Source organism: Oncorhynchus keta, chromosome 1 (assembly GCF_023373465.1).
Source record: "Oncorhynchus keta strain PuntledgeMale-10-30-2019 chromosome 1, Oket_V2, whole genome shotgun sequence".
Taxonomy (NCBI): Eukaryota; Metazoa; Chordata; class Actinopteri; order Salmoniformes; family Salmonidae; genus Oncorhynchus; species Oncorhynchus keta.
Window position 1 is genome coordinate 51,944,392 of NC_068421.1, and position 72,089 is coordinate 52,016,480.

Genomic DNA, 72,089 nt, shown 5'->3' on the forward strand with positions numbered 1-72,089 from the left:
TGGTCTTGGCAGCGGCCTCGGTGGTTTGATGCTGCTTCCGCTGGTCTCAGAGCATTTCATATTATTGTGTACGTAAATCTGAGATACTCCATTTAGTATGAAATATTCATTTGAGAATGTCTATCATCCATTTTCGTATGATATGTGCCGAATTTGCTAAATGTACATTATGTTACAAATTTGCAAAGCATATGATATGTTTTTGCCTTAACACTGCAATATATACTGTAACATTTTGGGCGACCCAACCAAATTAAATAGAAAAGTTGAGCTGTAGATGTGTCATTCTCATTGAAAGCAAGTCTAAGAAGCAGTAGATATGTTCTATGTGCACTATTTTTATGTTCCCCTTCCTAAGTTTGGTTTTTGTACACCAGCTGAAAATACAATATTTTTGGTTATGAAAAAACATATTTCACAGCGGTTTAGATGGTACAATGATTCTCCACACAATGACTGCTTGTTTTGCCACATAAACTGAAATTATGCAAACTATAAACATTTTAGCAACCAGGAAATGGCGGCACGATTTCAAGACTAAAGGCTGGTTTAAACTACTTCCATTGACATGTCTATATACTGTTGTTGTCCCAGTGACATGAACATTCTATTGTAGTCCGACATCAAACTTGTCATTGTCGTTATGAAAACGTATAAACACAAAACGACAGCATGCATGACATCAGAAGCCTGGGGGTCCAAAATAGCTTAACCTCTTGGCGCACCGATCCCTTCTCCTTCACTATCATACTCTGCTTCCACCGGGCATTCCACTGATTTCAAAACTCAGTCCTCCAGAAAGTGGAGAGCCTTAGCAACACTTGTGCAGTTCTTTATTGACATATTTTTAAAAAGCCACATTAGAAAGCATACTAAGCAGCTCATGTTATAGACAGAAGCGCGCTACATGGCAGATCGATCTGAACTCATCTTTCAGCATTTCCAGCCCATCCATTATAAGTCAATCATGGCTAGGGAAAGGTTCCTTACTTCTTCCATGACTAAACTAACTGGGGTTCATAATTTAACAATTGTATTCGTATTTACAGATGGCATACACGTTTGTTTTTAAGGCACATTAAAGTTAATATGTTCCAGAAAGCATTTTTTATCAAACTAAAAATGCACATTCAAATGTCTGTCCTGTAAAGTAGTGACGCGTGACATATAAGTGACACCTTTAACTAACCTTATGTCTTATGAAACCATACCAAATGTAACATAGCATACTAATTTGAGTATCCCGGATTTACATTTACTATGTTACGTCTAGTCAATCGGACCAGGCTGCCTACACACACTGCAGCAGTGCGCCCTGTCCATTGTGCTGACACTGCAGCAGAGGTACAGATTTTTTGGGTGCCAACCTGTCATTCAATCTTTTAACTTTTTGGCTATTTTTATATCGGGGCATAAAACTAAAACTCAAACTGATGTGGCTAAGGTTTGAACTGAGGTGGCTATGCCTTCTTTAGCCCCCTCGTGGTAACTGGCTCGCGCCGAATGCAATTGGTTTAGACTTTACTGTGAAATGCTTGCTTATGAGCCCTTCCTAACAATGCAGAGATTAAAAAGAATAATACAAATAAAAAATAGTAACACAAGAGGAATAAAATAAAATACACAAGAATGGAGCTATATACAGGAAGTACCAGTACCAGATCAATGTGCAGAGGTACGAGGTATTTCAGGTAAATACTGTACGTACATGAAGGCAGGGTAAAGTGACTAGGCATCAGGATATATCATAATAAGAGTAAGATAAAGAACAGAGTAGCCGCAGCAAATTAGTGTAAAAGTGTGTGTAATGTGTATGTGTGTGTTTGTGTTGTGTCGGTATGCGTGTGTGTGTGCGTTTGTGGTGTATGTTAATGTGTGTAGGTGTGTCAATGTAGTGAGTTTGTATACAGTGTGTATACTGTATATAGTCTAGTGAGTGTGCATAGGGTCAGTGTAAGATGAGTTAGTGCAGATTGTTCAGTACCAATAATTTACTATTTAGCAGTCTGCCTATGTAGCAGTCTTGTGGCTTGGGAGTAGAAGCTGACTCGGAGCCTGTTGGTCTGAGAGCCGATGCTCCGGTACCGTTTGCCAGACTATAGCAGATTGAACAGTGCATGGCTTGGGTGGCTGGAGTCTTTGGCAATTTTTTGGGCCTTCCTCTGACACCGCCTGATATAGAGGTCCTGGATGGCAGAGAACTCGGCTCCAGTGATGTACTGGGCTGTCCGCACTACCCTCTGTAGTGAGGTCAAAGGCGGTGCATTTGCCATACCAAGCGGTGAGGCAGCCAGTCAAGATGCTCTTGATGGTGCAGCTGTATAACTTTTTGAGGATCCCATGCCAAATCTTGTCAGCCTCCCGAAGGGGACTGTGCAGGTGTGTGTGAACCATGTTAACTCCTTTGTGAGGAGGACGCCAAGAAACTTAAAGCTCTCGACACACTCCACAACAGCCCCGTTGATGTGGATGGGGGCGTTTTCTCCCCTCTTTCTCCTATAGTTTCAAGATCAGCTCCTCGTCTCACTGACGTTGAGATAAAGGTTGTTGTCTTGGCACCAGATTACAGATACTTTTCAAAAACTAGATGAATACTTTTGGATGACTTTAAATCCCCCCTAAGGTTGATATCCGCGTCCCTGTGTAAATCTAGTTAGCATATTAAAACAATCCCCATAACAAACAGTTTAAGCTAGAGCTATTTTTTTGCGTTGGCGGTAGCTTCCGAGCAGTTTGGCCTACAAACTATTATGACCCCTCTATGGAAAGATGAGACTCTCACGAACACGATGGTGTTCGATCTCTATGACCCTCACAAGCATCTTGGGACTTGTCTGAAGTCGGTACAGACAATCTGCCAACTTCTGTCAGTAGCATCCGGACAGTTTGGGCTACACACTAATGTGTGAGGTGAGACTCCCACAAATACGTACATGTCGATTGTTTTGCTCTAGGATGCCCACAGACCTCACAAGACTCGTATGAAGGTCCCCTGTTACCAGTTGAAAAAATGAATTTAAGTATACTTTATGTATGTAGAGACTGTTCAGTTCCAAAAATAACAGGTTAAATACATGCAAACAAACTGTTTCATGATCTTTCTTATATATCTCAGATATAGGACAGATACTTCAGAACAAACTTCCTTTAGATTTTTTTTTTTGGGGGGGGATATCTGTTGTTTGTATGGGCTAATAGCAGTAAGGCCAAAAATATTGTAATATTTTTGTTGATACTACAAAGGGTCTTAATATTCTAAATCAAATAGAAAAGGAGCATTGTATGACATTCTTAAAACAATTCCATATAGATTAGTATAACCCCCCCCCCCCCATTCCCTTTTTAGACAAGGCTTAGACTCTTTGCGGAAAAATTCATTATGACACCCTTCTGTTTTCTCAATGACATTAAATTCAGATTAGAAAAAACTTGCAAGTTTAAGTTTGTTCCACCTTGAGCGAGTCTGACCAGAATGTCGCATACCACTATTATAAAACAACAAATGCACATTTCTGTTTTCTCAACGACATTAAATTCAGATTGGAAAAAACTTGCAAGTTTAAGTTCCACCTGAGCGAGTCAGAGACCACTATTATGACACACCAAATGCATTCAATGGATTCTTTTTTATCTTCTTCTAACGCCTGTTAAGGGGAAAGTAATCCAAAAGAAAAGGAAAGTAATCAGATTAAGTTACTGAGTTTAGGCAATCCAAAAGTTATATTACTGATTAACATTTCGGACAGGGAACTAGCAACTGTAACGGATGACATATAGAAAGTAATCTACCAAACCCTGTGTACAGTGCACTTGTCACCAGCTCCAAGTCAAACTCATACATATTGTGTTTGACCTAACCCAACCCTGAACCAGGCCCCCTCCCCCACACGGAGAAAGCTGTGGGCTGGGTGCTGACACTGAGCGGTCGGCAAGGCGCTCTGCTCCCCGGGTCTTCCGATGCATCTCATCAAACAAAGCAGAATGGGCCTCTTGTTTACATCCTACATGCTTGACGTAGTTTAGATGGCTGAGATAACACTACAAGGCAGGCATGCTACTGGAAATGCATTCATACCCATTGGAAACAAAACACTGTTTCTATTCACTTTGAGCCTAGGCACAAAGGAATTCAGCTAACCGTTTAGACAATAAGCGTTATGTGAAACCATGTGTGCCTACAGGACCAGAACATTAGCTAGTTTCATGAGAAAGTATGTCAAGGTTCAATCTCATAAGTATGGGACTATAATGCAAAGAGCGTCCAATTAGCGTTTCGTCCAATTAGCGTTTCTCAAATAGTTAACTTATGAATTGAATCACTTAGCAGCCTCCAGCAACCAAGTAAGTAACAGGACACCTTTAAAAGACCTGCCACTGTACAGGTGAAATTATGTGTGAAATGCTTGATAATGTATGTGAAATCCCCGAGCTGACAAGGTACAAATCTGTCGTTCTGCCCCTGAACTGTTCCTAGGCCGTCATTGAAAATAAGAAGTTGTTCTTAACTGACTTGCCTAGTTAAATAAAGGTAAAATAAAAATATTGACAGGCTGTCATCAAGCTGCCCACTCCAGAAAAGACGTCTGTAACCAGTGCCTGCAACCTGGTTCAGGTTGTCAACCTACCAGGGTATTTACAAACAGCACAGGAATTAAATCATCACCATGTATAATGTAATGTAAATGTAATGTATTGATCACATCTTTACTAATGCTGCAGAAATTTGCTCAAACTAAAATTGTATAACTGTCTTAATTTTGCCGGGTCCCAGGAAGAATGGGGATCCATGATATAAATAGAAAATACTTAAGAAAACAAATGAGTTATACAAATATATTCCTGGGCAAAAGTTGCACTACTAAACTTCTTCTGAGGATAGAAGGGGAGAGAGACCCACTACAGAGACGAGGCCATTGGTTAACTCGTTATTCGAAGTATACTTGGTCATTGTCGGTCACCGATCGTCAGGGAAGGCTTTTACAGCTTTCATAGCCATAATGCGTTTTTAATGCAGACTGAAATGTGTCAACTAAACTTGTGTGTAAAAAAAGGTTTTTGGAACGCTGTCAACCTTTGGGTCTTTTTGTAAAAAGCTACAGTATTCAACGAAGGTTCAAATTGTCATGAACATTTCCACAGGTAATACCAGTTACTTAAAATGTCATTTATTGGTATTTCATTTAACATAGATAAAGTAACAAAATTCTAAAGCATACCATCATTAGTTGTTTTTGACAGTAAAACTATTTACAAAGGTGTGTTCAAGTTTGATGATAGAAACTGTACAGTGTAATCTGTCCACAAGGGGTCAGAGGGACATGATCGTGTGGCGACAGGTGAGTGGGTGTAGGAGTGTTTGTGCGCACATGTACATACAGTGTGTAACCTTTCATGGGAACTGTCTTCATTGGCAACATCAGTGAAGATAACATTAGGCCATAATAACATGTCTTCTCTTCATACATTGTGTTCCATAGTTAGTTTCCCAGTTTAAATTTAAAAACTGTTAATGTGGGACCCCAACTGAGGAAATCATTGACCACGTCATTTCCCCAGGTGCGGAATAAAACTTAACGATCAGAAAATAAACATAACCAAAACATTCTTTGGAATCCATGGTCGTTTGTGCGGGGGATCTCATATTCATGCGTCTTGGATGTTCTTTTCCAAAGATCCTAGGACTTCTTCATCTTGTCCGCATGGGCACTGCCATTTTTGTGGTGACTGGAACTGTTGCTGGTGCCATTGCTGGTACTGTTCTCATGGTATTTGCCATTGGCGACCAAGGTGGTCCCGTTGGCCTTGCCATTGAGGCTGGGCTTGGTATCCTGCTTGGGCAACCTCTTGCCCTTTACGTAAGCCTGGTACCAGAAGTTGGAGAAGAGCACAAAGAAGAAAGTGCCATACATCCAGATGAGGTGGATGAACAGGGGGACCTGGTAGTCACAGCTATTCATGAAGTAATACTGGGTGGCGTGAAGGGACACCATCACAAACTGAACCTGTTGGGTAGAGTTGGTGGCATGATGAGGAACAATGCATATATGGGGATGGATGTTCTGAAGTGGCACTGTGCTTGCACTGATGAACAATGGTATTTACTACTTTAGTATTCTGCATCTACAACAGTCCCCCCCAAAAAAAGCCATATACATCCGTTTAAACTAACAAAAACATACCAGCTGGATGGCGGTCATGTACTTCTTCCACCAGAGGAACTTTTGGAATTGTGGTCCAGCCGCAGACAGGCCGTAGTAAGAATACATGATGATGTGGACGATGGAATTCACCATGGCATGGAAAGAGCCCATTCCCCCTGGGGTAAAACACACAGAACACTTCAAAGCAAACCTGCCCACATTACACTGAGTCCACCAACAAAATACCTGTCTACCAAGAGTTTCTTTAAATTCATGAATGAATGGGTGATGAGCAGTTTGTGGTCTGTATTAACAGCTAATACATGACAGTCATTTATGTTGTTTTCGGGATCCCTTCTGGGGTAAGCATGTAATCACGGGTAACACAAACACATTTTTTTCGAAGGCATGAACTTTTGGACTACTACACTTGAATTGAAAAGGCTCAATTTCCTCCAATCGTTTGTCTACTTCAATTGGAATTGTCTTCCCACCCTTTCACACATCCGGCATTACAATACCAGGCGGCAACATGACGATAAATGTTTTCCTTCTTTTTTTTTTAAATGTCAAAAGTTGAACTAGTAGTCCAGTTGACTGGTAGAAGGCCAGGCGGCAGTGTGGACTGACCGGGAGCGAAGCTGACGCCCCACCACCAGGTCCAGGGCATGAAGGAGTGGTGGAAGACATGCAGGAAGGTGATCTGGCCATGTTTCTTCCTCAGAACGAAGAACACCTGACCCAACGAGAGGAATGTCAAACGCGGCGATGATTACCTCAATGTGAACAGAGGGAGAGAGACTCCAAATCGAAGGGAAATCATCTGATGTCTTACCGTGTCCAAGAGCTCAATGAATTTGGAGAACAAGAACAACCAGGCCACTCGAACCATCTAGTGAGGGGAACAAAACATGAAAAGGGTGAGAATTTGGACAAAACTGCCTCGTCTAAAGATAGTATTGATGCAATATTGTAAGAATGTTGACCTTGTCATGCATACTTTCTTTCAAAGAAGATGCATCTCATGACCATCACGGGGAACCCATGTGTGAAGCGAAGATTCTACACTTACTCTAAGGCCTTGGGGGCTGTCTGAGTAATCAATTGCGTCACATCTCCATGTGTATGTTGTGGCCCAGCCAGACATCAAGAACTAAGAACACAAGAGGACAAAATCAGTTTAGACATACTGTAGCTACCGGTAGTCAAACTGGATTGGTAGATTGGAAAGAACCCATACTGTTATTGACATAAGCAAGTGTATATTGACTATACGGAAGTATATCGGTCGTCTTTATGTACATCTTAACTCTTATTTACCTCTTTGCCTCCTGCCTATCTAGGCAATAGTAATTTAGCTAGTGTTCTAATTATCCAACACAATCTGGCCAAGGAGGCGAATGACCCATTTAGAGCAGCCACATACCAAACAGCCAATATACTGCCAGGGAAATGACTAGCTCCAAGTGCTGTTGACTATGCCTCTCAAAAGAACCAATCAAGAACCTGATCTTGGAGAGACTTCACAGTGTCTCACCTCATAGACAATAAAGGTTGACATCGCCACCATGGTAAAGTTGTAGGCGATCATGGCCTCCTTGAGCTGGAAGGGCTTGCGGTTGGCCATGAAGCGAGGCCCAGCGACCAGCACGAAGAAGATGTAGGTCAGCAAGATGGCCGTCATGTTCACCGGACTCTGCATGAGTGGGTAGCCCCACAATCGCGGGTCTGAGAAAAAAAGAACATTCTCAGAGTTGTAAAAACACACTACAAAACAGGTCTATGAGCAATATGTCAGTTAGCGCTTTCAAAGTACACAAAGCAGAGGTATAGTCAGGTAATTAACTATGTCGAAAAATTCCTCACCTGTTCCCTTCAAGAGGAACTCGTAGACCTCCATGGCTCTAGCACCAATGTCCTGAAGCATTTTGACTAGCTTCCCCCTGTGGTATCACCCAATCACCTGTGGAAAAGCAAATGGATGAGTCATTATGTAATTTTAATAATAGCTACTACACTCAGCAAATACATTATACTGTATATAGAGGTAAGTGTAATATGCTACTGCAATACCCTTACATATTGGCTTACAGTGCATTCCGGAGGTATTCAGACTCCTTGACCTTTTCCACATTTTGTTAAGTTACAGCCTTATTCTAAAATGTATTAAATAAATAAAAATGTCCTCATCAATCTACACACAATACCTCATAATGACAAAGCAAAAACTGGTTTTTAGACATTTCTGCAAATCTATAAAAATCAGAAAAAAATCAGAAATAACCTATTTACATAAGTATTCAGTCCCTTTGCTATGAGACTCAAAATTGAGCTCAGGTGCACCCTGTTTCCATTGATCATCCTTGAGATGTGTTTACAACTTGATTGGAGACCACCTGTGGTCAATTCTATTGATTGGGCATGATTTAGAAAAGGCACACACCTGTCTATATAATGTCCCACAGTTGACAGTGCATGTACGAGCAAAAACTAATTCATGAGGTCGAAGGAATTGTCTGTAGAACTGGGACATTAGATTGAGGCACAGATCTGGGGAAGGGTACCAACACATTTCTACAGCATTGAAGGTCCCCAAGAACACAGTGGCCTCTATCATTCTTAAATGGAAGACGTTTGGAACCACCAATACTCTTCCTAGAGCTGACCAAACTGAGCAATCAGGGGAGAAGGGCCTTGGTCAAGGAGGTGACCAAGAACCCAATGGTCAATCTGATAGAACTCCAGAGTTCCACTGTGGAGATGGGAGAACATTCCAGAAGCACAATCATCTCTGCAGCACTCCACCAACCAGGCCTAAAGTACTCTCAGACCATGAGAAACAAGATTCTCTGGTCTGATGAAACCAAGATTGAACTCTTTGGCCTGAATGCCAAGCATCACGTCTGGAGGAATCCTGGCACCATTCCCACGGTGAAGCATGGCGGTGGCAGCATCATGCTGTGGGGATGTTTTTCAGCATCAGGAACTGGGAGACCAGTCAGGATCGAGGGAAAGATGAATGGAGCAAAGTACAGAGAAATCCTTGATGAAACCTGCTCCAGAGTGCTCAGGACCTCAGACTGGGGCAAAGGCCCTAAGCAGACAGGACAGAGGCCCTAAGCACACAGCCAAGACAACACAGGAGTGGCTTTGGGACAAGTCTCTGAATGTCCTTGAGTAGCCCAGCCAGAGCCCAGACTTAAACCCAATCGAACATCTCTGGAGAGAACTGAAAATAGCTGTGCAGCAACATTCTCCATCCAACCTGACAGAGCTTGAGATCTGCAGAGAAGAATGGGAGAAACTCCCCTAATATAGTACAGGTGTGCCAAGCTTGTAGCGTCACGCCTAAGAAGATTCAAGGCTGTAATTGCTGCCAAAGTACTGAGTAACGGGTCTGAATACTTTTGTAAATGTGATATTTCAGTTTTTTATTTGAAATACATTTGCAAAACTTTCAAAAACCCTGCTTTTGCTTTGTCATTATGGCTTATTGTTGAGACGGGGGAAAAAAACAATATCACCCATTTCAGAATAAGGCTGTAAAAAGTCAAGGGGTCTGAATACTTTCCAAATGCACTGTACACGCTATGCTATTGCAATACCTTAATTTACTGAATTTACAATGTCATTACAGTGTCATTACCCAAACATAATTTATGGTATTAAACATATCAGTGCTGCCTGCGTCAAATTAATCATTTTGTATTTCCCCAAAACCATCAATCCTTGTTACTCCCCAAAACATAAAATACAATAGTACGTCATAGCATAGCATTACTATGGCATCACTTTATATATATGGTATTTTAGTTGGTTTCATGACATGAGAGAATGAGAAAGTAAATGTGTGCGCTGCAGTCGATAGTCCTTGTTCAGTGGCAGAGTGCTCTGCTTCTGAACGAGTATCACTGACCCAAACGGGTTGTCGTCAATGACCCAGCATTCCACACTCTGCCCCTCACATCCTAGCATGCCTTGCCCCTGTCCCTGCCCCTCGGCAGACATGGCCTGACAGTAGAGGGGAGGGGCTACAGGAGACAGACGAGCATCTCGATCCCACAGCACAGAGGCAGCCCTCGCCTCAGTTTGGGACTGCCAAGTACAGGAACCAGGCCAAAACACAGAACAACGGCAAACCACAAACTCTCCCTCTGTGCTCTCTGCTCTCCCCAAATGACCCCGGCCGTGAGAGAGAGAAGGCAAAGGCAACAGTCTTTGATGTTTAAATTTGTTCTAGACCGGTCTCAAGCGATCAAGGTGCAGACATAACCACACTGACTGAAGAAGGGAGATCATTACAGGCTTATTTGAAGACATGTTATCTCTGGAAACAAACAGGGTGTGATGGTTTTACCTCAGGTTTATGAGGACAATTCGATTGAACTAAGTGACCTGCAACTTTTATCCTCTACCAAACTACAAGTATTTTAATCAAACAAAACAGTAACCATCTGATATTTGGATGACAACGAAATATGTGGATGGAGGGGAAAAAAAGTACAACTGTAAACATTTGTGTTAATTTATTTTGTTGAAAACAAGGAATGTCTTTTCAAATGTGAAGAGGTTTGTGCGTGTGTGTGTGTGTGTGAATGTTGCTGACTTTGTCTCACAGATTTTGACAAACAGGTCTGAACCAATCATAGACATCGATGTTTCACAAGTTTGGACAGCACAGTATAGAGTGAGTACAGTACAGTACAGAACAGTAAAGAAAAGTAGAGTGTATTCAGTACAATAGAGTAGACTTTAGTTCAGTACTGTAGAGTATGGTTCAGTGCAGTAGAGTAGATAGAGCACAATAGGGTAGAGCAGGGTTTCCAAACTGTCTCACTGGGGCCCCCCTTCCAGCATTGGGGAAGATCCCGTGTTCACATTCTGTCATGTGGTGCAAAGAAATTTGAGCAGTTTTTACGCTACTTTTCTTGCAATTCTTTACATTTTGTCATGTCAGAGACCTGGCCGGGTGGTTCCAGAATAAAAACCTATCCCTCAACGTAACCAAGACTAAGGAGATGATTGTGGACTACGGGAAAAGGTGGACGGAGCACGCCCCCATTCTCATCGACGGGGCTGCAGTGGCATCAACAACAAACTAGAATGGACCAAACGTACCAAGACAGTCGTGAAGAGGGCATGACAAAGCCTATTCCACCTCAGGAAACTAAAAAGATTTGGCATGGGTCCTGAGATCCTTAAAAGGTTCTCCAGCTGCAACATCGAGAGCCTCCTGACTGGTTGCATCACTGCCTGGTATGGCAATTGCTCGGCCTCTGACCGCAAGGCACTACAGAGGGTAGTGCGTACGGCCCAGTACATCACTGGGGCTAAGCTGCCTGCCATCCAGGACCTCTACACCAGGCAGTGTCAGAGGAAGGCCCTAAAAATGTTCAAAGACCCCAGCCACCCCAGTCATAGACTGTTCTCTCCACTACCGCATGGCAAGCGGGACAAAAAGGCTTCTCAGCAGTTTTTACCCCCAAGCCATAAGACTCCTGAACTGGTAATCAAATGGTTACCAAGACTATTTACATTGTGTGCCCCCCTTCCAACCCCTCTTTTTTACGCTGATGCTACTCTCTGTTTATTATATATGCATAGTCACTTTAACTATACATTCATGTACATACTACCTCAATTGGGCCGACCAACCAGTGCTCCCGCACATTGGTTAACCGGGCTATCTACATTGTGTACTACCACCCACCACCCGCCAACCCCCCTTTTACGCTACTGCTACTCTCTGTTCATCATATATGCATAGTCACTTTAACCATATCTACAATGTACTTCCTCAATCAGCCTGACTAACCGGTGTCTGTATGTAGCCTCGCTACTTTTATAGCCTTGCTACTGTATATAGCCTCTCTACTGTATGTAGCCTCACTACTGTATATAGCCTGTCTTTTTACTGTTGTTTTATTTCTTTACCTACCTATTGGTAAAGGTAGGTAAAGGTAGGTAAAGGGGGGGGCGAAATAAAAAAACATTAGCTAACATTGGAAAGTCGATCTGGATATTTCTGACAAGAAGAAAACTACCCAATTTAGAAATGGCACCTTGTGCATTCTACTATTACAACTTTAAAGACAGTTTAAATTTCTTGAAAAATATATGAATAATTTTTTGGTGGGGACCCCCGCGCCACCCATGCTGGCTGTATTGTATACTTAAATAAACTCTACTGTACAGTACTCTAATGTACTGTACTCTACTATACTGAATTAAACTGCACTTTACTCTAATATACTGTACTCTACTTTGCTCTACTGTACTGTACTCTACTGAATTTAACTGTGCTGTACTGTGCTGTCCAAACTTGTGAAACATAGACGACTTTTCATTGTCATTTAGCTTACTGGGTACATTGTTACAATGGGGATGATTGTGACAAGCAACCCTGACATCAATGCTAATTAAGATGCTAGTTACCACATGACTTGACCTAGGAACTCACAAATAAGCTTGAAATAAAGCTCTCCATTTCCACCTTTCAATAAAATTAATTGTTTATGGATACTCCCATCATACAACTATTTATGAAAGAAGGTTTGGTCTATCACCCCCCACACACACACACAGGATAGGCCAAACCTAGTTTACCCTATTTCTGTTCTTGACAAGAGCTCTCTAGGCCTATTCCATAAAGGGTGAGCAGTCAATGTTATTGGTCAACAGCTGGGATGTGTAGGTGCGGTCCCATCCCACTACACTACGGAGCAATAGGGATCCATTGTTCAGAGCAGCCTACACTGCGCTCTCCCTGCACTTGGAGTACAGTCTCGTCCACCCTAAAACAACACCATTAAAGGTAATGATACACTAGAATGTGCAGCGGGAGAGTTTGAGGCCAAATGAGAGGGATATCAGGGCCAACAAAAGACAACATTGCGGAGAGTATAGAAAAGTGTCTTACCATGCAGCAAAAATACACAGTACAGAATCGTCATGGAATGAATCAAACAGTGATGTCTGAGCATACAGAGCAGTATAGAAAACATTGTCAAAGTGTATACAGTTGAATCAGAGGAACCCTGCACCAATACAACAATAGTCCAAGTGGAAGCTCCCATCCGCGGGAATGCTCACGAAAAGCCCTTTCAATAAACCAAACACTCAGCTGGAGGTCTTTAATACAGCAAGAATGTCAAACTACACTGCTTTTCAAGGGGGAAAACTTAAGGCAAGTGCTTTGTTGAGGGTGGCAAACACACTAACGCTTTTTTGTTTGTTTGTGTGTACATGTCAATGGTTACCAGTTCATGCACTTCCACACCGTTTGAAACTTTGACCGAGGTGCTTCAGATTTATTCAAGTGGTGTAAATGACCACCCGTGACCTACTTCAATTGAACCTATGACAAACAAAAGTTTGTCAACACTAGGTTAAGGGAACTAGCTTACGTATGCACTATTCTGAAAAGTGCTGACGAGCAAGACAATCTGTTTCACCATCTGTAGTCTATCATGAGGAAAATACAGTGTCTTGTTCTTTTCCTTTTGATAGTGGTGACCCACTGGGCAACAACTGGTTGAATCAACGTTGTTTACACAGCGTTTCAACTAAAATCCACGTGATGACATTGAATCAACATGGAAAGACGATTGGATTTCAAAAAAGTCATTGGCGTAAGGGAATTGTCTTTTTTTTCAACCAACTTTGGACCTAAATCCAATGACATGGTGACATTTGTTTATTTCAGGTTGAATTCAAGTTAGTTGACAACTCAACCAAATGTAAATCAAAACTAGACGTTGAACTGATCTGATCTGTGCCCAGTGGGAACAAACTTGAATTCAGCAGCCAGCCATTTTCAGACCAACAGAGCTTTCTATAAAAGGTATGGACTGTAATCATCTGAACTGCAAACAAACCTGTATGCAAAGGTAACTGCCATTAGGTTATCTGCACTGTACATCTCTTGAACCCTGGTAAAGGTGAGGAGTACCAGTAACTGTAGCCACAAGGCATAGCAAATGCACACAGCGAAGAGGCAAAGGAATGCCCCGTTTGCGAGATCTAATCGAGTGGCCAATGGCATCTGCACATTTTGTTCACCTGGATCAAGGACACGGATTAAAACGGCACGGCAGGGGATATCAGGTTAATTTCCCATTGTCTTGATTCTGTGTGTGATCATGGCAACATTCCTGAGCAATGTGAGTGTACATCTGACACGTAGGCCTCAAAATGTTAATGTCACATGTCACATTATGGATACACCACCTGGAAAGGTCAAGGAAATGCCTGCAACTAAAGTAGAGGTTAGCATTTACGCAAATCACATTTTATTATGAGTTTCAGGCAGAAAAGCAGAGCGTCATGGACGCCTACAGGTGAAATAGGGCAAAGTTCACCGTATGTAGGTCTACAGTGCATCGGCAGGCTGCGGAGAATGCGGCGAGTCGGCATGAGCAACATATCATATATTTACTTTCTATCTCTTTTCGATTTGTTATTTGTTTATACCTTCCGGTAACCTGCCTCACCCAATGTGATACGGAATCGCTATTATTTTTAATTTTTAGAACACACTCAAGAACCTCCAGAAGCTAACCAGCTAACTAGCTACAAGCTATTTAGTCATAGTTTAGTCATAGTTTACTGCCTAGTCAACGCCATTTTACCTGCTGTTGTTGTGCTAGCTGATTAGCTGTTGTTGTTTTAGCTACTGTTTTACCTAGCTCTCCCAATTCAACACCTGTGATTACTGTATGCCTCGCCGTATGTCTCTCTCAAATGTCAATATGCCTTGTATACTGTTGTTCAGGTTAGTTATCATTGTTTTAGTTTACAATGGAGAGCCCCTAGTTCCACTTTTCATACCCCTGATACCTCCTTTGTCCCACCTCCCACACATGCGGTGACCTCACTCATTACAACCAGCATGTCCAGAGATACAACCTCTCTCATCATCACCCAGTGCCTGGGCTTACCTCCGCTGTACCCGCACCCCACCATACCCCTGTCTGTGCATTATGCCCTGAATATATTCTACCATGCCCAGAAATCTGCTCCTTTTATTCTCTGTCCCCAACGCTCAAGGCGACCAGTTTTGATAGCCTTAGCCGCACCCTCATACTACTCCTCCTCTGTTCCGCGGGTGATGTGGAGGTAAACCCAGGCCCTGCATGTCCCCAGGCACCCTCATTTGTTGACTTCTGTGATCGGAAAAGCCTTGGTTTCATGCATGTCAACATCAGAAGCCTCCTCCCTAAGTTTGTTTTACTCACTGCTTTAGCACACTCTGCTAACCCTGATGTCCTTGCCGTGTCTGAATCCTGGCTCAGGAAGGCCACCAAAAATTCTGAGATTTCCATACCCAACTATAACATCTTCCGTCAAGATTGAACTGCCAAAGGGGGAGGAGTTGCAGTCTACTGCAGAGATAGCCTGCAAAGTAATGTCATACTTTCCAGGTCCATACCCAAACAGTTCGAACTACTAATTTTGAAAATTACTCTCTCCAGAAATAAGTCTCCCACTGTTGCCGCCTGCTACCGACCCCCCGCAGCTCCCAGCTGTGCCCTGGACACCATTTGTGAATTGATCGCCCCCCATCTAGCTTCAGAGTTTGTTCTGTTAGGTGACCTAAACTGGGATATGCTTAACACCCCGGCAGTCCTACAATCTAAGCTAGATGCCCTCAATCTCACACAAATCATCAAGGAACCCACCAGGTACAACCCTAAATCTGTAAACAAGGGCACCCTCATAGACGTCATCCTGACCAACTGGCCCTCCAAATACACCTCCGCTGTCTTCAACCAGGATCTCAGCGATCACTGCCTCATTGCCTGTATCCGCTACGGAGCCGCAGTCAAATGACCACCCCTCATCACTGTCAAACGCTCCCTAAAACACTTCTGTGAGCAGGCCTTTCTAATCGACCTGGCCCGGGTATCCTGGAAGGACATTGACCTCATCCCGTCAGTTGAGGATGCCTGGTCATTCTTTAAAAGTAACTTCCTCACCATTTTAGATAAGCATGCTCCGTTCAAAAAATGCAGAACTAAGAACAGATATAGCCCTTGGTTCACTCCAGACCTGACTGCCCTCGACCAGCACAAAAACATCCTGTGGCAGACTGCAATAGCATCGAATAGTGATATGCAACTGTTCAGGGAAGTCAGGAACCAATACACACAGTCAGTCAGGAAAGCTAAGGCCAGCTTCTTCAGGCAGAAGTTTGCATCCTGTAGCTCCAACTCCAAAAAGTTCTGGGACACTGTGAAGTCCATGGAGAACAAGATCACCTCCCCCCAGCTGCCCACTGCACTGAGGCTAGGTAACATGGTCACCACCGATAAATCCATGATTATCGAAAACTTCAATAAGCATTTCTCAACGGCTGGCCATGCCTTCCGCCTGGCTACTCCAACCTCAGCCGACAGCTCTCTCGAATCCCACCGTACCTTCTCCGCTGTGCAATCTGGTTTCCGAGCCAGTCACGGGTGCACCTCAGCCACGCTCAAGGTACTAAACGATATCATAGCCGCCATCGATAAAAGACAGTACTGTGCAGCCGTCTTCATCGACCTTGCCAAGGCTTTCGACTCTGTCAATCACCATATTCTTATCGGCAGATTCAGTAGCCTCGGTTTTTCGGATGACTGCCTTGCCTGGTTCACCAATTACTTTGCAGACAGAGTTCAGTGTGTCAAATCTGAGGGCATGCTGTCCGGTCCTCTGGCAGTCTCTATGGGGGTGCCACAGGGTTCAATTCTCGGGCCGACTCTTTTCTCTGTATATATCAATGATGTTGCTCTTGCTGCGGGCGATTCCCTGATCCACCTCTACGCAGACGACACCATTCTATATACTTCCGGCCCGTCCTTGGACACTGTGCTATCTAACCTCCAAACGAGCTTCAATGCCATACAACACTCCTTCCGTGGCTTCCAACTGCTCTTAAATGCTAGTAAAACCAAATGCATGCTTTTCAACCGTTCGCTGCCTGCACCCGCACGCCTGACCAGCATCACCACCCTGGATGGTTCCGACCTTGAATATGTGGACATCTATAAGTACCTAGGTGTCTGGCTAGACTGTAAACTCTCCTTCCAGACTCATATCAAACATCTCCAATCGAAAATCAAATCAAGAGTCGGCTTTCTATTCCGCAACAAAGCCTCCTTCACTCACGCCGCCAAACTTACCCTAGTAAAACTGACTATCCTACCGATCCTCGACTTCGGAGATGTCATCTACAAAATTGCTTCCAACACTCTACTCAGCAAACTGGATGCAGTTTATCACAGTGCCATCCGTTTTGTCACTAAAGCACCTTATTTATACCACCCACCACTGCGACTTGTATGCTCTAGTCGGCTGGCCCTCGCTACATATTCGTCGCCAGACCCACTGGCTCCAGGTCATCTACAAGTCCATGCTAGGTAAAGCTCCGCCTTATCTCAGTTTACTGGTCACGATGGCAACACCCATCCGTAGCACGCGCTCCAGCAGGTGTATCTCACTGATCATCCCTAAAGCCAACAACTCATTTGGCCGCCTTTCGTTCCAGTTCTCTGCTGCCTGTGACTGGAACGAATTGCAAAAATCGCTGAAGTTGGAGACTTTTATCTCCCTCACCAACTTCAAACATTTGCTATCTGAGCAGCTAACCGATCGCTGCAGCTGTACATAGTCTAATGGTAAATAGCCCACCCATTTTTACCTACCTCATCCCCATACTGTTTTTATTTATTTACTTTTCTGCTCTTTTGCACACCAATATCTCTACCTGTACATGACCATCTGATCATTTATCACTCCAGTGTTAATCTGCAAAATTGTAATTATTCGTCTACCTCCTCATGCCTTTTGCACACAATGTATTTAGACTCCCCTTTTTTTTCTACTGTGTTATTGACTTGTTACTTGTTTACTCCATGTGTAACTCTGTGTTGTCTGTTCACACTGCTATGCTTTATCTTGGCCAGGTCGCAGTTGCAAATGAGAACTTGTTCTCAACTAGCCTACCTGGTTAAATAAAGGTGAGAAAAAATAAATAAATAATAATAATTTGGTCTCCCATCCAGGGTTTAATCTAAGGCCAGCTTTGAGATTACCAATATGCTATCATGAGAATGATTATTGAGAGAGCTCTTAATAACTAAATAGATTCACTGTTGCTAGTAGAGTCACTCCGAGAGGTAGGTTTAACAGAGAAAATGAAATGTAACCATACTTTGTAAGTATATCATCAATGATACTATTTAGGATTATACAGCTTTTGTTTCAATTCAACCCAGGATTCAACTGGCATAGGGCTTCAAGCTTTGGATGATTTCAAATGGAATCTTCAAGTTAATCATTAATATGTTGGATTCACGTCTCCATCTCATCTACAAGTCAAAGTTTAAAGATACGACTCAAATCAAATCAAACCTTACACGCATTTCACTTCAAGTTTGAGTCCTATTCTTGAACTTGGATTCTTGGTTGACATATCAATTATTCATTTGTAGACAAACTGGAATTAAAGCCAGACTAAGTCAGTGGCACAAAACATACGTCCTTTTCAAATGCTGATATTTTGTTGCGTTGACAACCAAACACAATTCAATATCACTTTTGCAATACAATAAATAGCCTATTAACTTTAACAAATGATATGGTGCATTCACGTCTCCAACTAAAGCAAAAATAAAAGTCCAAAGGTAGGATTAAGTCAGTGGCTCAGATTAAACTATCCAAGCATTAGATATCCTATAAATGTTGATATTTGGTTGCATTGTCAACCAAACACAACTACTTTTGTAATACAGTGAATAGCTTAAAGGTAAGGGTGGGTATCTTACAAAGTAATGTCACAGAATTAATCAACTTAAAATGAGTAACACATCCATGGCCACATTTTGAGGTTAGCCTACAGTATCTATGAACATCTTCTTATGTAATCATAGAAAACCGTGCATGTTCAAGATAGCATGCAAAGGTTGCAGGTCGGTGGAGATCTTCACAATTGCTTTAATCTTGATCACTTGCACTATGCTGCCATCCAGGTCATTTGTTTCTGCTATTTGATGAAGTACAGTGATATCACATTTAAGGTGTTGTATAAATACAACATATCTGACATTGTATTCCCATTTAAACATTGTTGTGTTTTTAAATGGTTGAAAGAGTGGCGATAGCACATTTAGATGAACACTGAACTAATAATCAGACATTGTTTTTAACAATGGAATTTGTCTGTGCTTTTAGATGGTTGAAAATATAGCGATAACACATCAGGAATTCAATTTGACTGGGTGAATAAAGGTTGAAATCTCATTGATCAACGTCCCAACCAAATATTACCCAGATTTCCACGTTGAAATGATGTGGTGTTCCCAGCTGACGGCTTCGCGCGCTGACAAATGCGAGGTAGGCGGGCCTGTTCCTGATCTTGCACATCCGAGTGACACCTTCAGCATACAAACACTAAAATGGCTTGGGCGATATGAGGCTTTACTAGTTGAGTGACAACCTATGTAATTTGCTAGGTTATTGTTATCTATGTGCTCTTGTGTTTTACTGGAATAAAAGTAAGCTATCAGAGACACAACCCTCATATACAGTGCATTCAGAAGGTATTAACCACACCCCTTTACTTTTTCCACATTTTGTTGTGTTACAAAGTGGGATTAAAATTGATTCAATTGTCAGCGATCTACACAAAAAACTCTAATGTCAAAGTGGAAGAAAATGCCTAACATTTGTAAAAAAAATAATAAATACATGAATATATCTTGATTAGATAAGTATTCAACCACCTGAGTCAATGCATGTAGAATCACCTTTTGCATCGTTTACAGCTGTGAGCCTTTCTGGGTAAATTGGTTGTTGATTATTGCTAGACAGACAATTTAAAGTCTTACCATAGATTTATAAGGCGATTTAAAGGAAGACTCCACCCCCAAAAATGATATTTTGGCATTTGTTTAATTTGCTCAGTGTTGACCTAGCCCAAAATGTGTTGCTTGTCAGCAATCAAGTTTTCAAGATATGTAACTTTCCAAAATACAGAAATCATCCCTGTAGGATGCATTTTGCATCATACAGGATGAGTTGTGTACATTTCTACTCCTGAACTTATTTAGGCTTGCCTTAATTAACAAACGGCTTGAACGTGTGTTGACTATAGATATTTCAGCTTTTAATTTTTATTGATTTGTAAAAATGTCTAAAAACATTATTCCGCTTTGACATTATGGGGTATTGTGGGTAGGCCAGTGACCCCCCAAAAAAATCACATAATCAATTTTAAATTAATGCTGTAACACAACTAAATGCAGAAGAATTCAGGGGTTTTAACGCTTTCTGAAGGCACTGAATGAATTTAATTTAGATTGTTCAGATTCACCATCAGCAATCATTTTGGTTTAGCTTTAAACAATCAGTGCATATGGTCCTTTTTATATACACAGGGTAAAGTTTATCATTTCATAACAGCAATCACTTTTGCAAGAAGCACTGCATGGCCAAAGCAAGAGGAGAAGAGAAAATCACTCTTTGATTTTCAGATTGGGGTGAAATCCAAAATTGTGATTATACATTCATTGGCTACGTCATAGCTAATTTATAAATTATAAATATTGATACATTTCTAGCTCAAACCCTTAATCTGCAAAAATTACAAGTTAATTAGTGGGTGATGGTTAAACTTGGGCGATATATACCGTTTATACCATATACCGAGGTATTTCGAAGTACAGACGGCAGGATTTGACTATAAATTAAGTATAACTATAAGAAATCGAAGATGTGTGAAATAAATGATATCCAGCTCAGGGCTCCAGCTATGCATTTGGTTTTTGCTAACACACACACACACACACACAGAGACGCCCAGCTCATGAGCTCCATCAGCAGCAGATTTTAATTTAGAATGGAAAATGGATGAGTTTATGCACATCGAATCGTATCGCAGCAGTTGAGCGGGAGATAACTGGGACGCTGATCACATTTGTTTGATTCATTATAAAACCATTTTGTGGGATAACAGATTCAGTTATAATCTGACAGCGTCATCACTTCAATCTGGCCATCTCTACCGAATGCCTCAAGACGTACCAATCACATGAGCTCACGACAAACTCTTGAGCTTTGAAACGCCACCTAAGACTCCCCACTGACAACGTAACAAAGCTCTCGGAATGTTGTAAAGACGTCCAAAGAAGTAAAGACTTCCAAGGAGAATTTCCTCAATGTGTCGTGACTGCTAAGTCAGCAATAGTTGTTTTGCTGTGACTGCGACGTCAGCAATAGTCGTTTCCCCAGCAGACAGTGGTGGATCCCAAGGTGGCAGGGCTGGCGTTATGGGCAGTCCTTAGGGGGCCTGGCCAGCCAACACATACCTCCTGGCCCGCCCTACCGTACCTCCTTGCCCATCCAAATAAAATATTTAAATATTGATCCTTTATTTGACCAAGACACGCTCTGACAGAAAGACCCATCATTGTCAGATAAAGCATCCAAGCGAGCGAAACAGCGCCCCTCTGTCTTAGTATGTGTAGCCCATGTATATGATGCTGTCTGGACTAAAATAGTATGGCATGACATTCTCTTTTTTTGCCAGACCACTTTAGATACACAGGGCTACATATGGCAAGACAGAAGGGCGCTGTTTCAGTCAATTGGATGCAATTTTGGACTAAGGTGTGAAGGCAATCAGATGAAATCATCATGACTGTCTGTGTTCATGCCACATTGAAAGATAGGCTAATACATATTTACAGTTAAATTTAAATTGCATGTCGTTACTATAAAAGCCACAATAGAACAGCTAAATCAGTCGTTTGTACTGCTCATGAATTTTAAAAAATGTATAACTCTGCCATTTTTTAAAGTAATGCCACCCTCTGTCCTTGACTTTTCCTAAATACATGTAAGTCTACAATACACACTGTCGTTGTTCTAATTGTAATATGACAAACAGAACTGTTGTTGTAGACATTTTTTATATGGTTTTCCCCGTTGCCCCTCCTTCTCTCGACAGTAGGCCCTGCTCCCCCTCTTCTCCCAATAGTTGAAGAGGCAGTGGTGCCCAGTTGAAAATCACCCCGATATTTGCCTCGAAAGTGAACCCGAAACTATACCAAAACTAATTTCACAGATATAATAAGACGGATGAGTTGATGAACGAGGGGAAGCGAGCGATGCATAATTATGTGATCACCAATGTTGAATGAAGAACAGGCATTCTAATGTATTGATCTATTCTAATTATAATCTCAAAATGTTCTGTCCTCTATCATTCTGCTCCGGGCCTCCTTGGAGTACACAAGAGAGCGTATGTAATTTACAACGGCAAGAAGACCAAGATTAATGGATGCACTAGTTAGCATTGCTACAACATCTGAAGGAAAACAACTCCGGCGGTGGGGAAGAAAACTAAATCATTATGACATCTCCGATGAGAATTCTTCTGATTCTGAACTTCAACCTGAACCTACACCTCTGAGGGCTAAACGCAAAAAAAAGCCAGAATTGGGCGCACTGAGCAGGTGCCCACGCCACCACCAAATGAAACGGTGAGACTGGAGAGGGGACGGCACCGTTTGGAATAGAACACGCCGGTGAGAATTCTACGGGCTACTATCAGCACATAATGTCGTCACTGCGGGAGTAGGCCCTACATATCAAGCACGAAATAATATCATCAATGCACTCAACAGCTTTTGTTGTTTAGGCTATGTGAAATGGACATGCTGTCTTATCTACACTTATATTCATAATGACATTATTGCTTTTGTGATGATTTTCACTATTATCAAGCACACATGGCGCTTGTAATGATGTTTAGGCTACTGATGTTTTCATCTTGCTGACCATGCATCTTGGTGGTTGGGGTATTCATTTTTTTACTTCGTTTAAAAATAATCTTATACCGGGTTCCAACACCAATGCTTTCTGTTTCATAGCTGTAACAAAGGCACTCCACGAATACAATTTATTGAACACTTATTTTTTTAAATGTACATCCACCCACATAAGAGGTGGAGTGAAAACAACATGCCCCCCTATGGGAATCAAATGACCATCCAACAGATTCGGTCACTTTAACCAGAGGGTCACAAAGTCCATGTGCAACACTACCTCAATTCCACGAGGGAAACACCACATAGGCCGAGCTAACCAGCAAACCTTACTGTAAACAAATAGACAATTGATTTACCCCTTGTTGGTATTTAGAGACTGCCTGCTCCAGAATGGATGGAGGAGATACTTCCACGAAGCTATCAACCTCGACCTGTCATGTGATGATAAGCCGTCTGGAAACCTTGGCCGGACTCTATTCTCAGTGACTTCACGATTGACATTGAACACACAGAGGGTAGGCAGAGGAGAGGGGGGAAAAAAACATCCACAGGGAGAGGGAGTCAAGGAGGAGCCCATTAGAACAAACACACAGTGCAGCATCTGTTTGCCAGGAGTGTCTGCAAGGCTGCTACACCTACTGTACACACACACCGGGTTTTCTACCTCTGCGCGCACACACACACACACACACACACACACACACACACACACACACACACACACACACACACACACACACACACACACACACACACACACACACACACACACACACACACACACACACACACACACACACAACGTCCAAACAATGTCTGTGTGTTTACCCCAGCCTGTTAAGACACAGAACAGAGCTATTCCCTGAGGTGATACAAAGCCTAAAACCAACTTAGGGGCACAAACGCGACCGGTAAAAACCATTGGCTCAACAAGTGGGCTAAAATTTGAGAAAGGGGTTAGGGTTAGTTTCCTGGGTACTCCATCTTGTGCTAAGTGGGTGGACTTACCTCGTCGTTGCTGTGGTTAACTTCCTGTTCTCCTCAGAGCGGGCAAATGGATGCCAGTGTGGAAGCCAAGTCCTGTTCACCGCAGAGGACAGCTTGCTAGCTCTCCCTGTCCTGATGGAGAGAAGGGCCAGGACAGCAGTCGGGGGAGAGATATGGAGAGAGAGGGAGGGACAAAGAGAAAGAGAGGAGGGAGAGGGTGTGAGTTAGAGAGAGAGAGAGAGCAAACTGACAAAGTGTGACTGGTACTGTTGCCCTCCAAGTCCCCACCCTCCCTGACTCATAAACACAGTGGATGAATAACTAGTTCAGAAAAAGAGAGCAAGGCATAAAGAGAGGGAGCGCAAGGGAGGGAGAGAGGGAGGGAGCCGTGTATATGTGTCAGTGAGAGTGCATGCCAGACAAGTGAAAAAGTAAAAGCAAGAGGGAGCTGGCCTTCTATTTCACCCAGCGGTGTGAAAAATAGTATAAAAAGGTGCCCTGGTCTTGCTGGAGTTGCCCCATCCCCCTCCTCTCTCCCCCCATTCCTCTCGCAGAGGTAAACACAGCAGAATATGGTATCCTCCTGCGGCTGGTTTCTCTCCCAGGGGGCGGGCTGATAATATAATTCTCAGGCACAGCAGCAGAGAAATCACTGGCGACTCTGTTATCATGAAGGGGGCCATTGTTGCGCCGCTAGCGTCTCTGTCCCCCAGCCAACACAAAGAAAGCGAAGCTAACATCCATTTCACCCTCCATCTGGACTGGAAGTCGAAGTCTTTCCTCAAATAAACTTGCACAACCCCACAATGACACCTACAAAACAGGCATGAGATTTCTAAACGTAATTGGGAAAAATGCATTTCTCATCTAACAACATGGAGGCTTTCCCCTCGTCTAGAGACTGTGACATTCAGAACACATAAGAGAAAGAGACCAGTTGGCGGATGCAATAAAACATGTCATTTTCCTGTTTATTCAAGGCTGGTGGTCGAATCTTATAACACAGACACAGCCAATATGGTTCCTACTACACGACGACAGTGACTCACTGACTAATACCACAGTACGTTGTAAGTGCTGCTTGCTCTCACTCGTGTGAAAGCACTCAGTCTGATCTCCCCGGCCACGCCCCAGATTTATAAAGGAGGAACAGATGTTTAGGTGATCTTTAACACTGCATAGTTGTGACATAGCTATGACGCTAGAAGAAACATGTGCGACACAGACACACACACACACACACACACACACACACACACACACACACACACACACACACACACACACACACACACACACACACACACACACACACACACACACACACACACACACACACACACACACACACACACGTCTTGGTATACCAGTCCTGGGCAACACAGAACAGTTATGTCGGAGTCAGACACCATTTAGTTTTAAATTGACAGCGTAGCCCTTTCCTGCCTTCATTCACCCCACTCAAATCGAATTCCTGAAGTGTCATCACTGTGTTTTCAGCCATCTAACAATTCCATTGTAAGTACATGGGTGGAATGTTATTAATATTTTTCATCATTTCATAATTAAATAAAGATTATTGAAAAAAATATATCTATATCAGATTTTGGTCATGTACATAAAGTGTAATATTAGGAGGCAAACTAAAAATGGAATCCCTTTCAACTCTATATCTGACATGGTACAGCCACAAATAACCATGTGCATCAGGTCTATACTTTTGTTTCAAAGTAGATTTGTTTCAGACTACCAAGAATGTGTGACCTTGATTTAACCCACCGCGGTAAAAGGTTATTAAGTAGCCTACTAATTTCTCCCTACTTTCAGCAAGCTCTTAGATTATTTGTGATGTAAAACAGTTGGCAAACAAGACATCACTAATTAAGAATGAATCTACTGTAACGAGGTACTTAGCCATGACTAAGACCTTCAAGTGTGCATCACAAATGGCACTCCATATATATTCACATCAACTGTTAATAGTTGTGCAGATGTACTTTAATGGCCTCTTAGTTTCTCTGTCAGCCAAGGCCATGTTACCCTGTCCCACAGGATAGAGTAGAGATGAGGGAGACAGAGGGTCAGAGGCAGCTCTCTCCCTCCCTTCCAGTCCCTCCCCTGCTCTTATCCACAGGAAATAAGGTTAAGTGCCTTGCTCAGAGGGAACATCAGCAGATTCTTTTCACCTAGTCGCTCAGGGACCAGCTCTTAACTGCCAGGCTACCTGCTGCCCTCAGATTTTTTTTTTTTACCACAATGCTATATGACTGCCAGCATAAACTGCAACACTAACCCATCTCTTCATGTAGCCTAGTGTTGGGCCAGAAACCGAAAGGCCACTAGTCTGAATCTCTGAGCTGACAAGGTGAGAAATCTGTTGATGTACCATTGAGCAAGGCACTTAACCCTAATTGCTACAGGGTCACTGTTGATAATGGCAGACCCTGGCCATGGGACCCCACTCTCTGAGGGTCTCTTAGAGAGAGTAGCATATGCAAAAAAAACATATATGTGTGAAATAGGACCAATATGAACACCCACCAAATTATGAATCTGTGCCCTGCTGACCTGGTGTGTGAGAGTGTGTGTTCTAATACGAAACAAGTAAGCATTTGTCTCCGAGACTTCTCTCTGTACCCTAGACTGTGCTGTACCAGGGCCTTCGCTATTCTCACATTCCACTGAATGGAATGAGGGCCCAGAAGTGTTTTGGGGTGAATTTCCCCTTTAACAATAGTTTTCCAGTCATATAAGAAAGAAATCACAATGAACATTACACACATATGCACACAACATTATGAACCAGGAGTAATCGAAGAGTGACCCAAGACTGTACTGTACATTCTGGCAACAAAACAATCCTTCCAATCTTTGCAATATGGCTGGACTCTCAATGAGCGACATGTTTATGTCACCACCGCTAGTGTTTTTGGCTGGGAGTAAGCCTGGGGAAGGGGTGGCTGGCACCGTAGTAGTACAGCCCCTACCTGCAGGAGCAGACCAGACAGAGCATGCACACTCTAAGCTGGTCTCATTCTGTCGTCACCCCCCCCCCCCCCCCACCCCCCCTCCTTGTTGCTCCCTCACTGAGTACTCAGGTTTCTGGAACTTTCCACAAAAACACAAGGTCACGTTCAGGGGCAGGCTGAATGCATGTGAATGTGTTCCTATGCATATGAAACCTGGCTGTAAGACATTTTACTACCCTCTAAAGGTGTGGGTGGGGAGGGTGGATAGTTTGAGTCAGAGGTGTCCACCCTTCAGAGGGATGCGAGGTGAAAGTGCTCCACTCTATGCTGAAACATAAAAATCAATGAAACTTTTCTGAAATAATAATAATATATGCCATTTAGCAGACGCTTTTATCCAAAGCGACTTACAGTCATGTGTGCATACATTCTACGTATGGGTGGTCCCGGGAATCGAACCCACTACCCTGGCGTTACAAGCGCCATGCTCTACCAACTGAGCTACAGAAGGACCAAATGAAGGTCATGCTACTGAAATTCTAATATCGTCATTCCAGAACATTGGTCAATGATCAGTCTTGAAATAGCTAAGATATACCAGATATGTACCCAATTGTGTAGGTTGTGTTTTATGTACCATGCCATGGCGGTCTTCTGCATGCCCGGCCACACAAGGTTTGAGACATCTATCTCCACTTCCCTTCTGATCAGTAGCAAGGGATCTCAGCACTTCTAATTGGATTGATGTTCTAATTATGTTCTATTTGTGATATGTTTACTGTATTTGTGTATGAACTGTACTATGAGAGAGCTCCAACAAAAATTCCCATGAATGTTACTTTAAAAAAAAAAAGTTTTATTTTTTTAATACCGGCAAATGGCAAATAAACTACTTGAACTTGAAAAAAGGAGTTACTAGATCTTTCCTCGCATCCTCGCATCCTCTCTCCTCAATGTACCTCATCTTGGACCTTCTTCTCGAATGCATTTTGAGAATGGGGAGAGAGAGAATGCAAGATAAGTTGCTTTCAAAATGTCAGCCCAGTTGATAGACATTGTTCAGTCTGTTTTTAGTTAGCAGTGAGATCCTAAGCTAAAATTGAGCTGTGTGCTCCCTTGCAACACGGTCATTGAGATAAAACTAAGCAGGTAAAAGGTAATACCCTGAAGGTAGACTTGACCTATTTGTGTAGAGCAGGTCTGGCAGACAGCGCACTGTAGGATTATGTAAGACTATGTATATATCGAACGAAATGACACCATTCATGATGAATGTGAGGAATGCCTTGCCTCTGGTCTGAAAATATCTTCCACAATCTGATGTGTCCAAATCAAATTCATTCATTCACTCATTCAACGCTCATGGTGAACCTGGGATGATGTATATGCTTGGGGAAACATACTCATGTTCGATCCAGGTGCAGTTCTCTCGGTCGTCTGAGGTGATTATTAAAAGGGAAGGTTTGTCTGCAAAAGTTTTATGAAAGAAATGATTGTTTAGTACCTTCTAACTACTCACTGTGCTTAGACAAATTAAGCGATTGCATTTCTGCCATCATGTGGTTCACGAGGCTCCTCTTCAGGACACAAGCAAATGTCTGCTTAATCTAATGGGAAAGTAGAGCACATAGCCAACTCTTAAGAGTAACAAGTTAAGCCATTGTCCTCTCTGTATTCCTGTATTCCTGGATGACTGGAGAAAGCCAGTCATCCACCCAGGTGAAAGCCAGCCTATTGCTTAGTGGCCAGTCAAACAATGAGCAAGGGGCACAAAATGTTGACCCAAAGCATTTGATTCAGTCCAGTCTGGGTCGTCTTTCCCTTGAGAAGCTGTAGAGGACCGGTTTCTCTGTACAAACTGTAGATTAACCCCAGTCCTGAACTAAAAAGCATGGTCAATGTACAATCTCAGTTGAAATAGATTTTATTTCAGGCTTAATCTGTGACCGGGAAACTGTCTGAAAATGTTCTGACACATCTGACGCAATCGCTTTGCGCAATTAGCCTGGAGAGAAGGCTATCCTTTAGGCAGCAGCCATTGACACTTGACACTGATTGGGGGATAGCAACATTCAAACTAACTGTGTAAACCAGGGGTGGAAAACATATTGTCACACCCTGATCTGTTTCACTTGTCTTTGTGCTTCTCTCCACCCCCCACCAGGTGTCTCCCATCTCCCCTAATTATCCCCTGTGTATTTATACCTGTGTTCTCTGCTTGTCTGTTGCCAGTTTGTTTTGTTCGTCAAGCCTACCAGCATCTTTCAAGCCTACCTGTCTTTTCTATAGTTCCTGTTTTACATTTTTTGACGATTCTGCCTGCCTCCCTGGGCTGGATCTGATCCCCTGCTTGCTCTTCCCTGAGAATAAACCTTCAGCCCAGATGTTTGTCCGACCCAACAGCTGTCTGTCTCCTGCAAGGAGCCATTAATACCTGCAATGAAGGGAGACCACCTCCATGTATCGACTACAAGCGGACCACCACCGGACCCCGTTTCCCCAGTATGTCTCAGCCCTTTGTCTCCTGTTTCCAGGCCCACCCCTTTCCCTGTCTCATCGACGGCCAACCGGCGTACCCGGTGAGACGTCTTGCTGAAGGTTCGACCTCTGGGCAGGGGATTCTAGTACCTGGTTGACTGAGAGGAGTATGGCCTGGAGGAGAAGTGCTGGGTCCCAGCTAGTGACATCCTTGTCTCAGGCCTCATCGCTGATTTCCAAAACCCGCACCCCGGTCAACCAGGTATTCGCCCAGGTAGGATGCCAGGTGGCGCCCTTAGAGGGGTGTGTGTGTGTGTAATCCAATTTATGCTGATTAGGGTCTCCTCAGGGGGGGGTTCTGTCACACCCTGATCTGTTTCACCTGTTTTTGTGCTTGTCCCCTCATCTGGTGTCTCCCATCTCCCATCATTGTCCCCTGTGTATTTATACCTGTGTTCTCTCTTTGTCTATTGTCAGTTTGTTTTGTTCGTCAAGCCTACCAGCAGTTTTCCCCTTGCTCATGTCTTTTCTATAGTTCTTGTTTTCCCAGTTTTGACCATTCTTCCTGCCCTGACCCTGAGACTGCCTGCCGTTCTGTGCCTTTTGGACTCTGATCTGGATTACTGACCTCTGCCTGCCCTTGACCTGTCATTTTGCCTGCCCCCAGTTCTAGTAATAAACTTTTGTTACTTCGACACTATCTGCATCTAGGTCTTCCCTGAAACATGATACATACGGCCTGAGGGCCAGATTCGTCTTGAGAGTACACTCAATCCGGCCCGCGATCCCACTGAATCCGGCCCAGGTAAGGTTTGAGTAAACTTGTTTATTTTTTAAATCTAATGTCTCTGCCCAAAATGTTGGGAAAAATGTTCCACTGTCCAATAAATCCATATTTTTGTTGTTGTAAACAGCATCCCTCAAACATTGATTTATGGCACAGTGGAAAAATGCATTGTTGTCAATTGCAAGTGATGGCTCGGCACAATGTGACAACCAATTTTCTCTGTAACGAAACTGTGGTTTGGGGGATCAACTACTAGCACAGAGTAGGCCAGATTCAGTGGGGATTTTAGCATGTAAATCTTGGTGGGGCAAACAATTACATATTTGTTTATGCATGCCAGCGAAGCCCCTACACTACACAATATGGTGACAAACGGTGCCCCAAACTGTTAGGGCCTACATAAAGCTGTCCCAACACCTTACCACTGCTACACCTGTCTGTCAGCGGAGCCTTTTCTGGCAGTGATCAGTTCATTCAGCCTCATTAACTGTCTTTAAAAAAAACATAACTGATATGACTGACTTGCTTAAACAAATGTGATTTATACTGAGAATTGAGATGTACAAACTATGGCACAAGGAGACGACGAGCGGATAAGAGGCAATCCGTCATTTTGATTAAGACCTTAATGAGTGAGCTAGGACGGATGTAATTGTTCAGCACTTTTGAAATGTACAGCGACAGAATTAGGAACATGGGCTATTCTTACAGTATTCTCCCTGCACACCAAGTCAGAATCGTAGGATAAATAAAGGGGGCATATAAGCAGACAATGAAAGCTCTTGCAATTTATGGTGCTTTCGGAAAAAAAACAAGGTAGAATCATGATGATGTCAGTGATCTTTAGGTCGGAGCTCTAGAAAGTGGCTTGAGTTCCTGACTTGCAATACAGAGTTGGATGACCTTTCAAAATGTATTTTCCCAGTCGGAATGAGTTTCTTCCGAGTTCCCAGTTGTCTTGAACTGAAGTCAGATTTCCCAGTCCTTAGTTTCCAGTTGTTTGAGCTCGGCAGAAGTCATGCTGAATTGACAGCATGGCCAATGTTGAATGTTTATCCTTTTAAGCTTCGAAAAGAGACCCTTAAACACAGACTTGGACCACACATCCACTCCACTGAATAGCAGGCTAGTGATTGCTTTGCAACTCTTGCAGTTAGCCACTGATTACTTCCAAACCACTCATTTGCGATTTGAGATTTCCAACTTGTGTAATGCTTATGTCCAATGACCGATGAGCACCGATATGTTTTAACTATAATTTCTCTTCATTATTTCTCTTCATATGACAAGGATTAAAAAGGATTTGCCAGTAGATTGTTGACTTGATTCATGATGATGTCTGCTAGCTTGCTAGCTAAGATTTTGACAGTATGATGTTGACCAATCAAAGCTACTGTAGATATAACTTGATTTGACATCATTTTATCTGTGGCCAATGACCTTGAGCCTTCTTGGATAGGCACTTCTATTGTAACTCTATGGCAGCACCCAAGGGGAATTTTTGAGCTCTACCCTTAGATTAGGAGGTGACGTTGCGTCTCCAAGAGTGACAGAACACTGAGCCAATCACGGCACAAATAGAGTACGTTACCAACCCCTATGCTCCATATTTTCTTCTGGCTCCCCACCACCAAAGAAGCACTGAGCTAGGCTGAAACACCTACATTTTGGAGATGCTTTACTCAAGAAAGCCAAAAAGAGACCAAAGTTTGTGTGCAGCTTTATTAACTCAATTTTATTTTTGTATTTTATTTTTTACATTGTTTGCAAACTGATATGTGACACGTGGTAATGCCAAAATAACATGCAAAACGGGCAACCCCCATCCCCCTAAAAAATGGTCGCCACTGGCCAGATGTAAAAATGACACAATGGCATTGTGATTGCACAATTGATAGGCCACACACTTCCTGTTCATGTAGTAACGGTAGTACTATCTTGTACGCGCATTATCTTGATTACAAATATGACTGTAATTTATAGGAATTAGGAATTCTATATTCACATGCTATATTCACATAGCATGTACATTAAAAAAACTTGTTACTTCAAACTTTTTAAGTTTATCAAGTCAAGTGGTTTTGAAATCCCCTACCATGACTAATCATATGTATGCATGCAAGTATAATAGGCAACTGTTGTGACATTGTGACAGCCTAGCCAACAGTATAATTTAGATCCCCTGCAGCCACATACCTATAGGTTACCTGTTTTACAATAATAAAACTACAATAGTTATACTATACTACAATAGTTGTACTTTTGATTCAAAATTTAAGTGGAATACAGCAAGTATCTAATAATCTGTCAAATAAAAGTATTACCCACCTGGAAAAAGTGGTAGAGAGCGTGACAAACTTGAAGAGGGAACCTTTATGTGTGTCGTGTTTCAACTGAAATGCTTGTCCCTCCCTCCTCCCTGTTTTTAATCCCTTTGATGGAGCAGGGAAGGGTGGGCGGTCAAAGGAAAAGGTGGAGTCGTTTCTCACCAGAACTAGACCGGTGAGAGCATTGTATTTATTTATTTAACTAGACAAGTCAGTTAAGAACGAATTCTTATTTACAATGACGGACTACCCCGCCGAACCCTAACACGGATGACGCTGGGCCAATTGTGTGTCGCCCTATGGGACTCCCAATCACTGCTGTACTGTACACACACGGGCTTATTTTGTTAGTAATTTACGATACATTCTTGGTTAAACTTATTTGATTGAGTTCTGTTATAATCTGTTTTATTATCTCTAATTAGTTTATACTCTCCTATTCAGCGGTGGTGTCATTTAACAGATTACTTTGCTGTAATTTGTGTGGTAAATTTCTAATATTTCTCTTTTTTTATTTCACTTAGTGTGAAAGGAGAAAAAAGTAAGAAGAAACCCGAAACACTGCTCTTGATAGCGTTACTGCCATTCAATAAACTTTACGTATCGGCCTCACGGCCTTCGTCAGAGCTTTTACTTAGTGTGAAAGGGAAAGGCTTGTCATAGCATGGCAAGGCTTGACAATGCACATCATTTTTGTCAATCTAACATTCATTTCATAATTGATTATTGGCAATGACTTATTGACCGTAGCTTCTGTTTAAACTCTGGATTTCATGAGAAACTTTTCTCGTTTCTGAGCCCTCAAGACCAAGAGATATGGAGACGCTGACACCCAGTGGATGTTGTGGGTCACTGCATGGAGACTTTTACCCGTAATTACATGAAAACCTCTTCACTGCAGCTGTGAGACACAGAATTCATGATTTTGAAATATGCACTTTGATGATCAATATTCAACATTTATTTTATTGCGTGGAGGTCTATTTTTGCTTAATAGGTTGCAAAGCTGTTATAATCGTTGTGTAAAACACAGTACGTAACATGTTACGGCCAATTACAATTGGAGTGTTTATTCACAGCAACATACCAAGCGGGTTAGTGTCTTCCCTACATGACATGCACTTCAGAGAGAAAGGCCTGCTCTCTCTCTCTCTGCCGGTCCCTCCCTTTCTCTCATGCTGCCGGCCTGGAGACCACTGCTTTATCACGGCACTGCAGGAGTGTCCACTGAATGCAGCCAGTGTCTGACCAGGTAACTTTAAACTACAGAGAGCTCTTCCTCTGGATGGCGTCCATAGCATCGTTAGACCATTAGGGAAACAAACAAGCCTTACCCTTTTACTGTGGAAGGGAGCTGGTGAACAAGAACATTTCTGCGAAACATGCTGAATTTGATTACTCACGGCTGTTGTCTCTTTAATTCGTCTCCTTTGTAGATTTGTGACACTTGCTTGTGTACGTGTGGCACCACGCGACACATTTCTGCGGGCCAAAAATTGATGGATTTGGTTATGACTTGGCAATGACAGTGAAATGATATGTTTTTTGAGAAATGACAAAGGAGAGAGCGAGAGACTAGACTGCATGCCAAGAGGCCCGCAGCACTTATGCGCAGTGTGTGTCCGCTCCCCCTGCTCTGGCTCTGTGGGATAATAAGAGGGTTTGTTTTCCCAGAGCTCCCACATGAGGGCTGGGCCTCGTTGGCTAAGGGGGACGGGCTGCCTTCCTACAGGATAAGTAGGCAGAGAGAGAGAATGAGGAGTGGCAGAGAGGGAACCTCCTTTGTCAATTTATAGGTCTTCCATGCACACATACACACACACACACACATAGACACACACAGACAGCAGGGGCCTCTCAGACAAAGTCAGGATGTGACATCACTCACAGGAAGAGAAGCCAAACAACTTTTTGACTTGTACTTTTTTGTCTGCGCTGCTGTGTCGCTGGCTTCTCAGTGAAGTTGGAGCCTCGAGGTCTGTTGGTAGCTGGAAAGGAGGGAGTATCTGTAGGAACCGGAGAGGAACAGATCTGCCTGGATCGTTGTCCACATTCCCAAGTCGTCCACATTGGGAGCCCAGCCAGGTACTGTGGGGGAAACTTCTCCCCTTTTTTTTGTATGTCTCTGTTGATCTCCTTGTATCTTTTCTCACTCTTTCACTTTGATGCATATAACTGGATCCAACTGTGTTTGGTCCATTGCATTAGCGACTCTTTTCTCTCCCACATATGTGTGTAGGATCTAGAAAGAGCTGCTGTTATGCTCCACTGTCCGAAGGAAATTCCATGGAAAACTCAGTAAAGTGTGCAGTGTGCACAGTGGGTCTGGTCCGCCATCCCCCGTACGTGATCAGACATGCACCAGTCTGTAATTGGAGAGGCATGTGGAGACTGAGAAGCAGTGAAGTCAACAAAGCGAATGTATCCCAATCCCTTGGCCTGTATAGAAATGTATCCTCTGTGCACTGCGACTGTTAAATACAGTAGTACTCTGAGGTGTACGGTCCACGACTGTTATTCACATCTGTGCATCTGAAAGTTAGATACCATAACTAATGGAGTGCAGTAGCAATCACTAAATCAGCCAACTATCCAGTTGTGGACCAGCACATATTTTCTGGTCATTCTCCAATGGGCTACAAACTCAGTGCTTTCCCAATTTTGAATGCCTGTATTATCGCCAATAGAAATTCACCAGTAGAGCTAATACAGTGGGGCAAAAAAGTATTTAGTCAGCCACCAATTGTGCAAGTTCTCCCACTTAAAAAGATGAGAGAGGCCTGTAATTTTCATCATAGGTACACTTCAACTATGACACACAAAATGAGAAAAGAAAATCCAGAAAATCACATTGTAGGATTTTTAATGAATTTATTTGCAAATTATGGTGGAAAATAAGTATTTGGTCAATAACAAAAGTTTATCTCAATGCTTTGTTATATACCCTTTGTTGGCAATGACAGAGGTCAAACGTTTTCTGTAAGTTTTCACAAGGTTTACACACACTGTTGCTGGTATTTTGGTCCATTCCTCCATGCAGATTTCCTCTAGAGCAGTGATGTTTTGGGGCTGTTGCTGGGCAACACGGACCTTCAACTCCCTCCAAAGATTTTCTATGGGGTTCAGATCTGGAGACTGGCTAGGCCACTCCAGGACCTTGAAATGCTTCTTACGAAGCCACTCCTTCGTTGCCCGGGTGGTGTGTTTGGGATCATTGTCATGCTGAAAGACCCAGCCACGTTTCATCTTCAATGCCCTTGCTGATGGAAGGAGGTTTTCACTCAAAATCTCACGATACATGGTCCTTCTGTAGCTCAGTTGGTAGAGCATGGCGCTTGTAACGCCAGGGTAGTGGGTTCGATTCCCGGGACCACCCATACGTAGAATGTATGCACACATGACTGTAAGTCGCTTTGGATAAAAGCGTCTGCTAAATGGCATATATACATATATATATGACCCCATTCATTCTTTCCTTTACACGGATCAGTTGTCCTGGTCACTTTGCAGAAAAACAGCCCCAAAGCATGATGTTTCCATCCCCATGCTTCACAGTAGGTATGGTGTTCTTTGGATGCAACTCAGCATTCTTTGTCCTCCAAACACGACAAGTTAAGTTTTTACCAAAAAGCTCTATTTTGGTTTCATCTGACCATATGACATTCTCCCAATCTTCTTCTGGATCATCCAAATGCTCTCTAGCAAACTTCAGATGGGCCTGGACATGTACTGGCTTAAGCAGGGGGACATGTCTGGCACTGCAGGATTTGAGTCCCTGGCGGCGTAGTGTGTTACTGATGGTAGGCTTTGTTACTTGGTCCCAGCTCTCTGCAGGTCATTCACTAGGTCCCCCCGTGTGGTTCTGGGATTTTTGCTCACCGTTCTTGTGATCATTTTGACCCCACGGGGTGAGATCTTGCTTGGAGCCCCAGATTGAGGGAGATTATCAGTAGTCTTGTATGTCTTCCATTTCCTAATAATTGCTCCCACAGTTGATTTCTTCAAACCAAGCTGCTTACCTATTGCATATTCAGTCTTCCCAGCCTGGTGCAGGTCTACAATTTTGTTTCTGGTGTCCTTTGACAGCTCTTTGGTCTTGGCCATAGTGGAGTTTTTAGCGTGACTGTTTGAGGTTGTGGACAGGTGTCTTTTATACTGATAACAAATTCAAACAGGTGCCATTAATACAGGTAATGAGTGGAGGACAGAGGAACCTCTTAAAGAAGAAGTTACAGGTCTGTGAGAGCCAGAAGTCTTGCTTGTTTATAGTTGACCAAATACTTATTTTCCACCATAATTTGCAAATAAATCCATTAAAGATCCTACAATGTGATTTTCTGGATTTTTTTTCTCATTTTGTCTGTCATAGTTGAAGTGTACCTATGATGAAAATGACAGGCCTCTCTCATCTTTTGAAGTGGGAGAACTTGGCTGACTAAATACTTTTTTGCCCCACTGTAGATGTAAAGTGCTGAGGAAGAGGAGGATCCTGTTCACACCACACATACTGTGTACAAACACCATGCGTATGTGTGGAGGAAGCTGTCAAGAAGATGGATGGCACTCTCCTCCTGAACAGTCCAGGGCCCCTCATTCCTACACGTCTCGAGAGTAGGAACGCTGATCGAGAATCAGTTCTGCCTTTAGGCTCGTAATGAAAAATATTGTATGGAGAGGGGGGACCGGATTCTAGGTCAGCACTCCGACTCTGAGACGCTTTATAAATACAGGCCACGAGGAGTGAAAGAGGAAGCTCTTTGTCAAAGTTCTGCTAAAGTCAAACGCCTCTGTCAGACCGACAACGGCATTGCATCAATACTGCGTCATAAATTCTGCAGTCAAACTTTTTTCATTATGTAATCAAACGTTTTAGTGGATATGAATTCAAGAAGTTCAACATTCACCTTTTGCTTACTAGTTCTGTCAAGTCGATGCATACAATGTTATGCATATCTTGTATAAATCCAATGTATGCACGACCCAGAACACAGAACGCACTGCCTCTGCAACACAATACTGCAAGGCAAACTGAGCTTTCCATTGGAAATGAATGTACTTCCGGTGTACCAAAACCCAATGACGCTATTGGTCTAATCGAGGCGTAATAGCAAAACGACAGTAAAACTACACTAAACCAAGTGTAATGCAACATTCTGCATGACTCTGTAGACTTCAGACTCCGAGCACATGAATAAGCTTAACTTATATAGAAAGAAAAATATTTCCCACTTAAACCACACACGTTGCACCATAACAAAACCAGGAACTGTTGAGAGCAGCTGTGTGAAATGGAACGTGGGACACACATGTGGATACAGTCACGGGGCAGTCATAAGGGCACGAGACATACTGTATGTGTCATATAGAATGAAAGAAGAAGCTATTTTAAAAGAAGCTTCAGAAGCATGTTAGAACAGCATATTGTCTCTCGTTTATTCAGCGTATAAAATATGGAACAAATACCTGCATGACTTATTGACAGCTGTAAAGGCTGCCTTGACTTTTCAGAGCACTCCACATGACAGTCATGGAAACTCAGTCAAGTTCAGATCCTTCTTAACCATGGAGCTGAGTAGCCAGTTGGCTACTAAACCTGCCCTGTAACTGAACTAGTTTGCCGGGGAGTTCTCGGTAAGATCTGATCCACCACGAGTTATTCTCTTCTCTCTGGTGCGCTTGACTTGATTGATAAACGGTTTGTTGTGATGACTCATCCCTCGAAATGACTACCCCCCACCCTTACTCCTTCATCCCCCCTTTTTCATACGATATTCTGATACGGGCAACCGTTCGTTATTAACCCTTATGATTAAAAAAAACAAAAGCAATTTAGTCTAATAGATTTTGTCCCTCTGCAACATTCACTGTCTGAAAGGAAAATGTCAAACCCATTCAGGCTGTTTGATCCTTAACCAGTCCAGGACACTGCGAAATGATCTCCTCGTGGTCTGCCAGATGGTTAATAGCTAATAATGACTGGATGGATGTATGACGCCATTATAGTAATTATCTACTGTGCTATTGCCCATCCCTACAGGGGAGTAGACCTCCGTCAATATTGTATCAGGTCAATGGCGGAGGTGTTAGACAACTCATTGTGCTTACAATTGAACTTGAGGCAGTGTAGCTGCGCAAGTGGGTTTCCTCCAATGGAGTTGCATGACGCAGTGAGAGGTAGTGTTCTGCATAGATAATGTGGAGCGTGTGGGTGGCGGCTTTTAGGTGGAAAGTTCAAAATGTCTCACGTACAGACGACGTAAAGAGCCCTTTCACCACGCTTCCCCTTAGCGAAGTGCAGCATGCTCTTCATTTACACAATTACCTTTGGCTATCCCCTCTGATCTGATTTCAGTATGAGATCACACTGGGCCTATTTCAAGGACACTATGGTTGTTGGTCTTGTGACATTCAACGCATAGTGGCCGCCAGAAAATAAAAGGTCACCAGAAATGAATTCCGAAAATGGATTCTTCTCACCTCATATTTGGGGTCATATTTTCTGTTCCGAGCAGTTTCACAATCCCTACATGCTTTGCTCATCAAGTCCTTCAAGACATGCCCTTTGTAAACAAGCTTACAGTATTGTTTCTACTTTGCTGTTTTCATTTCCTGATTTCTATCATGTTGCCTGATAACATTGTGAACGAGCTGAGCATCTCTAACCTCTCATGACCTATTTTGTTTCCTCTATGTCTCAGAGAGGGGTCCCTCCATTCTCAATCATCCCCAATGTAGAGGTCACTGCCCTCTGAATAGAACAACTCCTCTGCCGACCTGCAACCTAAACAAACGTATGTTAGTGAAACCTGTCCAATCCATGCTCAGGAAGGCCATACCATAGAGTCCACCATTAAGACAATGGCGCTCTGTCTCGGACAAGTCTTCAGCAAAGACAAAACGTTTAGGCCTCGGAAGCGCTTTGAGCCTGGCACACAGCGGTTTGAGCTGTACAAGAAGGCCCAGGCCTCTCTGAAGTCCGGCCTGGACCTGAGGAAAGTGGTCCAGCTTCCCGAAGGAGAAAACATCAACGACTGGATCGCCGTGCACGTGGTGGACTTCTTCAACCGGATCAACCTGATCTACGGCACGGTCAGCGAGTTCTGCACCGAGCGCACCTGCCCCATCATGTCGGGGGGCCTGCGCTACGAGTACCGGTGGCAGGACGGAGACGACTACAAGAAGCCCACCAAGCTGCCCGCCTTGAAGTACATGAACCTTCTGATGGACTGGATAGAGACGAACATCAACAACGAGAACATCTTCCCCACGAGAGTAGGTGTGTAAAGGCAGTGGTTCCAAACTAGGATAGTGAATGCACCTGTGATGTGGCTTCATGCCCACTCTCTCTGACAGTATCTTTAATGGATCTAGAAAGGTTCAAAGAAAGGTTAACGAGATAGGTTAATTACACAATGAGGGTGGCAGAGTGTGAATTATGGGGGGCCAGTGTGAGCTAAGCTCCCATGAATGAGACATGAGCTCCTCTAGATGCAACAAAAGTCAAACTTCGGGGGGGGGTCTCTAAATATTGATAATTTGACCAAGACGGGCCGACAGCAAGATGCCCTGGCCGAAAGACGCATCAGTCTCACTGGAGAAAGCATCCGAGTGAGTAAAACAGCGCCCCTCTGTCTCAGTATGCGTAGCCCATGTATCTGATGCTGTCTGGTCAAAAAGAGTATGATGCTTTCTCCAGTGAGATAGATTCAGACACTTGCGAATTGAAGGAAAATTATGAAATATAATTTCACAATTTTTTAAAATGTGTTTATAGTTTTTTTGGGGGAACCATAGATTCCCTCGGCATCCATGAATGCACACCACTATAATAGGCCTAATGACAATCACCAAATGTCATTACATTTGTGATGTTTGCAACAGATGTCTTTTTCCATTCATCAAATAGCAAGTGTACAGTGTGCACGGTTTGGATGCTGGAATAATTTTTGGAGTAGACCAAATGTGCGCAGCTGCAGTTAGTCTACTTCTTGAAGTGATTTATTTAACAATCAGATGAAAACATCACGACTGGTTGTGTTCATGCCACATTAAAATGTTTTTTTTTTTTTTTTTTACTGTTAAATGACATCTTTACTGTTAGGCCCACAACAACAAAAAATCCCAAGTGAGGCTCCCCCGAATGTCACGGTATAATTTACACTCTGGGGGGTGGCATTTGGAAGAAATTGAATGGGGTACTCTTAGTCTATTGTTCATTGTCAAAGGGTTGTTATCAAACTCTGTTTGAGGAGGGAGATTATGTGCATGAACAACCTATTCAATTAACATGTAATTGCGTTGCGGGCTGCCGAGAGAAATTGTACAGTATATGATCTACCTACAGTATAGGATATTGATGTCCAGTGTGATTTGAATGATCTCCAATGGAAACGAATGTGACAGATTTTAATGCTAAGTGAGATGTAATTCTGAAACATAATATAGCATAATTATGGAACATAATGACATTCTGATAGTTACAAATAGATTTTCATTAATGCATCCAGGGATGGTCTCCAAAATGAATCGAATGGGGTGGCAGTCTTCCTCACTGACAGTTCTATCCTCTTTGGTCCCAGGTGTTCCTTTCCCTAAGAACTTCCAGCAGGTGTGTAAGAAGATCCTGAGCCGTCTCTTCCGGGTCTTTGTGCACGTCTACATCCACCACTTTGACAGCATCTGCAGTATGGGCGCTGAGGCCCACATCAATACCTGCTACAAACACTACTATTATTTCATCTCTGAGTTCAGCCTCATCGAGCACTCTGAACTGGAGCCCCTGGTGAGAAAGGAGGTGTGGGGGTGAATGGGGGGGTCAAAAGTAGTGCACTAAATATGGAATAGGGTGCTATTTGGGATGCATCCTTAGATAGAGCTTGGGTGGAAGGTTCCATTTCTATGTCCTGTAAGTTCATATTTAGGACAGGGTTAGAAGGGTGTCTGGAGATGAATGTATGAGGGCGTATCCCTCACATTACTATCATTCAGACCGACTAGTTTTGCCGTGGCCCAATGAGGGAGGAGCTTACATTTTCCTCCATAAAACGAAGGCAGTGTATTGTCTGCGTTATTTCACACCACAACAGAACATGTTGTTTTGAGTGTCTGCGCAAACCACATAAACTGGGTGATTATACAGAATCAACTCTGGGCATAGAGCATATTACTAAATCACAGCCCAGTATAAAATAATTATACGATAGCAGTGTGTCTTTCATTTTCCCTTTGGCACAGTCATTGGAATTAATGATGCACCACTTATTTCCCCAGTTTGCATCATAAAAAAAAACGTGTTAAACTCTTTGTAAGAAATCTGGCTTGGTTTATATAACCATCATAAGTGAAATTGCAGTCTAGCCAGCCATAACTGAGAATCATGTCACGTTCAAGTTGTTTTCTCTAGTGCAGAGAGCTTCGTTACATCTGAACAGATGGAGGTAGGTGCTCCAAAGTACAATAAAATGCCTCTGTTATCATCATTATAAAGGACCGACTTTTACTTCCCCTCCTGGTGAAAAAGTAATGAGACTATATCAACAACATAATCTGGGGGGAAATAAGCTTTTGGATGACTAGAGGTAAGATGGGAACAGACGAGTGACTTCTCATCAGATGATGACTGTATTGTAGCCTATCTGTTTGAATATATTTGTGGCCTCATACAGCGTGACGGTAGGTGTGTAGCATTGTCGGTTACGATAAATTAAGCCCGGGGCCATCTACCGGTCATTTGTCAACATCATATGATTTGTCTCTCCTCTCTTCTCTTTACCCCCAGAGAGCAATGACAGAGAAGATCTGTAACTAAACCACTTGGACAATGGAGTGTACATCATTTCAAAGAATTCCCCGGAGCCCTTCAAGAGACCCACTGCTTAAATACCGTTTCAAACCAAAGGACAGTCGAATGGATTCTGAGTGGATTTGAAGAACTTAAGTGTTATCCATCAAGCATTAGGACGTTTATTCACATTTTCAGCCAATAGGCTATAAGTTTTTAGGAAAAAGGACTGTTCTGCTTCCTAGATTTTGTGCTGTGACATGCAGCATTTCAGTATTTTGTGTTTTATTTGAGTAACTGTTCTAGCTCTGTTTTACTAAGCGTGAATATGTTTTTCTTATGCATGTTCTTGACATCATTAACTTCCAAAATGTGCCTGCGGTTTCGAGGTGTTTGAGCCATTTTGTGATGGACAGAAGGCGACATCACAAGACCCCTCTCCAGTATTTAGCATTTTGTGACAAGTACGTGTCCAATGTGTCCCAGCCAGAGGCAACAGAGTTAAGGACTTTGAAAAACAGACATTTTGTGAGGTGTCTGGGTAAGTACAAGGTGACAACCGGAAGCAATATTTGTGAAATATTGACTTCATTTTCATTTACCAAAACTAGTTCAACTGGGATTACTCTGGGAGACTAATCTGATTGAGATGTGTGACTGATTAATTTGCCAAGTGTTCGGACAAGTAAGTTCACCCACTACAATTGGTGTTTTTGTTGCATGCCCTGTTCATTTGCATTTTATTATTAAGGAAATGTTTTAGCTGTGATCACACTAAATATCAGACATAGGATATTTTCATTCAGACGGTGACCAATTAAAACCTGCCTCATTGCTTTTGTAAAACCTTAAAGTAACTGTCCAGTGTTTCCAGATTTCTATGAAATGAATTACAATATGAGTGAAATAGTTTTTCTTCCCCCCCAAAAATGGTAATTAAGTATGTTATAAAGCAGCTTTTCTGTGTTGCAGTGGTGTGGGCTTACCTCAACAACAGAATGGTGTGGGCTTACCTCAACAACAGAATGGTGTGGGCTTACCTCAACAACAGAATGGTGTGGGCTTACCTCAACAACAGAATGGTGTGGGCTTACCTCAACAACAGAATGGTGTGGGCTTACCTCAACAACAGAATGGTGTGGGCTTACCTCAACAACAGAATGGTGTGGGCTTACCTCAACAACAGAATGGTGTGGGCTTACCTCAACAACAGAATGGTGTGGGCTTACCTCAACAACAGAATGGTGTGGGCTTACCTCAACAACAGAATGGTGTGGGCTTACCTCAACAACAGAATGGTGTGGGTTTGACCTCAACAACAGAATGGTGTGGGCTTGACCTCAACAACAGAATGGTGTGGGTTTGACCTCAACAACAGAATGGTGTGGGCTTGACCTCAACAACAGAATGGTGTGGGCTTACCTCAACAACAGAATGGTGTGGGCTTACCTCAACAACAGAATGGTGTGGGCTTACCTCAACAACAGAATGGTGTGGGCTTACCTCAACAACAGAATGGTGTGGGCTTACCGCAACAACAGAATGATGTGGGCTTACCTCAACAACAGAATGGTGTGAGCTTACCTCAACAACAGAATGGTGTGGGCTTACCTCAAGAACAGAATGGTGTGGGCTTACCGCAACAACAGAATGGTGTGGGCTTACCTCAACAACAGAATGGTGTGGGCTTGCCTCAACAACAGAATGGTGTGGGCTTACCTCAACAACAGAATGGTGTGGGCTTACCCCAACAACAGAATGGTGTAGGCGTACCCCAACAACAGAATGGTGTGGGCTTACCCCAACAACAGAATGGTGTGGGCTTACCTCAACAACAGAATGGTGTGGGCTTACCTCAACAACAGAATGGTGTGGGCTTACCTCAACAACAGAATGGTGTGGGCTTACCCCAACAACAGAATGGTGTAGGCGTACCCCAACAATAGAATGGTGTGGGCTTACCCCAACAACAGAATTGTGTGGGCTTAACCCAACAACAGAATGGTGTGGGCTTACCCCAACAACAGAATGGTGTGGGCTTATCCCAACAACAGAATGGTGTGGGCGTATACCGTTCAAAAAATCTTAATGCACGTAGACCACTCATTGGCCAGGAGAATAACATCATCCTGTATTTGGAAATATCATGCATTTTTAAAGCAGTCTATTTGAGATACAAGTTTGAGGTGTTTAAAAAAAACAAAATGTTAATGCTTTGGCCACAAATAAGAGTATAGGATGAGTCAACAGCATTGAGAATGAGTTAACAGAATTTTAACAGAATTTTCACTGGGCCGTTACTTTAAACAACTTTGCCATTCTCTCTCTCTGTGTGTGTGTGTGTGTGTGTGTGTGTGTGTGTGTGTGTGTGTGTGTGTGTGTGTGTGTGTGTGTGTGTGTGTGTGTGTGTGTGTGTGTGTGTGTGTGTGTGTGTGTGTGTGTTCGTTTTGAGGAAAGCTATTTGATATTAAAATACTAATATGACTCATGGATATAACTAATAGGACATCCTATTTATAGGGCAAGAGTATTATAGGGCATGGGGCCCTATAATAATATGGATATACCCCATATTTGACCCCTGGGGGGCATGGCAACCATTTTTCAAAATGCATGCAGATTGTAACAATACTTTGGAAATCTGTTTTAAGATAAATGCTCCAAATTTGGCACAGAGATAGATTTCTGGAACCTTAAAATATTAAGATATGGAGCCAGCCCAGATATGCAGCAATTAAAAGATAGATTTATGTGGCCTGAAAATATTTATTTCTGGAGCCACCACAGATTTGACCCCTGGGGACAGTTACTTTAAAAAACTTTGCGATTCTCTCTCTCAGTGTGTGTGTGTGTGTGTGTGTGTGTGTGTGTGTGTGTGTGTGTGTGTGTGTGTGTGTGTGTGTGTGTGTGTGTGTGTGTGTGTGTGTGTGGCCCCTGTCAGTAATAAAATGTTAGAGTTCTGAAGGCCTTTTTTGAGATAAACACATCAAATTTGGCACAGAGGTAACTTTATTTAGCCTAAAAGATTTAGATATGGAGATATGTGGTGGCCATCTTACAAAATGGCCACTGTCAGTAATAAACTGTTAGAGTTCTGAAGGCCTTTTTTGAGATAAACACACCAAATTTGGCACAGAAGTGGATTCATGTACCCTGACAAGATTTGAGTATGGAACCACTAAAGATTTGGCCCCTGGGGGCCTTGGAAGTCATCTTATGAAATGGCCACAGACGGTAATAAAATTTACAGTTCAGAAAGCCTGTTTTAAGATTAACAAACCAAATTTGGCACAGAGGTATATTTATGTACCCTGAAAAGATTTAGATATGGAGCGACTCCAGACTTAAGTGCATAGATGACATGTATTTTCTCCCCACTGCCCCTGTTTCGAGACAGGTGCATGATAATGGTCCATTCTAAATCAAAACACATTTCACACATATACAATTTAGTATATGTAAAGACAAGATTAAATCAAGAATAGTCTGATATGGGTGACAATATTAACCTATCACTTGTGAATGATATATTATCATTTGTAAATGACGCCCAGCATAAGACAAGAAACAATGCATTTATCTTATCATAGTCACACACCTCATGTAGCCTAGCCCATAGATCTATATGTGTTGATAAGGTTTGTATCACAACTAAAGTGGCCAAATAAAATTAAAAACATTAATCCGCTTACACCGCTTTACAAGTGGTGTATAGCCTAATTGGCATACATAAACAGAGCGTGAGTTTCAAGTTTGGGGAAGATCAAATTTACCATAAAAATGCAGCTTTATAATAAAAGCGTTACATGCATTTGCAGTCACTTTTGATAATGGTGTTTTCCCTTTTGATAATGGTGTTTTCCCGCTAATGGAACATTCGTGCTTATAGCCTACTGCCATGTGCGCATTGCAGCACATATAATGTGAATTAATAGCCTAATAGTTTATCATCATTTAAAGCTAAATGTTCTGATCTGTTGCGTCAGCCCCATTGCGTCAAAAAGGCCATGGTTGTATTAATTTGGGATCTATCGCATCCCACACCTTTTGAATTATGGGCGATAGTGGATTGGCATAGGCTAGTGCTTTCGCTGTTTGTTAGGCCTACTCATCTTGTTGGCTGACGAAAAGTAAATGTGGACAGTTCTTCCAATATCTTCAATATGCACCTCGGAATTGGATAAGGACGAGCAGTTACATCCCCAATGTGTCGGTCTTCACTTGTAGCCTGTGAGAAAGACCTGATCAGGTGATGGATAGCCATGTGAGTGAGAGGTGCTTCGGAGCGCGCAGCAGTCATTGAGAAGGGCACAAAGCAGCACTCCAAGGCCAAGGGCATAATGGCCACTGGCTGCAAAAGGCTTGGATTTTTTTTAGGGTGCATTACGGCCACACAAAGGGAATGTCGCGGTGAAATTCGAGGCATTGTGAAGTGCTTGTCAAATTGTGAATGAGAGACTGATAAAGTGTGTACAGCCTGCACAAAAAGAAAATCTAAGCAGAGTGCATGCCATCATTAGAGTCGCTTCATGCCACCTTACATTGTATTACAAATCAAAACATATAGCCCAACATTTGTAGAACAACTAAAGTCACATTAATAACTCTAAATTAAGCATATAGGAGTACCTATTTCTTTGTTAACCGGTCAACACAAAATAGCTGCATGTGCGCACTCCCTGAAATTGTTTGGAGAAAAAATCCTTAATTATTCTATTCAGCTTTGTTCAATTATGTTCTTCATACTATAAAATAATGCCATGGAACTTTAAGCAAATCTTGTCTGCTAAACGAGCTCGTGTAGTCCACAGCCATTTTGGCATAACCAGATCAGGGCCTAACATAAGGACAACTCAGAGTATGCTATTCTGTTCTTCTGAAATAGACTACATCTTCTTCATGTCATGCTTCTTTAGACCTGTCTAAAATAAATAATGGATTTATTGTAAAAGTGTATGGATCTATTAGACTTTTTTAAATGTAGATGTTCCAAAAGGACTACATCGGTGGCTTGTAGGCTGTGTGTGGAAGCCAGGAGATGCTAAATGTGTTTATGTTAATTAACGTCAATTACTCTGAGACCAACAGTTATTTGCTTGACAATCACCGGCTGACGAACATTTGGGACCGCCACAGCCCTAATCTACACCTCGATTAGGCTGATCGAAAACCTCATTCTTTTGTTTCATGGTTTTCAATTTGAGCGTCTTCATTTCTATGTAGCCTACACTTTCTCATCCTGAACTTCTAATGCAAGTGGCTTAATGACAGTGATCAGAAGAGCGGCTATTCAATGATTTGACAGCTCCGACACAGTTACACTGTCATTATGTGGGTGTCGGCTATCGCCGGCTAAACCCCTAGAGTCGATTTCCGCGCCCCTATGGAAATCAAATTAGTATAATAAAAAACTTTTCATCAAAATCTGTCTGTTTTAAGATAGAGATATCTGTTTTTTTTTGCATGGGCTGCATCCACTGTATCTGCCAGTGGCGGCCTTCCGTAGTTGTGGTGGAGGTGGCCGAGGTGGAGCGATGTTTGTCAGACCATGAGACATCCCGAATATCTGTCTTCTCACAAAAATGTCTGTAGCGTCCGAATGGCATGGAAAGATGAGACTCTCGTGAACAAGATGGTGTTCTCCGTTTTGCTCTACGACCCTCTATGACAAGCGTCAATGGACTCGTCTGAAGCGCCAGGAACGGTTTGGCCTACACACTAATATGACCACTCTATGGAAAGGTTGAGACACTGTTTTCCATGTATGAATCTGTTATTCAATGTTATTACTGTTATTATTTCAATGGGCTAATAGAAGTAAGGCAAAATTCAATTTTTCATGAAAAAAACGGGGGAACCAAAATTCACATCAATCTACTTTCATCACAATATGCACGATTGTTTTGCTAAGCTGCCCCACTAGCAGTGGCTTCTTCTTTTCATCTAATGACTGAACTATAGACATGGGAGGGGGCGGGAAAAGGCAGGAGCTATGTCAATAACTGTATTTAAATGTGGAAGTCATTTTGCATGAGGGGAGATTTCCTAAGAACCAATGGAATGGTTTAATGTGCAAACCACGCTCAAACGGGGCACCGGGCCATTAAAAACTAACAAGCCCACGTTGTCCACCCATCACAACATCCAGAGGATGTCAGAGGCTCTGATGGAGCATTTAAAACAAAACATTTTTTTATTTAACCTTTATTTAACATGGCAAGCCAGTTAAGAACAAATTCTTATTTACAATGGCGGCGTGGGGGTTAAGGGAAGTCACAAGTGTGTTTTGACAAGTTAGTAAGCTGGATATTAGCTATCTCTGACAGCAATTTAAGTTACCTGGAGAGAGTTCTGGAAGGCTTGCAGCTATGCCATCGTGCTCTGCCTCACCCTATTTACCAACTGAAAAAATAATGAATCATTTCAGGTTAGCTATCTACTGGAGTAGTACATTAGTATGTGAGTGGTGGGAAAACAAGACAGAAAATGTAACAAGAGAAGACCCGATAGCATAGAGCTGGCTTTCCCAAAATAATGATATGGCATGCTCTGACTTGAACACACATTCTACAGAACTGGTTGGACTGTTTTCGCAAATATGCAGAGTTGTTTGTACAGTTTAACTGCGGTAGGCTATGTGTCAGACATATCTGGGTCATTCATTGGGTGAGTTACCTAGTAATTCAAGCAAACCCAGCTCGACTTCTTACTGGTGAAAGCAGTCACGACTTGTTTGTGCCAGACTGGAGGCAATAAACATAGAGTGAACTAGCTATTACAGATTTTCGACCTTATTAGCTAACAATCTAGCTAACCATATAAAGTTATCAGCTATATGAAAATAATTTCATGACAAGCCAAAGCAACCTTAACCAGACATTTGCGCTAGTTGAGTCAGCTAATACGTCTTGCTATCCAACGTTAGCTAGCTAATGAAGTTATGAATTACTTATGATATAGACAAAATTCGAACCTGGAATCTGTGTCCAAATAGGCCAAAATCCCAAGTGGATTAAGGCACTGCATCTCAGTGCTAGAGGCATCACTACAGACCCTGGTTCAATTCCAGGCTGTATCACGACCGGCCGTGATTGGGAGTCCCATAAGGCATCGCACAATTGGCCCAGCGTCATTAGGGTTTGGTCGGAGTAGACCGTCATTGTAAATAAGAATTTGTTCTGAACTGACTTGCCCAGTTAAATAAAGTTTTGTTTTTTTAAACGTTCCTGTTGCCTCAGAGATAATAACAGCAGAGTCGAGTAGTACCAGACCGCCAGTTATTTCACTTATCTTGATGTTAAAGCAGAAATGTAGCATAATTTTCTATGAGTAATACAAACAGGCCTACACTATCACTGGATGTAAAAGTATGTTTGGGAATATCCATAAGGTTTTTCTCAACTGTTTGTCAGCGTTCAACTGTGCTCCTTCTTGTTCTTTCTTTCCCTCTCCACCGCCTGATCTCTTTGGCTCTGCTTGCACTTTCTTGCTCTCCCTCCCAGATCATTATGAATACGGGGCCCAGCTTCACAACCAACTCACTGTCTGCTGGGTTGTCACATTGGCACATAGTGCATAATTAGTCAGCATGCACATTGCCCACAGTGTGCAATTTAAGCAATAATTGCTTTATTGTCAAATTGGCACATAGTATTCTAACATGTTAGTCAGTATACACAATGCACACTCTGAGATTGAAGCAATAATGTATTATCTAATTGGCTAATAGTACATAGTTAGTCAGAACATCGCCCTCCCTTAGTCCATTAAAGGATCTATCAATGAGCTACGATTCAAGCAATCATTCGAAACATAAGGAATCCGTCTTTCCGTTAAGCAGCTAACCCCAGCGGTTGACCTGAATTAACAGTTGACTTGTTTATACAGAGGTGGAGGCCAGCCAGCCAGTGAGCATTTCAGACTCAGCCAAACGAACGAAGAACAGGAGGACAAGAGCAACAGACAGTTTTACTGGAAACTTCGACAGTGATAAGGATTAATCAGACGGCTGTGTCAAATATCTGTTTCCAAATAGCCTGATCTGCGGGAGGAAAATATATTTTCTTCACAAAGTTGTCTATCTGACCGCCCGAAGCATGAAAAATGCCAACCGCGCCACAGTAATCTCTGTTGGGGCCCAAAGGTCTGCGGGAATGCAAATGTTTCACTTTTACTGTAAAGAGTGTTATTTTAAATGCACTATAAATAACATTTTGATTTGACTCATGCCCTAACTGTGTGTGGAATTTGTGTTCTCCACGTCAGTGTGGCTCGGCAGAGTACATGGCCCCAGAGGTGGTGGAGGTCTTCACAGAAGAGGCTTCATCCCACGTCAAGCCCTGTGACCTCTGGGGTCATACTTTATATTCTGTTGAGCGGCAGCCCCACCTTCACCGACCACTGGGGGACTGACTGTGGCTGGGACCGAGGAGAGACCTGCCACATCTGCCAGGTACACAAACATAGTGTACATACCCCCACACACAACATCCCCAGTTCACCTTACACAGTACTACTACAGCGCTATTTGTATTAAGCATTTTTTGGTTGCATTTATAATGAATGGGTCATGTTATTATGGTGAAGTCTATGTCTATGTTGTCGATGTTGTGTCCGACCCCTGCTGAATAACCTGTTTGAGAACATCCAGGAGGGGCCGTATGAATTCTCAGAGAGGGACTGGGCCCATATCTCTGCCAAGGACCTAATCTCCAGGCTACTGGTATGGGACGCCACACGCCTCAGTGCTGCCCAAGTCCTGCAGCACCCCTGGGCTCAGGGGGTGAGTGCCAAGGCCAAAACTTAACTGGTCCTCTGAGTACTGTATGGGTGTATGGCCATAACATACTGGATCTATTGATTGGGTAGGTCTCAATCGTCTTAACTGGTTTCCTTGCCTTGTCCCCTCTGCGTCATCTATTCTACACTGATCTGAGAAGGCTGAATGGGTGAAAGCCACCTATAAGAAACCAGAGGGCTTGTTTTCACCAGTCCATTTCCTCCAAACTGTACATCATTGATGAAGGAAAGGATACATTTAAAATAAATTGACACTGTTGTATTTAAACTTGTTATTTATTTCCCCCAAGAATGCACCAGAGAGAGGTCTCCCAACTCCACACTTCCTCCAAAGGTAATCCATTCAGCTCTCATTGGACAGAATGTATAGTACATAACGGCAAAAACAAATCTCAAAAAGTTGTGGAGAAGTACAGATCAGGGTTGGGTTATATAAAAATGTCCAATACTTTGAACATCCCACAGACCACCATTAAATCCATGATTAAAAACTGGAAAGAATACGGCACCACAACAAACTTGCCATGAGAGGGTCGCCCACAAAAACTCACGGACCAGGCAAGGAGGGCATTAGGAGGCAACAAAGAGACCAAAGATGACCCTGAAGGAGCTGCAAAGCTCCACAGCGGTGATTGAAGTGTCTGTCCATAGGACCACTTTAAGCCATACACTCCATAGAGCTGGGCTTTACGGAAGAGTGGCCAGAAAAAAGCCATCGCTTAAAGAAAAAAATAAGCAAACACATTTGGGGTTCGCCAAAAGGCATGTGGGAGACTCCTCAAATATATGGAAGAAGGTACTCTGGTCAGATGAGACTAAAATGTTGCTTTTTGGCCATCAAGGAAAACACTGTCTGGCGCAAACCCAAACTCTCCCATCACCCCAAGAATACCATCCCCACAGTGAAGCATAGTGGTGGAAACGTCATGCTATGGGGATGTTTTTCATCGGCAGGGACTGGGAAACTGGGCAGAATTGAAAGAATGATGGATGGCGCTAAATACAGGGAAATTATTGAGGGAAACCTGTTTCAGTCTTCCAGAGATTTGGGACTGGGACAGAGATTCACCTTCCAGCAGGACAATGACAAACTGCTAAAGCAACACTCAAGTGGTTTAAAAATCTTAGAATGGCCTAGTCAAAGCCCAAACCTTAATCCAATTGAGAATCTGTGGTATGACTTAATGATTGCTGTACACCAGCAGAACCCATCCAACTTGAAGGAGCTGGAGCAGTTTTGCCTTGAAGAATGGGCAAAAATCCCAGTGGCTAGACGTGCCAAGCTTATAGAGACATACCACAAGAGACTTGCAGCTGTAATTGCTGCAAAAGGTAGCTCTACAAAGTATTGACTTTGGGTGGGTGAATAGTTATGCACGCTCAAGTTTTCCGTTTCACAATAATAAAAAAATATTTTGCATCTTCAAAGTGGTAGGCATGTTGTGTAAATCAAATGATACAAACCCCCATAAAATCTATTTTAAGCCACTGTATACTCGCAATGGCTGCCTGGTATTGTGATGCAATCATTTCCATGGTTAATGTAGAATGTTCATTCAAATTATGTTAACTGGTGAGGCTCATGCAATGGAATGTACTTTTTGTCAATTGAGTTTAATCAACAAATAACAACACATATTGACGGGTACACTTCCTGCTTTTACTTCATGCTTTGCTCTGATGGGTACACTCGCAATGGCCGCTAGTCCACCCATTATGCCATCATTTACTAGAATTGGGATTCCTGTTCTATTCATTCTATTTCTATGGCTGCTACTGCAGGCTATTAGGTGGAGTTTTCTTCTTAGCTCCATTCCCACCTGGTTTATCCTTCTAATATCGTGGTGTGGTTCTAAGATCCTTAGAGGTAAAATTCACCCTTTTTCTCTACCCAGTTCCCCTCTTTTTCCTCCTTAATCCCCCTCTCTCCTGGTGCTAGTCTCCATTCCCCGTCTCTTCCTCTCTATGTGGTGTTTGCCATGAGTCCCCTCCAGGACGGAGTCAACGCACACTATCTGAGAATGGACGATAGCTGCCATTGTCAGCAGAATCCTGTGTAGCTTCACTGGTTGGTAGCCCCATTGTGCAAGCCCTCGTCATGGCCAGTCGTCTTCTTATCAGCTAGAAACAGAGACACAGGAGCACAAAGGGAAGAACTTTTATCTTCTACTAAACTAACACATGCTTAGTCACAGCTTTGTATCAGTTGCGGAGTCTGGTTTCAGGGACTGGTTTGGGTTGAGGTTGGTTTCCTGCATTTGATAATAACCTCAAACTACACGGACCGCAATCCCATGTTAAGAACACAGAAACCGAATCACTAGAATGTCCGATGAAGGGATTGCATTTGTATGATTAAGACTGCTAGTGCTGGTGGGTTTATGCTAGCTATGCTTAATTGCACAGCTATTTCAATTAAGGAATGGATCCTTGATCATATCAGTATGGGGCCTTTAATTCAGACAGTATATGTAGCTCGGCAGTCTTACTGTTAAGATCCTGTAATATAAAATAGTTGTAATTTATGTTGTGTTGGTCAAGCCGTGAAAAGATTTATGTACTGAGAGGAATATGGTATCATTTATAGAGTTACTTAATACTGCAAAAGTAGAGCATTACTTTTCAGACACTTGGGAATCCTGCTTTTTGCATTGGTTTTATTAGCCTATATAAACTATGAGTGGAGCTGCACAAATATCAAAACGTTCCTAAAATGTCCGGGGGGGGGACATTTTGTTCATTGTTTAATATTGTGTTGTTTTTAAATGTTTGTGACTAAAGTGTTTAATATGTGTCTAGTTTATATTCTAGACGGGATGGTGTAGAGATACCTTTCTCTGGAGGAAAGGGAGTTTTATTTGATATATATCAGCATTTTTATTAAATGTTTTGTTGTTTGCACAAACATTTAGATGGTTTGTCTGTAAATGGATCTGAATGAATGTGCCAAAGAAATCATGAAGATATAAATAACTTACCATGTGAAGACTGAAGGCTAGCCTGTCACAGTAAATTAGCTTTGTGTTTTTAAGAATCAAATTGGTCAGATGGCCATTTCAGCCTGTACAATATATTTGTTCAAATCCACCTAGTTACTGAAATGCTCTTTGGTTACTGAAATACTCTTTAGTTACTGAAATGCTTGTGCTTTTTTTTTTTAAGATTCTTTATTTTTACCGAATTGATTTATCTCTACCAGTTGACTTTTTCACCCCTGTAAGAGCTTGTCCTTTTATTAACGGGGAACACTGATGGAAGTCTAGCACTTATTCCCCTCACCCTATTAACTTAATGTATTACCCGGCTAATGTCAAATGGCATGTACACACTACCCGGATCTCACCCGGTTGCCACGGATACTCCATCGCTATAGCAACTAAGGGGCATTCATAAACGGGAATGACTCAACAAAGGGTTGCCGTCAGAGAAAGTGCAACACATTAGGGACCAGTCAGTGGCTATGGTAAAGTCCGCTCACTCTGCCCCTAATCCTTATTGGCCCTGGTCAAGTAGTCTACAATATAAGCAATAGAGAGCCATTTAGGACGAACCAGCCTAACCTCAAATTAGATGGGATGAGACACACTAATTGGCATAAACTATCAGCGAAATACGATGTCCACTGTTTGTTGTTTAAGCCCACGTGTATGAGTTCCTAAATATGCATATGTTCTTATGTTGCACATCAATAGCCCCATGCGGTATGCTGTTTTCCCAATAAAACCCGGTTATTTATTTTTTAATTATTCAATGTTGTTGTCGTTTTGTCTCACCATCATTGGCAGAACTCAGACGTGACATAATTTGATCAACGTCCAGCATGAGTAGATAGACAGATGGAGAGAGCGAGAAATAGCGGTCTACGGTTAGAAAAACGGAGTTAATTGGGTTATTTCGGGCCCATCACTCACCAATTGCTCATAGAGTGTGAATGGTGAGTGAGTTGCAAATGGAGCAAGGACATTGGATAGAGGACATGGATGGAGTGATCGCGATTCACCTGTCCACACTCATAAAAGAGCTCCTTAAAGGAGAAGGTAGCTGTTGAAGATGCATGAGCAAGCAGACACTCATGACGAATTAGTTGGACGGGCATTTGATTTCGATAGGCGTGCGCATTGTTTTCACTGGACTTCCTAAACTGTGTACAATGCGTGTAATAGTAATGACCAGGCAGCTCGTGAGTTTCAAATTTGGGGAAGTTTATAGTACGTATCCTACAATTTCTACTGACCTGCGTGCCAATTATGCACAATTTGGTGCAACATTTTCGTTTCAATAGCCTAATAACGTTTACGCGTTATTTGTTTTCAAAATCATTGTCACGTGGTTAATCATAAAAATCTGAAGTACAATTATAAAAATGTAACTATTGGCGAGATCACCAGCCACTGCCATATGCTAACATTGATACGGCTAAAGACATGAGAGCATATAACTCAAATATACTATAGTCTATAGGCCAATGCAGCATTAGGCCTATAACTTCGATCATCAACTAAGTAAAATGCATAGGCCTAAAGCCTACAGCTAAAAACAGTAGAAAGTACCCTGATGAAAATTAAATCATATTCATATCTCTTCTCCGCCGGTCTGCCTCGCTTTCTATGTCTTGACTTGAGCTATTGCTAGTGAAGTTCAACATTCTATGAAATCATCACACCGTCCAGCCAGAACTGTCCTAACGAATTTGCAACATTGTACCAACTAACCAGTCTTACAACAGTGAGATCCTGACAAAAATCTTATTTTTTAACGTTTCCACTAGATATATGGAAGGGTAGCCTAGTGGTTAGAGCATTGGACTAATAACCGAAAAGTTGTAAATTCAAATCCCCGAGCTGACAAGGTACAAAATATGTCGTTCTTCCCCCGAACAGGCAGTTAACCCACTGTTCCTAGGCTGTCATTTAAAATAAGAATTTGTTCATAACTGACTTGCCTAGTAAAATAAAGGTAAAATAAAAAAATCAGATCGTTACGTTTTCCTTGGTGATTATCGAGGAACTATGTTAAAAAAAACAGACTTTGTTGACTTCTGTGAGGCGAATAAAAAAATGAGTGGTGTACGTGGTCAATCAGCGATAACCGAAGTAAAGCCAGATTCAGATTGGATATTCGAAGCATATTCGCCTGTCGTTTTCCTTACGTCCACCAACAGCAGTTAGGGACCGTCAACATAGTGACAAATCACGTTTTAAAATGGTAATAGCTCTTTAACCATTACTCCTAAAACGTTCAAAACTGGTTCTAGTTAACCCAATGGCATAGACACATATTGCACACACTTCTTTTGTCGATTTACATCTCACACTATTTTAAATGATTTATTAAAATGTTCAACTTTCAATTGTGCCTTGGTCATGTGACCTACTGACTTCAAACAAGTTTCAGAATGTACACTCGGCAGGTGTAGATTGCATACCCTTTCGTTTGTCAAAATACATCTCACACGTTTTAATATTTTTTTTACTTTCTAATTTCAATAGCTCCTTGGTCATGTGACCTACTGGACTCAAACAAGGTTCAGAATGTACAGCCTACACATTGCACACCCTTTAGTTTGTCCATTTTCATCTCACAGAATTTTACATGCATTTTTTATGTTTTTCAATGTTTCTCAAGTCATGTGACCTGCTGACCTGAAACAAGGTGCAGAATGTCCACTGATGACCCTTCTATATTGCACACCCTTTAGTTTGTCCCTTTTCATTTTCATCGTTTTTACATACATTTTTCAAACTTTCTAATTTCAATAGCGCCTTGGTCATGTTACCTACCGGACTCAAACTTTGTTCAGAATGTACAATCAGTGGGCCTACACATTGCACACCTTTTAGTTAGCCCGTTTTCATCTCACACGATTTTACATAAATATTTCAAAATTAAAAATGTAAAAACCTCCATGGCCTTTGTGCTGCCCCCGGCCGCCCCTGCTTGGACTCGGTGTACCCCCCGCCGTGATGTAGGCGTGTGCACCTGGTAACCTGAAACAAGCTCTGTGCACCCGGTGACCCGCCCGCTTTTACTCGCTCAGAGACGAAGTCTCCAACCCAACCTCCAAAGCCTGAGTGCTGCCCCCTGTCCCTGAGTCCAGCCGCCCCTGCTCGGACTCTGAGTGCCCCCCCGCCAAAAGAGACTATCCCGGCGGCAGAGGCTGATTCCGTCAAGCCCATTCCCTTGGCTGTGTTTTTGCTAGATAGTAGGTAGGGACAGTGGGAATCTCGTTCACCATCTCATTCACCATCAATTATTAGATGATGAGGCATTTGGCTACCTCAAGAAACTCTTAATTATGTCCCGAGGTTTACCCCCGCTTCATCGAATTTCCTCACTTTGACACGAGGGGGTCACAGCAACCCCGAAGGTGGTTTGAGAGCAACCACGAAGGAAAGCATGCTACAGTCAGATATCATCAAATTGACATCCATTCGAGTCACGCCCGGCGGTATCATCAGAGGCTTTTCTGTCTTACAAACTGGACATCAGTTGCCGCTACTAACCTTCAGCGGACTTGAACTGGGTTTTTACACCCAATCGACATCAAGTGCCAGCGCAATACTTATAGGCTTGAGAACCAAATACCCCTCGCAGTATCTACCGGCACCATCGACCGGGTGTCGGAAAAAGCAACAGAAAATAATCATCCCCTTTCAATCATTTGCTTGCCCAGTCAGCTCTCCGGGACAGAGCCATAGGAACCACCTTTACCAGCGCTTCATCAATATTCCTCCCTTTGACATAAGGGGGTCACAGTCACCCCACAGGGAATTTGAGTGTGACCGCGACAGGTAGGTACACTCCTTTGAATTTCATCAAGTTGACATTCAGTGATCTGTGCCCAGTGGGAACCTAGGCTTCATCCGTCCATTTTATGGTTCCGCAGCAAATCAATGGGCGTGGATGGTACTACCCACATCAGATGTTGACCTCCCTCCCCAGAGAAGCTGGTGATACACCCCACTTCGTAGGCCATGAGCCAGATCCATGCAACGCCCTATCACTGTGGGGCCAATGGGTTTAGTTTCCGCCTTAAGTCTAGTGAGCATAGAGGAGACCTCCCCACCTACAATGTGTGGGGCTGGCGAGCGCCGTAGCTGGGGACATCCGTGAAAAGGGCCCGGCGCACTTACAGAGTTTCCGCCGCCAAACGTCAGACCCAACCCCCCTTCGGCCCACTGACGGACACCACCCCGATGAACCCCCGCACACAGCCCCTTGCGAGACCACGGACGAGGGACCGCGAGATGGGCCGGAAAACAAACCTCCAATGGTGGCGAGAGGAGGGCGATGGAGAGACTGCTCCCCCAGCCGCAGCTCGCGCCCAGCCTCGCACCCCAGCCCGACCGACCCAGGCCTTAGAGCCAATACATATCACAAAGTTACGGATCTTTTTTTGCCAACTTCCCTGACCTACATTGTCATAACATGCCAGAGGCTGTTCACCTTGGAAACCGGCTGCGGATATTGGTATGGCCCGGCGTGAGATTTACACCCTCTCCCCCGGATTTTCAAGGACCGGGGAGAGCTCACCGGTCGATGCTTTCCAGGGCTATGGCCCCTCTCTCAGGGCAAACCCTTTCCAGGGCGCCCTGCCTTTCACAAAGAAAAGAGAACTCTCACCGGGACTCCCGCCAGCATGTCCGGGATCGGTCGCGTTACCGCACTGGATGCCTCGCTGTGCTCGTCTCCGCCAGTCCGTGGACATTCTGAAAGTAGTTTGAGGTCATTAGGTTACATGACCAAGGAGCTATTGATATTTTTAATATTGAAAAATGTAAAATTGTGTGAGATGAAAATGGACAAACTAAAGAGTGTGCAATGTGTAGGCCCACTGACTGTACATTCTGAACCTTGTTTGACGTGAGTAGGTCACATGACCAAGGATCTATTGAAATTGTACATTTTGAAAAATGTATGTAAAATCGTGTGAGATAAAAATTGACAAACTAAAGGGTGTGCAATATAGAAGGGTAGTAAGTGGACATTCTGAACCTTGTTTGAGTCCCGTAGGTCACATGACCAAGGAGCAATAAAAATTCAAATCTAAAAAAAGTTTGCACTTTGTTTAAGCTCCCTAACTAATTCAACTTGGAATAGGAAATGCTGCTCACATTTCCACATGTTTATTAGCTTTGGAAAGCGAATTAATGTCCAAATCATGAAAATAACATCTGTGCAATGTTGTGCGCATTTTTCCTAACATCATGACACTCATTTCTAGTCTGTGGCTCAAGTGGTTTGAAAGCTATTGAGGTTTGATAGCGTGAATATCCATCGAATATCCAACTTAACTCTCTTTACCTCGGTTCAGCAATAAGACGTTGACAAAATGGGCACCTTCCTACATTTGCATGCATTCTGGAGAGAGATGCACCCCCCTTGTACTTGATCCAACATTTAAAATTACACTCAAAACACATTATCTTCACACATATTTTAGACGCTTTTAACTGACTGCCGCAACTTACTCAGATAAACCTATTGCCACGCGCACTACCCAAATTGCCATCTTCCCAAACACACTTGTGATTAGAAACAATCTACAACAAAAACATTTAAGAAGCGATTGATCATCTGTGGCTAAGTCATGCTCCCTGGTGAAGGGTGAAGTATTTTGAAATGATTTTATTTAGAGTAATTATATAATTTTGACGAAACATCAATTCACTTTAGGGTAAGTTTAGGTCTGCATATTATACCCATATAAACCGAATTGGGCTTACACTGGACAGATGTTGGCCCATAACGCCGGCCGTGCTGGAGAGGAAGGTGTTTCACAAATAATGCTTTATTGGTTGCACTGTGTTGGTTGGTGGATAGTTCTGAACCAGGTGTGGATTCATTTGTCTGGGCTATAGGTCTACAAAGCAGCTTTCCAAAACAAGCTTTTCACATTGCTATCGCAATAATTTAATTAACAAGAATTACCCCCCTAGTAGGCTACATGTTGAGCTTTTTCAATTTCTGCTAAAAAAAATAGTTTTCCTGCATATGCCACAGATATATGGAATAGAATGAAATAATTATTTGAAAAACTATCCTGTCTGTGTTGGTTTGTTTAACCGTTAGTCTATGTGGTTTAACAGTTTCGTGGTACTGTAATTGAACAGCGAGTGTTCATCGGTGAATGGCGTTGAAATGGTGCCCCTAGTGGTTTATAGCGTCAACCATGCATGAAACTAACGAGCGCTCTTCTCTTTCCCTCTATGGTACTTCTCCTTGTTGGCTGTGTGAGCGCACCAGAGGAGTGTCACCTAAAGTCGACGATTCGTATCGAAATGTGAGGCAAACGACGGGGAATTTCAAACAACATTGCCTAAATGATGGAACTGATAAAATGTAAGTAAGATCAAGGGCTTTTCATTGCCAAGAGAGGAGTTATTTATCTATTCTACTCTAAAGGAATTGTTAAATGACAATCAGTGATTTTAGAAGATACTGTATGTTGCTCATTAAAGAACGAGTTAAATGAGAGAACTATAATGGTACTAACATTTTTCATTTTTAGGGTAGCCAAATGTGTAAACAATTCAGACAGTTTAGTTTAGTTTATTAAACTGATATTGCACATTTATGTAGTCTAGAATACACTTTTAATAAGATAAGATCACTACCACAATGTTGTCTATGAATGTCTGCGTGTGGCTTTGCAAATAGGACTATTGAAGCAATTATTTATCTGACATGCGGAACAAAGTGTGATTGTAATTGTTCTTTCTGTACCTATGAACAATAACAATGAGTCCTGAATGTGTGATTCTCTGTGAAAAAAACGGGGCATCAGTGTGTTGCAGAGCTAAGGATAATAATACCCTTGATTTATCTAGTCTTTGTAGAATTTCTTACACATGGATGCATAATGCATCAGATTTTCTCCCTCAATGTCAGTTCAATTACCTTTAGACCTGTGTGACAATGACCTATTTCTATGGAAGGAACACATCATCTGACTCTTCTGTCTATCTCTTGTAGGGCAGAGAAAACCATGACCTGACCTGTATCTGGGCTGGACTATCTTGTCATTAATCAAGCCTATTACATTGTATCTGAATCCATAAGACAATTAAGTCATATGCAATCATAAAAATATCTGAGTTACACAGTACCCATCATCAAGCCTAGAGAGATGGTCCTTTCCGAGAAGAGCTCCAGGGCCTCGGGGCCTAAGAAAGCATGCAGAAAATGGGGCCTATGGCCCCAGAGTTTCCCCTCCCCGGCCCTGTGCTGCGCCTGTGGCCTGGGGATCATGCTGGCAGGCATCAACATCACCTTGGTGGGGGCTTTCACTTTCAAGTCCTTCATCCCCGCCAGCAACCCATCCATCGTCATTGGGCCACTGCTCCTAATAGTGGCTCTGTCCTTTTTTGGGGCATGCTGCATGTGTAGCCGACGGGCTCCGGCCCGCGATACCCGTAAGGCAAAGGGGGGCGAGAGCTGGGGGCTGATGCGGATGGGGGCCGGCGCAACGTTTGAGATGGAGACGAGCGAACACACGCTGCAGGACACCACCGCCGTGCAGCTCAGTCCCACCAACTCCCCGACCTCCTCCCACAAGTCTAGTAACTCCACCCATAGGGACACCCCTGCACTGCGGGCCTGTGAGGATGACCCTGCCTCCAGGGCCTGCGAGCTCACCACCTCAGAGACCTATAATATAGATGTGACACCTGATGACCAGGTCTTGACCGCAGAGGACCAGGCAATGACCTCTGAGGACCAGGCATTCACCACTGAGAACAAGGCATTGACCACTGATGACCAGGCATTGACCTCTGAGGACCAGGCATTGACCTCTGAGGACCAGGTATTGCCCTCTGAGGACCAGGCAATGACCTCTGAGGACCAGGACACCCCTGCACTGCGGGCCTGTGAGGATGACCCTGCCTCCAGGGCCTGCGAGCTCACCACCTCAGAGACCTATAATATAGATGTGACACCTGATGACCAGGTCTTGACCACTCAGGACCAGGCATTGGCCTCTGAGGACTAGGCATTGTCATCTGAGGACTAGACATTGACCTCTGAGGACCAGGCATTGACCTCTGATATTGATTATAAGGAGAGCATCCAGATGAAGGCTATACACAAGCCTTACCTAACATAGCAGGGCTGTCTCCTGGTTATTACATAAGCTGGTGCCGTATACTCCTCTGGTACTGTATACAGTGCATTTGGAAAGTATTCAGACCCTTTCACCTTTTCTGCATTTTGTTACGTTACAGCCTTATTCTAAAATGTATTAAATCATTTTTCAATCTACACACAATACCCCACAAAGCAAAAACATTTTTTTATATATATATAAATATAAATATTTGTATTTTATTTATTTAAATGGCAATATAACATTTACTTAAGTATTCAGACCCTTTACTCAGTACTTTGTTGAAGCACCGTTGGCAGCAATAACAGCCTTCGAGTCTTCTTGGGTATGACGCTACAAGCTTGACACACCTGTATTTGGGGAGTTTCTCCCATTCGTCTCTGCAGGTCCTCTCAAGCTCTGTCAGGTTGGATGGGGAGCGTCACAGCACAGCTATTTTCAGGTCTCTACAGAGATGTTTGATTGGGTTCAAGTCCGGGCTCTGGCTGGGCCACTCAAGGATACTCAAAGACTTGTCCTGAAGTCACTCCTGGGTTGACTTGGCTGTGTGCTTAGGGTCGCTGTCCTGTTGGAAGGCGAACCTTCGTCCCAGTCTGAGGTCCTGAGCGCTCTGGAGCAGGTTTTCATCAAGGATCTCTCTTTTCTTTGCTCCTTTCATCTTTCCCTCGATCCTGACTAGTCTCCCAGTCCCTGCTGCTAAAAAACATCCCCACAGCATGATGCTGCCACCTCCATGCTTCACCGTAGGGATGGTGCGATGTTTCCTCCAGATGTGACACTTGACATTCAGGCCAAAGAGTTTAATCTTGGTTTCATCAGACCGGAGAATCTTATTTCTCATGGTGAGAGTTCTTTAGGTGCCTTTTAGTAAACTCCAAGCAGGCTGTCATGTGCCTTTTACTGAGGAGTGGCTTCCATCTGGCCACTCTACCATAAAGGCCTGATTAGTGGAGTGCTGCAGAGATGGTTATCCTCCTGGGTGGTTCTCCCATCTCCACAGAGGAACACTGGAGCTCTGTCAGAGTGACCATCGGGTTCTTGGTCACCTCCCTGATTGCTCAGTTTGGCCGGGCGGCGAGCTCTAGGAAGGGTCTTGGTGGTTCTGAACTTCTTCCATTTAAGAATGATGGAGGCCACTGTGTTCTTGGGGCCCTTCAATGCTGCAGAAATGCTTTGGTACCCTTCCCCAGATCTGTGCCTCGACACAATCGGAGCTCTACGGACAATTCCTTCGACCTCATGGCTTGGTTTTTGCTCTGACATGCACTGTCAACTGTGGTACCTTATATAGACAGGTGTGTGCCTTTCCAAATCACGTCTAATCAATTGAATTTACCACAAGTGGACTCCAATCAAGTTGTAGAAACATCTCAAGGATGATCAATGGAACAGGATGCACCTGAGCTCAATTTCGAGTCTCATAGGAAAGGGTCTGAATACTTATGTAAATAAGGTATTTCTTCTTTTTTTTCATATAAATTTGCATTTCTAACATTTCTAACACATTTCTAAAAACCTGTATTCGCTTTGTCATTATGGGGCATTGTGTGTAGATTGATGAGGATTTTTTAAAATAAGGCTGTTACGTAACAAAATGAGGAAAAGGGGAAGGGGTCTGAATACTTCCCGAATGCACTGTAAACTGTGGGTACTGGAGTCTCTGGTCAAGAAGTTTCATCCTGGATATTTTTGGGGGATCATTTGAACTCATTAATGGCCATGATCTACGGTGGGCTGTCGTCATGAACCCAATTGTAAAATGGGATGAAGTGCATGTTCGAAAAACGAAAAACAAATCAATATGTTCTACTGTGCATATTTTTAAAGGACTGTTACATTATGTATTTAAACTTAACCTTGTCCCCAGACTCAATTGCTATGACAGAAAGCCGGCTGAAGGATGAGGTTAATTCAGACGTGGAAAGAGGTGTTGACTAGATTATCTCAGATATTATAAGAGCAAGCTCTGCCAGTCAGTCTCAGCGTCAGTTAATGTCTGCGTCCCAAATGGCACCATATTCCCTTTAGGGCTCTGGTTTAAAGGAGTGCACTATAATGGAAATAGGTGCCATTTGGGACACGTAAATATGAGGAGGGGAAAAAATGAAGAAGAGGAGAACTAAGCCTCTGATTCGTTGTAGATTGTGTCGGTCTCCCTGTCTGGCTAAATCTAGTCCGCAGTATGATAAAAAAATCATGTTAATCTTGTTTGAATGTTGTACTAAGATCTGGGGACTGTGGGGAGGATGATGGCTACATTTACAGCAAAACCCCCTTTGGCGAGGAGCTTATATGAAGTACAGTTAAATAATTTAAAGGGACAGTTCACCCAAATTAGACAAATCCAGTAAGCAATCTTTGGACAACGTAAAACAGCAATCTGTGCTTTGGTTTTGTGTACCTGGCCACCTGACTACATATCCGTTAAGGAAACCAAGATGTAATGTAGTAATTTGGGTGAACTATGCCTTTAAGACTGTAAAAACATCATGGCCAGTACCAGCATAGACCCTGCACAGACCCTGTCCTACTATTTTGAGGTATTCTTATTTATTTTCTTGGCCTATTGGTAAATCCTGTTACCTTGGACACCGTATGTACAGTACAAAGGGACAACTTAGTATTTACAGCAAAGTAAGGCTCCTTTCGTCATGAAAGCTGGTGAATCATTGGCTAGCAGAAACTGTGATTCCTGTCATTTTCTCTCTGTGTCACCTGCAGGTATTGCCTTGTAGTACTAATGTAGAGCATTAAAATACATATGTCCTTTGTATTTTTTTCTTATACTGTATGCTAGGATGAGGGAGATGTTATTCGATGTAACTGTTGTACAATAAATGTGATGGGTTTGTTGGGAAAACATAAAGAAAATACTGTTTGCAACCTAAAACTGACTCCGATATACAGTATGCTTACATTTCAGATGTACTGCAGGACAAACATTCTGGGAGTCTAAATGTAGCAAGCCTCCTAAACCAGATCTCCTCCTTGTAGCTTGGGGATGAGATTAACATGTAGCTGACACCAGACAGTAGACAAGTTTCAGACAAGACAGTATACACCGAGTGTACAAAACAATAGGACCATCTTCCTAATATTAAGTTGCACCCCTTTTTGCCCTCAGAACCAAGGGCACAACTCCCCCCAGTTTTGTCATTGGAATGTGATACAAAACGAGGCAACGGTGTGTTTTAGGACCATGTGGACGCCTCCGAGAGGGCGAGGAGGGTTGGCTGTTTGGAGTGTTTATCCGCTCGGATCAAAAAATGATGCCCCCCTTTTCTAAAACCAAAGTTGCGCCCCTGCTCCGAACAGCCTCAATTTGTCAGGGAATGGACTCTACAAGGTGTCAAAAGCGTTCCACAGGGATGCTGGCCCACGTTGACTCCAATGCTTCCCACAGTTTTATCAAGTTGGCTGGATGTCTTTTGGTTGGCGGACCATTCTTTATGTACACAGGAAACTGTTGAGTGTGAAAAACTCAGCAGCATTGCAGTTCTTGACACACTCAAAACGGTGCACCTGACACCTACTACCATACCTCGTTCAAAGGCACATAAATCTTTTGTCTTGCCCGTTAACCCTCTGAATTGCACACCGAACGAACACATAACACCATCGACGTCTCGATTGTCTCAAGGCTTAAAGATCCTTCTTTAACCTGTCTTCTCCGCTTCATCTACACTGATTGAAGTGGATTTAACAAGTAACATCAATAAGGGACCTGGAGTCACCTGGTCAGTCTGTCATGGAAAGAGCAGATGTTGCTGATGTTTTGTACACTCAGTGTAAACTAGACCAGGCAGGATGTGGGGATAATTCTGTCTTATCAGCAAGGATCCTGTGCAGTGAATACAAAACACCTCCTTCAGCTCTTTCTACAGTGTTTTGCCCACCACCACCACTTGGCATTTCACCCAACAGGCCGTGGCAAGGCGAGACTGTCTGTTTACTCATCGTTACACATCTGCTGTCCGCAAACACAGCTAGCCACACAGCCATACATTACAACGAGCAGAGTTCACAGCAGACAAGACCAGTGCAGAGGAAGCAGATGCTCCGAGTTGACACAAAATGGCCGTCTGGTATTTCAATAACACATTAATACAATGTCTTCAGAAAGTATTCATACCCCTTGACTTACTCCACATTCTGTTGTGTTACAGCACGTGTCAAACTCCCTTCCACGGAGGACCGGGTGTCTGCGGGTTTTCGCTCCTCCCTTATACATGACTGACGAATTAAGGTCACTGATTAGTAAGGAACTCTCCTCACCTGGTTGTCGAGGTCTTAACTGAAAGGAAAACCCAGCAGGACCTTCATGGAATGAGTTTGACACTCCTGTGTTAAAGCCTGAATTCAAAATGGATTAAATAGATGTGTTTTCTCACCCATCTACAACATAGACCAGGGGTCTTTTCACAGTCCCCAAATCCAGAACAAATTCAAGAAAGCTCACAGTATTATATAGAGTCCTTATTGCATGGAACTTCCTTCCATCTCATATTGCTCAAATAAACAGCAAACCTGGTTTTAATTTTAAAAAACAGATAAAGCAACACCTCACGGCACAACGCCTCTCCACAATTTGACCTCCTAGACAGTTTGTGTGTGTGCATTGATATGTAGGCAACGTGTGCCTTTAAATCAACTGTATGCAGTTCTGTCCTTGGGCTGTTCACGTCTATTGATGTTCTGTATTCTGTCATTCTGTATTATGTTTCATGTTTTGTGTTGGACCCCAGGAAGAGTAGCTGCTGCTTTTGCAACAGCTAATGGGGATCCTAATAAAATACCAAATACAAAAACACATAACACCACAGAATGACAAAGTGAAAGCATGTTTTTAGAAATTTTAGCAAATTGAAAATGAAATACAGAAATATCTCATTTGCATAAGTGCTCACACCCTTGAGTCAGTACCTTGTAGAATCACCTTTGGCAGCGATTACAGATGGGAGTCTTTCTGGATACGTCTTTCCACACCTGGCTGTGCAACATTTGCCCATTATTCTTTTCTAAATCCTTCAAGCTCTGTCAAATTGGTTGTTGATCATTGCTAAACAACCATTTTCAGGTCTTGTCATAGATTTTCAAATAGATCAAAACTGTAACTTGGCCACTCAGGAACAATCACTGTCATCTTCTTGGTAAGCAACCACAGTTTAGATTTGGCCTTGTGTTGTAGGTTATTGTCCTGCTGAAAGGTGAATTCATCTCCCAGTGTCTGGTGGAAAGCAGACTGAACCAAGTTTTCCTCAACGATTTTGACTGTGCTTAGCTCCATTCTGTTTCATTTTTATCCTGAAAAACTCCCAAGTCTTTAACCATTACAAGCATACCCGAACCCATAACATGATGCAGCCACCACTATCAACATTCACATCGACAGGGTTGTAGTGGAGCGGGTAGAGAGCTTAAAGTTTCCACATCACTAAGGACCTATCATGGTCCAAACACACCGAGACAGTCGATAAGAGGGCACGGCAATGCTTACTCCCCCTCAGTAGGCTGGAAATATTTGGCATGGGTCCTCAGATCCTCAGAAAGTTCTACAGCTGCACCATCGAGAGCATCCTGACTGGTTGCATCACTGCTTGGTATGGCAACTGCTCGCGATCCGACCACAAGGCTCTACAGATGGCAGTGCATACGGCCCAGCACATCACTGGGGCCGAGCTTCCTGCAATTCAGAACCTCTATACCACGACGTGTCAGAGGAACGCCCTAAAAATTGTTAGTTTCCAGCCACCCAAATCATAGACTTTTCTTTCTGCTACTGCACGGCAAGCGGTACTAAAGTGCCAAGTCACGGGCCAAAAGTCTCCTTAACAGCTTCTACCCCCAAGCCATTAGACTGCTGAACAGTTAATCAAATGTCTACCAGGACTATTGACAACCTTATTTTAGTACTATTTATTCATTATTCTTTTTTTGCACTGACTCTCTTGCACAGGCTCGATGTACACTCACTGGACTCTAACCACACACTACACTTACAGTCCAACACACACACACACACACACGCACGCACGCACGCACGCACGCACGCACGCACGCACACACACACACACACACACACACACACACACACACACACACACACACACACACACACCTTCACACTCTGCTACTCTCTGTTTATTATACATGCATAGTCACTTTACCCCTACCCACATGTACACTACCGTTCAAAAGTTTGGGGTCACTAAGAAATGTCCTTGTTTTCGAAAGAAAATAACTTTTTTTGTCCGTTGAACAAACATAAAATTGATCAGAAATACAGTGTAGACATTGTTAATGTTGTAAATGACTATTGTAGCTGGAAACGGCAGATCTTTTATGGAAGCTGGATTAGCTAACACAATGTGCCATCGGAACACAGGAGTGATGGTTGCTAATAATGGGCCTCTCTACGCCTATGTAGATATTCCATTAAACTTCTGCCGTGTCCAGCTACAAATTGTCATTTACAGCATTAACAATGTCTACACCTGTATTTCTGATCAATTTGATGTTGTTTTAATGGACAAAAATCAAGGACATTTCTTAATGACCCCAAACTTTTGAATGGTAGAGTACATATTACCTAAATTACCTTGACTAATCCGTACCCCTGCACATTGACTCGGTACAGGTATCCCTTGTACAGTAACGTCACCATCCAAAGTCTAGTTGATAACTTCACCATGCTCAAAGGGATATTCAATGACTGCTTTATTTTGTATTTTTACCCATCGACCATTAGGTGCGAGGCATTGGAAAACCTCCCTGGTCTTTTTGGTTGGTATGTGTGTGAGTGGTGTAAACACTATTATTGCACACAGATCTAGTCCATGCAACTCATTATGTGACTTGTTTAATCACATTTCTACTCAAGACATTTCAGCTTCTCATTTGTTATGGATTTGTAAAAGATTTGAAAATCCTCATTCGACTTTTAAATTATGGGGTGTTGTGTGGAGGCCAATGACACAGAAAAACAACACATTTTAGTACATTTTAAATTCAGCCTGTGACACGACAAAATGTGGAAAAAGTCAAGGGGTGTGAATACGTTCTGAAGGCCCTGTAAATCTGGCGACTGGCATCGGTGCCACTTGAGATGGAGTAGGGACAGCGCACACGAAGTTCGGTTGATTTATGTTTGCAGTGATCTAATTTGGCTGGATGCATCCAGAGAAGATTGGGGTAGCGTCCCAAATGGCACCCTATTCCCTGTGTAGTGCACTACTTTTGACCCTTTGGCCCTGGTCAAAAGTGGTGCACATTATAAGGAATAGGGTGCCATTTGGGACACCGCCTGGATGTGTTACGATGAACCAGTCAGAGGGGCCGTAGATTCATTTGTATATCTTCATGGGAATATTCATTAGATAGGATCTGAATTGCAATCACTGGCGACAATAATTGCTTACGGAGGCAACATTCTAATGTGATATGGGAGCTCATGTCCCTTTCTCTTCTCTCATTGTGGGGCAGTGCTTTGTGTATTTAATAACGCTGGCATTGGGACTAAAGGCCTAATCGCTTGGTCATGTCAGGGCCAGAGCACAAGGTTATTGCCTATATAATTCAGTAAAGCATTGCATTTCTCATTAGCCTGTGCTCAGGGCCATTACACACTTACCATGCAAGCCTTGTCATGCAAATGTTATGCTTTGAATGAAGAATGCGTACAAAACTCTGACGAATAAAGTGGGGTATAGGAAATACAAATAACCTCATATTAAGATTTGATAAATGGTGAATTCTGGTTTAAATTCCATTTGAATTATTGTCATTAAAAAAAAAAAGAATGATTTGTTGAAGACATGCAATTATTACTAAGACAAGCATTTTATTTGACAAGTCAGACAAAGTTATTTGAACCCCTGTCTCCATCTAGTGAATAAAGGTGGAAAAGACACCAACGGTCAATTTGTACGTAGGATACTGTACAATTCTGTCACTAGAGGGAGATCTAACCATTCACAATGGAAGGAAGAGAACGTGTGAGACTGCAAGGCTTGGCACAAAAGACGTCAGTTATATCTAGATGTTATTTTTACACCTGCTAAATTATGTTAATAGCCAGCAGCATACCACCTGCATCCCACTGCTGGCTTACCAATGAAGCTAAGCAGGTTTGGTCCCTGGATGGGAGACCAGATGCTGCTTGAATTGATGTTGGATGTCCAGTAGGAGGTACTCTATCCTCTGGTGAAACATAAATCCCCCAGGGCAGTGATTGGGGACATTGCCCTGTGTAGGAAGCTGTCCCAATCTGGCCCTAACAACATCATGGCTACCTAATCATCCCCAGCTTCCAATTGGCTCACTCATCTCCCTTGTAACTATTCCCCAGGCCGTTACTGTGAATTATATTTTTTTCTCAGTCAACTTACCTGGTAAAGAACAGGTAATAAAATATATGCTCTGTATTGTATTAAATTTTATGACCAAATGAATCACTAGATCATTTATTCATAATCTTCAATACTTGCGAGAGTTGCTTTGATCATAGTGTCTTTGTAAGGTCTAACAATCAGATCAATCTAATCAAAACGATCATGTCTGTAATGGTATCTTAGGATTCATTACGTTGGACATAACATATTGCTTTCTTCAATGTTGAACATCCAAGGAGTCTGGAGTCAGAAAATATAATTTATTGACATATAGTCATGTAATAATAGGGTTGAGAAATGATTGTACATTTTCCAAAAATTCCCAGGTTTTCCAGAAATCCTGGTTTGAATTTGGCAACCCTGGATAGGAATGTTAATGGCAGATTTTGTCACTGTCCTTGGGCCCCAATTTCTTCAACAACTTTTTGTTCAGAGAGAAAGAGAGGACGTATCCTCCAGTGGCCCTGAACCGCTCTAGCCTACTGACTTGAGATGCTAAACACACTTCTCCCATGGGAAATATACCCAGGTGCGAGATGATTCTGGTAGATAGAACAATAGCAAGGTGAACTGTCTTCTGACGCTCTTTGCACAAAACCATCAGCTGCAGGTGAATGACCGGGAACATGAGCGTTTGTAATGACCTCACTATATATTATAATAGCGCGTTTATAAGGATAAACATTATGATTTCAAAATGGACCACTTTCAGTCAAAGTCAAAATGTCAAACATGATTTTGATTCTCTTAAAATTCTCCACCTTTTCCGAAGCATCCAGTTTCCAGTTATATTGCAAGTGTCCTTCCTTCTGTCATAACAATATAAAACAAAACATATAATGTTTCATTGACATTTTTCATTACAAAAAAAAGATACATTTTACATTAAAGAAGGTGTGCCTTCTCTTTAGAAAAAGCACAAGGCTATTAACTAATTCATGTAGCTATTGTCTCGAGCCTTGTGGTGTCTTTGATTTCCTATGTAAATCACCAGCCCGATTACAAAATGAGCCGCGTGGTGCACTTGTCTTCTCGCTGCAGTGGGCTCTTCTATTCCTGATGACTGCTGTAGTATAGGTGCTGCTGAGTGCTGACTCGGCTATTGTAAAACAAATGATAGGTCTGTCTTCTTGTCACAATAATCCACATCTATTTCAACAGGGAGGAGGAACGGCATTAAGGCCGAATGGAGGATATTACTATTATTATTCATCTCATGATAAATGCATAAATGTCCACCAAAGCTGAATCCGACATCGTATTCTAATGGCCTGATTGCTCTATTCAGATATATTCATTTCTTGCCTCATTCTCTAACAGCCCTGCCCCCTCCTTTTAATGCCAAACTGGTCATATTTTGTCCCCAGATTAGCATAGAGGCAGGCTGACAGTTGCCTCTGCTCAAGGTATTTAGGAGACATAATTCATTCATAGATATAGAAGTGCTCTCGTTTGTCATCCCCGTTTTTCTGCCGACTGACGCTTTCCACCATTTCCTCTGGGTGGTGTGTGT

General features: G+C 42.7%; 4 protein-coding genes and 1 pseudogene across 6 annotated transcripts; 3 read left to right on the forward strand and 2 right to left on the reverse strand.

The window, feature by feature from the left end:
- Window positions 1-5,143: 5,143 nt before the first annotated feature.
- On the reverse strand, window positions 5,144-32,625 carry LOC118387370 (elongation of very long chain fatty acids protein 1-like). 2 transcript variants are annotated; one of them, XM_035775659.2, is made up of 9 exons: window positions 32,501-32,625; window positions 23,960-24,070; window positions 8,007-8,103; window positions 7,678-7,868; window positions 7,213-7,293; window positions 6,976-7,032; window positions 6,771-6,876; window positions 6,180-6,316; window positions 5,144-6,002 (listed from the first exon to the last, which is right to left on the reverse strand). In XM_035775659.2, exons 3-9 carry the CDS (start codon window positions 8,065-8,067, stop codon window positions 5,676-5,678), a joined length of 960 nt encoding a protein of 319 aa, XP_035631552.1. In that variant the 5' UTR covers window positions 8,068-8,103; window positions 23,960-24,070; window positions 32,501-32,625; the 3' UTR covers window positions 5,144-5,675. The 2 variants fall into 2 exon arrangements, with proteins under 2 accessions (XP_035631552.1, XP_052383271.1); XM_052527311.1 differs by lacking the exon at window positions 32,501-32,625 and adding an exon at window positions 23,308-23,437 and having other exon boundaries at window positions 23,960-24,210.
- A 122-nt stretch (window positions 32,626-32,747) lies between these two features.
- LOC118387387 (MOB kinase activator 3C-like) lies at window positions 32,748-43,132 on the forward strand. Of its 2 annotated transcripts, XM_035775702.2 has the most exons (5): window positions 32,748-33,402; window positions 34,458-34,584; window positions 39,198-39,775; window positions 41,079-41,281; window positions 42,278-43,132. In XM_035775702.2, exons 3-5 carry the CDS (start codon window positions 39,358-39,360, stop codon window positions 42,305-42,307), a joined length of 651 nt encoding a protein of 216 aa, XP_035631595.1. In that variant the 5' UTR covers window positions 32,748-33,402; window positions 34,458-34,584; window positions 39,198-39,357; the 3' UTR covers window positions 42,308-43,132. The 2 variants fall into 2 exon arrangements, with proteins under 2 accessions (XP_035631595.1, XP_035631585.1); XM_035775692.2 differs by lacking the exon at window positions 32,748-33,402 and having other exon boundaries at window positions 33,708-34,584.
- Window positions 43,133-43,170: 38 nt separating this feature from the next.
- LOC127930736 (uncharacterized) lies at window positions 43,171-44,881 on the reverse strand. Its single transcript, XM_052521041.1, has 4 exons — window positions 44,848-44,881; window positions 43,838-44,364; window positions 43,676-43,783; window positions 43,171-43,536 (listed from the first exon to the last, which is right to left on the reverse strand). Exons 1-4 carry the CDS (start codon window positions 44,879-44,881, stop codon window positions 43,171-43,173), a joined length of 1,035 nt encoding a protein of 344 aa, XP_052377001.1.
- A 5,670-nt stretch (window positions 44,882-50,551) lies between these two features.
- On the forward strand, window positions 50,552-51,086 carry LOC118390908 (MAP kinase-interacting serine/threonine-protein kinase 1-like; annotated as a pseudogene).
- Window positions 51,087-60,289: 9,203 nt separating this feature from the next.
- LOC118387380 (uncharacterized) lies at window positions 60,290-65,070 on the forward strand. The gene is made up of 2 exons (XM_035775681.2): window positions 60,290-60,421; window positions 61,055-65,070. Exon 2 carries the CDS (start codon window positions 61,209-61,211, stop codon window positions 62,070-62,072), a length of 864 nt encoding a protein of 287 aa, XP_035631574.1. The 5' UTR covers window positions 60,290-60,421; window positions 61,055-61,208; the 3' UTR covers window positions 62,073-65,070.
- Window positions 65,071-72,089: the final 7,019 nt, after the last annotated feature.

Coding starts and splice junctions, on each gene's coding strand:
- LOC118387370 (XM_035775659.2), bottom strand. CDS start 8,067: ATGCTTCAGGACATTGGTGCTAGAGCCATGGAGGTCTACGAGTTCCTC. Junction 7,294..7,677: donor CAACCTTTATTGTCTATGAG/GTGAGACACTGT, acceptor TTGTGTTCTTAG/TTCTTGATGTCTGGCTGGGC. Junction 6,003..6,179: donor ACATGACCGCCATCCAGCTG/GTATGTTTTTGT, acceptor TCTACCCAACAG/GTTCAGTTTGTGATGGTGTC.
- LOC118387387 (XM_035775702.2), top strand. CDS start 39,358: ATGGCGCTCTGTCTCGGACAAGTCTTCAGCAAAGACAAAACGTTTAGG. Junction 39,776..41,078: donor CATCTTCCCCACGAGAGTAG/GTGTGTAAAGGC, acceptor CTTTGGTCCCAG/GTGTTCCTTTCCCTAAGAAC. Junction 41,282..42,277: donor ACTCTGAACTGGAGCCCCTG/GTGAGAAAGGAG, acceptor CTTTACCCCCAG/AGAGCAATGACAGAGAAGAT.
- LOC127930736 (XM_052521041.1), bottom strand. CDS start 44,881: ATGGTTGCCATGCCCCCCAGGGGTCAAATATGGG. Junction 44,365..44,847: donor CCCCAGGGGTCAAATATGGG/GTATATCCATAT, acceptor ACGTGCATTAAG/ATTTTTTGAACGGTATACGC. Junction 43,784..43,837: donor CACACCATTCTGTTGTTGAG/GTAAGCCCACAT, acceptor TCTGTTGTTGAG/GTAAGCCCACACCATTCTGT.
- LOC118387380 (XM_035775681.2), top strand. CDS start 61,209: ATGGTCCTTTCCGAGAAGAGCTCCAGGGCCTCGGGGCCTAAGAAAGCA.